The sequence below is a fragment of the Herpailurus yagouaroundi genome, unplaced genomic scaffold (assembly GCF_014898765.1).
Source record: "Herpailurus yagouaroundi ecotype Mexico unplaced genomic scaffold, PumYag 190, whole genome shotgun sequence".
Lineage (NCBI taxonomy): Eukaryota > Metazoa > Chordata > Mammalia > Carnivora > Felidae > Herpailurus > Herpailurus yagouaroundi.
In genome coordinates, this window is record NW_024412421.1 from 6,177,167 (window position 1) to 6,249,255 (window position 72,089).

Consider the following 72,089-nt stretch of genomic DNA (forward strand, 5'->3'; position numbering starts at 1 on the left):
CATTCACAATTGCACCAAGAAGCATAAGATGTAAAGGATCTGTATGCTGAAAACTATAGAAAGCTTATGAAGGTAATTGAAGAAGATTTAAAGAAATGGAAAGACATTCCCTGCTCATGGATTGGAAGAATAAATATTGTCAAAATGTCAATACTACCCAAAGCTATCTACACATTCAATGCAATCCCAATCAAAATGGCACCAGCATTCTTCTCGAAACTAGAACAAGCAATCCTAAAATTCATATGGAACCACAAAAGGCCCCGAATAGCCAAAGTAATTTTGAAGAAGAAGACCAAAGCAGGAGGCATCACAATCCTAGACTTTAGCCTCTACTACAAAGCTGTCATCATCAAGACAGCATGGTAGTGGCACAAAAACAGACACACAGACCAATGGAATAGAATAGAAACCCCAGAACTAGACCCACAAACGTATGGCCAACTCATCTTTGACAAAGCAGGAAAGAACATCCAATGGAAAAAAGACAGTCTCTTTAACAAATGGTGCTGGGAGAACTGGACAGCAACATGCAGAAGGTTGAAACTAGACCACTTTCTCACACCATTCACAAAAATAAACTCAAAATGGATCAAGGACCTGAATGTGAGACAGGAAACCATCAAAACCTTAGAGGAGAAAGCAGGAAAAGACCTCTCTGACCTCAGCCGTAGCAATCTCTTACTCGACACATCCCCAAAGGCAAGGGAATTAAAAGCAAAAGTGAATTACTGGGACCTTATGAAGATAAAAAGCTTCTGCACAGCAAAGGAAACAACCAACAAAACTAAAAGGCAACCAACGGAATGGGAAAAGATATTTGCAAATGACATATCGGACAAAGGGCTAGTATCCAAAATCTATAAAGAGCTCACCAAACTCCACACCCGAAAAGCAAATAACCCAGTGAAGAAATGGGCAGAAAACATGAATAGACACTTCTCTAAAGAAGACATCCGGATGGCCAACAGGCACATGAAAAGATGTTCAGCGTCGCTCCTTATCAGGGAAATACAAATCAAAACCACACTCAGGTATCACCTCACGCCAGTCAGAGTGGCCAAAATGAACAAATGAGGAGACTATAGATGCTGGAGAGGATGTGGAGAAACGGGAACCCTCTTGCACTGTTGGGAATGCAAATTGGTGCAGCCACTCTGGAAAGCAGTGTGGAGGTTCCTCAGAAAATTAAAAATAGACCTACCCTATGACCCAGCAATAGCACTGCTAGGAATTTATCCAAGGGACACAGGAGTACTGATGCATAGGGGCACTTGTACCCCAACGTTCATAGCAGCACTCTCAACAATAGCCAAATTATGGAAAGAGCCTAAATGTCCATCAACTGATGAATGGATAAAGAAATTGTGGTTTATATACACAATGGAATACTATGTGGCAATGATAAAAAATGAAATATGGCCTTTTGTAGCAACGTGGATGGAACTGGAGAGTGTGATGCTAAGTGAAATAAGCCATACAGAGAAAGACAGATACCATATGGTTTCACTCTTATGTGGATCCTGAGAAACTTAACAGGAACCCATGGGGGGAGGGGAAGAAAAAAAAAAAAAAAGAGGTTAGAGTGGGAGAGAGCCAAAGCATAAGAGACTGTTGAGAACTGAGAGCAAACTGAGGGTTGATGGGGGGTGGGAGGGAGGAGAGGGTGGGTGATGGGTATTGAGGAGGGCACCTTTTGGGATGAGCACTGGGTGTTGTACGGAAACCAATTTGACAATAAATTTCATATATAAATAAAAATAAATAAATAAAATCATTTGATAAAAATAAAAAAAAAGGGCAGAAGTTACTCAAATAGATATCACGAAAAAAAAAAAAAAAGAAAGAGAACCAATACTGCACTGTCTGAGGGAAATGAACGCTTCTGTCGCCAAATATTTAGAAACATCCCCCAAAGGGCACCAGTTTCCTGAAAGAGGGATACAGTTTTTTAAAATGTAAAATTTTAATTAAAAATTTTTTTGCCCTCTAAAATTATTTGCAAACCTAATTTACTCTCCCAAAAGGCCCTCAGATCTCCAGGTTCATTTGTGGTAGGATCCTTACTAGCCAGTGCTATAAATACCATTTGAACATGATGTTTTAAGAAATGGATAATTTCTTTAGAACTGCCATATAGCTGTTACTTTATTAACAACATGAATAAGGATGGTATGAAAAAAATATATATATCAAATGTGAAAGGGCTAAAGGTCTGGAGTATTCCTGGACATCACAAATTCCCTGAATCTCTCCCTTCTTGATCTCCTGAGTGGTCATTGAAGGAGTCAGATGTCCTTTTCTCATATCCAGTGCATTTTTCCTTTTGTCAAAGACTATTGCCATGAAATGTCATTCCTGTTTCTTTTCCATTTATTTTTGTTACTACTCCTGATATTTTACAGTGCTAATTGAAGCTGTGAGGGTGAGTTGTTAACAATATTTTCTGTATTCTCTGACTTTAGAAATCATGAAAATGTGAGGCGCCTGGGTGGCTCAGTAGGTTAAGTGTCAGACTGTTGATTTTGGCTCAGGTCATGATCTCATGGTTGTGGGACTGAGCCCTGCATTGAGCTCTGTGCTGAGAATAGAGCCTGCTTGGGATTCTCTCCCTCTCTTTGTCTCTCTGCCCTCCCCACCCCCACACAAAAAATAAATAAATAAAACATTTTAAAAAAGAAAAAAAAAAAAAAAGAAAGAATCTGGGCTCCTCAGAGAAATGTTTTGTTCAAGGAATGAAGCACAGAGAATACAAAATGAGTTTGATCATCTTATAGTGCCAGACAGTAAGAAAGTACTTAAAAAACAAAACAAAACAAAACAAAAACAATAAAGGATGAGGGCATGACAAAAGGACACAGGAGCCAACCTGGAAGATCTCTCAGTGACCCAAACTGGAGAAATCTTAACAACAAAATAAATAATGTGACATTAGATTACAATGCAAAGTATAAAGTTAGTAAACATTAATCCATACAGATATAAATAAATGCTGGAATAAATAACTAAATGGGGAATAGGAAGAAATCTTCCACCCCCAGGAGGTAAAGCTTAATTTCCCTTCCTTCATATGTGAACTGCATTTAGTGACTTGCTACCAAAGAATAGACTATGAAGAGGGAAAGACAGCGACTGCCTTCACCAAGTGGCCAATGCTAATACCACCAGTTTTAAATCATGTTGACATTATACACGCTATGATACAGTATACGACCGATGATATAAGACGAGACTTGGGTTTGAATCCCCAGCTCCACCATTTAGTACCTTTAGGACTCAATATCTCTAGGCCTCAGTTTCTTCCTCTGTAAAATGAGGGAAATAATAAACCTCTTTCCCATGGGATTACTGTGAATAAATGTGGTAAGTGGGGACCTTAGAATCAGACTCAAAGTGCTTAATACCTACTGGATATTATTATATTTCTTTATTTTTCTCAGCTCCCTGTGTAGAGAAGACCCGGAATACATTTCTTGGTCCTGACGGCTACGATCAACTCTTCAGTAAATCATTCCAGGGGTTAAGGATTACATTTGGTGGCTCGCAATGCAGGATTTCTGAGGCATCTAATCCCCTACTGGAGTACTGATTCTGCCATCTAAACATGAGAGTCAGCCTTTAGGACACAAAGAAAGGTGGTTCTAGGGTGGTTAGAAGCACTCATTCTGGAGTTGAAATGCCAACTCAACACCCAGTAGCTGAATGATCAATTTTTTCACCACTTTGAGTTTCCTCATCTGCAAAATGGGTATAATACCAACATATATCTCAAAGATAATTGAATAATCCATCTCTTACCAAAACGCCTGGGGTCAATAAATATTTGTTATTATTATACAATATAATAAAAAAAAAATCTAGCTGCTGGTATGAGCATACACTTTAGGATGAGAGGAGTACATTAAAAAAAAAATCTCTCATCCTAGTTGTGACCCGATCTGGGGGCCCTTATAAGTCCTAGAGATAGCAAAAGAGACAAAGGTTCCTTCTTCCTCAACCCTGCTGTCTGGGAAGGGGGTGGGGAATTGGGGCCTAAGGTCCCAACCTTGGCATCTGGGTCCACTGCCTCTCAGGAACAGCTGCTCCTCTCTCCCCCCACCACTCACAGGCCGGAAGGGTTAGGGGAAGCGGATCTGAACAGATAACCCCATGGACTCACAGGTCAAACACAGGCTGGGAAGGGGAGGGCCCCAAGGAGTGGCAGCTGCAGTTTGCCGGGCTGGGTCCCCTGGGGATTATTTGTTTAAGTTTCAATGAAATGATTTCAATTTAGTGGTTCTATGTTATATGTTTAGCTTTCTCAAGAAAAGATTTTCAATCTAGCCCCAGACCTCCCTAGAGGTTGTTGATAGTAATTTAAGTACTCAATTATTTGGTCTGATATGAGAACAATTGTTAGAGGTCACGGGCCTGACTGGCAGATCCCTATGTCAACCACCAAGACATATCTTTCTGCTTTTGTTGCTGTTTTATTCTTTTCAACAAATAATATACTTACGTGATTCAAAGTTCTAAAGGCACTAAATAATTGTTTCCTATTCATCACCTATTCATTCCTTAAAGACAGTAAGTTTACCAGTTTCCAGGTTTGCTTTTAGGGTCCTTCCAAAGACTTTGGGTTTTTTTGTTGTTGTTTTTTGGGTTGTTTTTTGTTTTTTGGTTTGTTTGTTTGTTTGTTTGTTTGTTTTTTTGCCAAAGCAGGCAAATATATGAATATACACACTTTTTGCTTGGTTTCGTTTTCTGTATTTCTTTTGCACAGGCAATATTTCTCAGATTCCCAAGATAGCTGCTATATTTTTGTTTCCAAATACTTAGATAGCAAATTTAGTATCATTTTAAATGAATTAGTGCTTTATTAATAGTATCTGCATCCGTTTAAAAAATTGTTTTTATAGGAGACTAAAAACACCTAAACTACGCTGTATCACACAGCAGCTAAAAGGAATGAAGTAGCTCTATCTGTATTAGCACTAAAAGAGCTAGTAAAAAAAGGTGTTTGGCAATAATTATACACCATTTATATAAAAACTATCCCCAAGATACTCCATATTCACTGAGTGCTCACACAAAAGAACGTTAACACTCTCTGGGAAGCCACATGCCAAACCAAGAACAATGGGAAAGGGACCAAATGGATGAGAGTCAGGGTTGGGTGGTCAAAGGGGTCGTGAGCAGAAAGCACACTGTGCTGGGACAGACTTTTGGGCGGCACTTCTGGCTTATAACTGGCATCAACCTGACTGGTCAGTGCCCACACCGAACTGTTGTTAGGTATTCTGAATACCACCCCTGGTCATTAGCCTCATCTTTACCGTCAAATATTTTTATCAGATGAATTCATGGATTTCTTTTGAAATTAAAAATACATATATAAGAAAAGACCCTATGCACAAGGTTCATGTATTTGGTACACAAAGAGAGCTTGGTGAATACTGGCCATGGCGTCTGCAGACTTTGATCCACTGATTCATAACACACACTGGCCAAGAGCAAAAGGATGTTTCCTCAACACTTTCAGCTGGACTCAAAACACACCAGGGAACCCCCACCTCCAGCCTGGGAATGGCCTCACAGTGCACAAAGGTGGACTAACTCTCTTTTGTTCAAATCCCAAACCCAACCTTCCTCTTCAGCCTGAGCCACCTGGATAGTGAGAAATAGGGCAGGAGAATCCCTCTAGGGTCATCCCCACCTATCAGGCTGCAAAGGCAACGATTGCTCAGCAGAACTCAACTCTGACAACTTGCTGAGGTCCGCACACTTTTTCATAAAGGACCAGATAGTAAGTATTTTTGGCTTTTGCAGGCCAGATGGTCTCTATGGAAATCTGTGGACTCTGCCATTGTAGTGCAATACAGTGAACGGGCATGGCTATGTTCCGATAAAACAGCCTTTACAAAAGGAGGCCTGTGGCAAGCCATGGTTCACAAAACCCCAAAGGATGACAGGAAGTATTGCCAATACTTTGTCTGTCTCTGGCTGATCACTGGTCTTTGGTATCAGATTCTGAGCCCTAGATGAGACCTTATAGATTAGGAGTTCTATACGGAGTAAAAGGCCCCAAAGCATTTCCACCCCAGCACTGCCCAGTGACTCAAAGATAAAGGACACTCTCAGGGAGTGTGAAGTTCAACTCCCCATACTCAAGGAAACTCAGGTACTCAGAGGGAACAAGTTCACTCCAGGCCCGTAACTGAGGAAACGCACAGAAGTCAGATGGAAAAGGCAAGTTTCAATTTTGGTTCTCAAATGTGTATTTCCCTCTCTCTGCACTGAACGCTTGTCTCCTTAATTTAAGTGGAAGTATAGAGAAGTGAAACGTAGAAGTGAGTCACAAATCCTACCTGGGTTAGGCAGACTTTCCCTGATAAGACCCTATCTATGGTAAAGCTCCCACATCACACAAGAAATCTATCTTTATCTTAAGTAATAAGCATTATGCCAGTCAATCTTCCCGTGGCAGGTTGACACATCATTAAACCAAGGCATGAGGATTAAAAAAAAAAAAAAAAAAAAAAAAAGGACCCCATCAAACCATCACAACTCCCATTTCTTTCGTATGTAACAACACAACAACAGCAACTCTTCAAATGACAGGATTCCCTACAGCCTGACCAGCTCAAGTTTTTCCAGGTTTTCTCCAACCATGTCCCATGAACTGGAGTGCTGATCTCAAAGATGGTCCTGAGTGGCCCAAGGAACAGAGGAAACAAAATAACAGAAATAATCGCATTCAAGTTTTGTAGAAAACTGTTGAAAGTTTTTTGTTTTTTTTTTTTTTTTTGGTTTTTGGGTTTGGGGTTTTTTGGTACCCAATTAGAGATGAGGGGGAGTGGGGGAAGATCTCAAAACTGTGATTAGCGTATTGGTTTTTTTTTTTTTTCCCCTCTTGCTCCCAATTAAAGAGGGGTTTCTTCTTTCACTAGAGATGCACAGTTATTAAATCATTATGTCTTTCTTTAAAAGGCCAATTTATAACACAGGGCTCCATACTGCTGCCACTTCTGCAAGGTTGCTTATAATGGCTCCATGCAATGCTTTGACTAATTAAATCACACAAGAGATTGTTTCTTAGTAACACACCTGGTCCATGCTTTGTTGTTGGCTTTCATTAAAGCGCTGCGTCTCATGCTGCCTTGTAGCATGAAAGGATATTAATCAGGTAAATGGCCATTAAAAGTCATATCAATGTTTGCTGTGCAGTGATTATTTTCTTAACTCTTGAACAAAGGAGGTTTCTTTGAAATCTCACGGCTGGCCTCCAACCACAGGAGAGAATAGCCACATTGAAATGCTTTGTTTTTCAACCTTCCCAAGAAGGAGAAAAAAGGAGCAAAATTCAAGGTGTGGCAAGATAGAAGATTATATTCTCTTTGTTCCACTGGGCTATTTGGGGCAAGGAGGGACAAGTTGAACAAACTGAAATCAGTGTACAGCAAGTGAGGGCAAGAGACAAGAAGCGCTCTCTAAAGGGCCCCCCCCCCCCTCCAATTCCCTGGGAGAGGAAAACTCCACTTTCCAGGCAATGCTGCTAATTAGGTTGCATTTCAGAGCTCTTGTTAGAAATAAAAATGCCCAGGGAATCAAATGCTACTTTCACATTAAAAGGAAAAGAAAAAATGTTGCTAACTGTTTCCTTCTGTCAACAAAGCACCATTTATGGTCTCACTGATCAGATTCTGTATCTGGACTGGGAACGCGGTCTCGCCAATCTGATACTCTTCCCCTCAACCTTGGGGCAGCCCTTCCAAAGGAATAGATATTTATATAACCATGACCACTTCCAACAGAGCAAACGTTCCATTCAAGGGAAGAAGGAGGGAGGCTGCACACACATATATTAGGGAAATATTACGACTTTGCCAAAGGCGCCTACCTTGGATCCTGCAACCTTTTTTTCTTCTTTTCTGCCATAAATGACCATGGCTCTAGATTGCTGAGTCTGGGGATTAAGCACTCTGCTTAAGAACCCAGGCTCCGGAATACCAATTCTGAGGTTGGAACCTCAAGTCCGCACCTTCGTGGCCGTGTGCCTGGGAGCAAATTACTTAAACCCTCTGTGCCTTGGTTTTCTCATACAGAAAATGCACACAGTCCCAGAAACAAAGTGCTCTGGCTGTTAGGAGCATAAAATGAACGTTTTATATATAATGTGCACAGTGTCTCACATAGAGTATTATGTATGATATGCATCACATATATGATTATCTGATACACAGAAAGTCCTCAGTAAACATTAGCTAGAACACGTCTGATAGCTACCAAAGCCTTACCTGGTATATGCTTTCCTTCAAAACTGAGGGCAAAATGGAAGACGAGGAACTAAACGCTCTTGGGCCCCTCTCCCCTCGTGACACTGTACCGTGAAGACAGGGGTGTGAGCTCGAACCGGTTCTCACTGAATCTAGGGGAAAGGAAATCAAAGCACTTACCGATGGTCCCAGCAGGGTCCCCAGCGAGAGGCTTCTGCCCAAGGCACGTGCACCAGGCCTAGGCTGTCCTCAAGGCCATCGTCCATGCTGTCCCCCGCACGAGGGCCCCCGGAGCAGAGGCTGAAATCGAGTCTGCGCACCACGCGTGCGACCGTGTCAGCCCAGAGAGGGCGCCGTTTTCTGTCCTCACGAGGGGGCGGGGGTGGCTGTGCCCCACAGGGTCCTCCGATGGAGGAGGCCTCTGGCCATCTGTCCGCTTCCGCCAGCCAGAGGACAACGGGCCAGTCAGCCAGGACCCGAGCTGCAAGGGACGGAGAGGCCAACGCAGACGGGTTCAGCAAGAAAGGAAGCCAAGGGCCGGGAAGCCCAGGGGTGGACCCAACTTTGAACCTGGACTGAACACACTTCCAGGTTTCCTTCTCTCCCCGGGGCAGACCCGCGTTTCTCAGCGCCGAGCTCCTTTTCGGGCGGAGCGCCCTATGCTGACAGGAGAGCCCGAAACGCCGCCCGCACGGACGAGAACCAGCGTGCTTCTGTCGGAGTCTGGGAGAACTTGCCAGTCTTTCGCCGGGACCAGTCACGTGCCCACCTCTTACGCAACAGTTCTGGCGTGAGGGGAGTTTGAATTCTGATTGGCCAGGTCAGGGTCACGGGGTCCTTGGGGCGTCCTGGGTGGGGCCAGAACCACGTGACCTTCGCGGCTGCGGGTCGGAGGCCAGGGGGTGGTTGCCCGAGATGCTGCTGTTACCGGAAGGAGCGTGGATAAGCGGTGGCCCAGTAAAAAGGCAGGTGTGCGCTGGAGTGCAGAGGGGAGGCCGTGGAGGACTGGGATGGGGGCAGGAGGAGAAAGAGGGAGGGTGATTGGTCCTCAGATGTGTGTTTACTGGTCTACTAGCCTGCCTCAAGTGGTTGCTGACCGCTGAGCTGACATGGGCACGTCTGAAAGACCTTGCAATGGCTGCAGAAATTGCCCTACATCTCCAAGGCTGCGCTTCTCATATACACTGCCGGTTAAGAATCCCCTGAGTAGCTTTTGAAACATCTCAGGGCCTGGACACCTCCTCCAGAGGGTCTGTTTTAATTGATGGTGGTGGAGGGGAGGTATGGGTTTGTTTGTTTGTTTGTTTGTTTGTTTGTTTTTTAAGCTCCTCCAAGTGATTGTGTTGGACAGCCAAGTTTGACCACTGTCCTGAGCCACCTGCCTTCCATTCTTTAGTAAACATGACCACAAAAGGCTGGGGACGGGGAGTGGAGTTCATCCAGCTCCCAAGAACTCTCATCCTTGCTAACCAAACCAGTTTTCCCCACTCAGGTCCAAATTCTTGGAAGAATTAAAAGCCAGGGGGGGGGGTGCTTGAGAAGAGACTAGGGTCGGTTCTGTTGGATGTTGAGCGAGTAAGTACACTAAAGAGTACCACATTTTATCTTGTCAGTGTTCTGCTTTCGTGCTGTTCCCCCTAATGTCTTTTTATCCTAGTCTCAACGCCATGATGTCATCATATTAGCTAGTAATACAAATTGACAAAAAGGTGAAACTGCTGGAAAATGTGCTCAGAGGAAGAAATTATTCTCCTGTCCTTACTCTCCCTGCCACCAGCTTCAGTTCTGTTCCTTTTCAGGGAAAGGAGGGAATTCCTTGTTCGTTGCAAGAAGACCCCATGAGATGTTTATATGAATGCTACATTTATTAATTACAGGAAGAGATTTACTGTTTAATAGGCCAAACTTCTGAGGAGGAAGTGAAAATAACCAGCAACGATACTAACTATAAACAATCTCCACTTGCTGGATTAAGAAAAGATACATCCACTGCTGAGTTTCTAATCTACTTTGGTTCACTATACCGCTTGAGCCTACGAGCTCTCCTGTTTGGTTTTTCATCTGTGATTTTCTGGAACCATTTAACAGGCTAAAGGAAGGCTTTAATTCATGAACATTGCGTCCACAATAGATTCGTGAGCAGAGAGTTACGGTAAGTGTCTTGGGGTCATCACACGTCAGTGTAGGCATATTATATTCACCCACAATTGCCATCCCTTGATGCAGAAAGTAGAACTATCAGGATGCCCTCTCTGGTCTACCCAATACAAAAATTTTATATTGTTAAGATTTAGAGGACTTCCTCCAATGCCACTCTCTTTCCCTGCTTTCACATAGTCACATTTATTCTGTCATTGTGACAGTTTCAGTGCATTTTTTGTTTTGTTCTTTATATCCTCTCTTGTACTTGTAAATCACATCCGTTGCATTGAACGCTTCAATATTTGTTATCCTATTTTGATCCTCTCTGTCACCCTGGGATAGTGAAGTATGTTAAGGACATAAATGCTGCTAATGATTCCATTCTTTAAGGCTATTTCTGAATCAATGAGTGTACAATTCCATAGCAGATATTTGAAATGCTTCTCAAGTATCACTACATGTTAATGACCTCTTCTGATGGGTCCATAGACTTTTGATATAACCTAAAAGCACAGATTTTTTTTTACCCAGGATTGTGTGCTGCCGACACCTTCAGCTAGTCCTTAACCCCACCATCCCACTAAATAGGGCTCGAGTTCAGATCCACACAGGGACCAGGAAGGGGAAGCAGTTGCATGAGAAGGGATTTGTGGGGACTATGGCAAACCAGAAAGCACGATCCGCTTATCGCCATGGAAAAAACAAGGGCCAGGTGTTGTTGGGTCTTCCACTGTCTCAAGAGAAATTGTTAATCCAGATCTTTGTGTAATCTCCCTACTTTGGAATTACTGCTAACTAATCTTTTTTACTCTCTCTTTTTAACTCTAGAGGCCAAATAGGCCATTTTTTTCTGGCTGGATTTAACCCTTGAGCTGTCACCTGTGGTTCCAAATGGCCGCGTCAAATTATCTTTCCTCATCCCTGAAAACCCCCTGCACCAAACAGCTTTGATTACCGTCTCCGTCTATTTCTGTTGTCCTGAAAGGAACAAATGTGGCGAATTAAAGAAGTGGGTAAACACTAGTATGATGCTGCAAGCACGTACGCATGTGCGTGTACATGCACGTACATGCAAACGCACACACACACAGACACCCCACCTGAGCAGTGTCATCACTACAATCAAATCCTATGGTTGGCCCACCAGGGAAGGTAACCCTAAGGTTCTTCTGAATTAAAAAGAATAACAGCTGTGATTCTGGGAACAGAAGAGGTAGACAATGAGCTGGACCAGGATGCTGCCCCAGGTGCTTAAACATTTAGGTTGGACTCTTGAACCACATTCCCTCCTACTTCTTCTGAGCTTCTGTGATCAAACCCTGAGCTATCAGGTTGCCCTGGAGCCCAGATCTCCCTTCTGTGTTTCCAGGTTGCTTCCCCTGCCCCTTCTTATATCCTGTTCATCCTTCACAGAAGCTCAAGACACATCTTCTTCCAGAAATTTCCCTGGCTGCTTTAGCCCCAGAGAAATTTCTTCCTCCTCAGATTTTGGTCATGCTTATAATCTAGCCATTCCGCTTTGCCACTTTTGTTACATCCAGCTTTTCTACTTGAATGCATAGTTGCATCCCTAAGAGATTATCATTGTGGAAAATGTTGTTTAAAAAGCAATTGTTTTGATGGGGAAAATAGAAATTAGAGGGCAGAGAGCTTCCGAATCACAAGAACTGATTATATTTTCTGTACTCATTTAAGAATAGATGATTGTATATAGCTATGAAATATAAATATCACTGCACAAATCCAGTATCGGAATAAGTTTAACCTCTGCTCAAGCCAAGTCCTTTGTCTTTTTATACACGTTCTTAACACTTTTTTTCATTCATTCAATAACTCATTTGTTCAGCAAATATTTCTTGAGCTCCTACTATGTGTCAGACACTGATCTAGATGCAAGTGTACAACAGTAAGCAAAAGAGAAGATTCCTCCTGCCACTGAATAGACATTATACTAGGGCAAGTAAACAATTTCAGACAGCAATTAGTACCATGAAGAGAAATAGGCTGACAGACTAGAGAATGCCTGGGCATGTGAGTAAGGGAGCAAGATTAGCGAGCCGATGGAATATACAAAAGGTAACACGCAAAGCCACTCAGACAAAAAGATTCCATCCCATGTACAACAGGGTTTTGTTTTGCTATATAAATCGAAATTGCTACTCTTGAGACTCTGCTAGCTACCTAGCTTCATTTTTAACACTGAAACTGAAGTATGACTTCATGCAGCCAAGTGCAGGATCAGTGTGCAGCTGAGTAAATTTTCTCCAAGTGAACATACCCATGTGTCTACCTTCATCAAGAAGTTGAACATCATTGTCCCCCATCCCCTAGAAGACCCCCCTCGTGCGCCTTTTCAATGACTAACACCCTTCTGTTTATTAGCTTAGCCTGGTTTTTATATCGGTATAAATGAAATCCTAAAGTATTATTTGATACTCTTTTACTGACTACAAGTTATTTCTCTACTATGCATTTGACTGTGAGCATTCAATTATTTCCAGTTTGGGACAATTAAAAATAGTGCCATGATGAACATTCTAGTTCCAGTCTCTTGGTCCATATATGTATATATTTCTGTTTATTATGTAAGGGGTTTTACGTCCAGCTTTAGTAGATACTGCCAAAGTAGCTGCACTAACTTATGGTACAACTGTGGATGTTTCCTCACTCCCTTAAAGTTGATCTACAAAACTTCATAGTGTTATATAAGAAAACGTACCAGTTTTTTTCCCCTTAAAGATAGTGTTTTATATAGCCTTTAAAGAAATCCTTGTCTACAGAAATCCTTGTCTAAAGAAATCAGCTGCGAGTGGCAGGGGCTACAAATTACCCCACTGACGTTTCTCTTGGGAAAGAGGTTCATGAGAATCCTCAGGGTATTTCTTCCAGAAGTTATATGAAGTGAATCTTAGTGGTACATGGGGTGGACTGTAGAGGACATTGCCATTGGCCAGGCCTTGTGTTGGGACATATATCTGGCCTTGTAACATATATCTACACCTAGTTCTCTGAGCCTTTATCCCTTTCTTCCATTATCTATGTAGCGTTTCCTCACTGTGGCATTTCTGTCTTCATTGACTTTTCTACTTCATTTAATGTAGGCTATTACTACTTCCATGCCTGTAGAAGCCACTCTAACAGTGTGTTTGCATATCTTGTAGGGACTTTGCCAGGATGTTACACTCTATATCTTGACAGAATCTTCACAAATCAATAAACTCTGTTTTGTGGAATCTTATGTTTTGACCGTAGCTCCAGCACCCTCAGACTATAGTCCCATGCATATGGGAGCATTTCTGGTTCCTGTTGGTACATGTTGGCTATATCCTGCTTCTGCTTTCAAGTCTAGCCCTTTTTCCTCTCTCGTGAGGCCCGGTATAGCCCTGCCAGATCATCTTGGACTTGACCCTTGTTATTTACTGGCTTATTGGCTGAAAGGAAACTAGGGGCAGATCCTGGGCAGGGGAAAAATATCTGCAATCTTCAAATAAGGGGAAGCAGTCCATTAAGGGACGTGCACACCATTTCTAGAGGTTCAGCGGTTCAGAGGAATCTTAAGATTCAAGATTTTAGTCTGCTTTAATTCTCTTCTTTCCTGATCAGGGCCAACACATCACAAACGTGCTGTCTTAGTCTGTTTGGGCTGCTGTAACAAAATACCACAGATGAGTGGTACTTTTACTTCTCATAGTTCTGGAAACTGGAAAGTCCAAAATCATAGTGCCAACAAATGTGGTGTCTGGTGGGAACCTGCTTCCTCTTACAGGGTGCCTTCAGGCTGTGTCCTCACGTGGCAGAAAGGAACTTGAAAGCTCTGTGGGGCACGGTCTCTAGGAGCACTATTCCTGGTCATGGTGGTTCCACTCTCATGGCCTAGCCATGTCCCAAAGGCCCCACCTCCAAATACTTGCACTTTAGGGTTTAGTTTCAACAAAGGAATTTGGGGGTGGCAGGAAGACACATTTGGACCATAATTCATGGCTATGTTTACAGTTTAACTTTTGGAGCTCCCTCACTCATGAGAGTCCTGGGCTGTAGAAGATGCAGACCTCTTTATAGGCTACCAAGAAAGCCCCCTGGATCGCCTTCTTAACTTTTAATTGCCAATTTATCACTCTCAGCCTCTTGTTCTCTTTCTCCAAAGCATCAGTGAAGCTTAGCGACAGCTAGCCAAACCCACTGTTCTTTGTGTTATGGTTGCCACCCATCTCCCAAATGCCTGTTGTTGTCCCAGCTTGTGAATTCCTTTCTGCCAGAATGCTATCCCAGTTTGCCACCAGTAACAACACTGATTACACTGCTACCTCATGCCAGGGGCTGTGTTCTACTTACCACCAACAATGAGTCCTTCTTGCCATTCAGGCAGCTGGCAGTTCGGCTCCATGTTCACATCTGCTTTCTCCACCCACTTCTCATACCAACTGTTATGGGTCTGGTTGCCCAAAAGCAGAATCTGAGATGAAGACCAGAATGTGGAAGGCTTCTTAGTGCAGCTTTTGGGATCAACACCCATGGAAGGGATATGAGTGAAGGAGGACTGAACAGAGGGAGAAGCTAGATTCTTCCAGACAAGGGGGTGTGGCCTTGAGCAAGATTACCCTTTTTACCTGAGAAATACTGGAGAGCTTCCTGCAGAGAGCCCTCAGTGGTACCTCACCTTAGAATGTAATATAATTTACCATGTGAACTGAATACAGAGTTCACATGATAATCCCAGGGTTTTTTGTTTTTTTTTTTAAAGAATTTGTCTGGAAACAGATGTTGAATTTAAGCAAATGCATCTTTTCTACCTATTAAAATAATCATATAATCTATTGAGATAATTTTCCTGTATTCCATTCACATGACAAATTACAGTGACTTCAAAATGTGAAACCCAGCTTAGATTTCTTTTTACACACCTGTTGATTTCATTTGCTAGATTTGTGGCATTTGACTTTTAATGTCTATAAAATTTTTTGAGAGATCAGTCTACATATTACCATTTTGTAATGCTTTATCATAGTTGGCTACAAAGGTTATGCTACTTTCATAAAATGAATCAGAAAGTATTCTCTCCATTTGCATAAGACCGGTAATATTTTTTCTTTAACCATTTGAATGAATTCCTTGGTTAATCCATCTAAAACCAGAGTTTCTTTGGGAGGATTCCTTTTCTTGATTAGATATAGGACTATTCAGATTTTTTCTTTCTTCTTACGTCAGTTTTGGTAAGCTGTGTTCTTATGAATTTACTTATTGCATCTAAACTGTCAAAAGTTTCTATTCAGATTCTCATCCTTTTGGAAGCCTTCTTCTAAACTTTCTACTTGGTTTTTTCTACTCTTTGCCTTGAACTACTTTTGAATTGGAAATTGCTTTAAGTGGAAAAATGAGTACACTATTAGACTTCCTTCTCTGTACTTTCTTTCCCTCCAAGATCTTGACCTCTCCAATCTCCTTACCTTAGTATCTCTCTAATACTTTCAAAACCATATCTTTCTAAACTTTGCTCACTGTTTCTAGTTGTTCTTAGCAGGAGGGTTGGTCTGCTCCTCCATGATAAATGGAAATGGAAGAACTTCCCATATGATTATAATAAATATCTGACTGGTAAGTGCAAATGCATTCTCTAATTAACCTATCTCATATTCAAATATTGTTAGGAATATTTGTGCTAGATAAGAACACCTGTTTATTCTTGTATTGCACTCTATTTGTCTCTCATATAGCAATCTTCTTAAATAGAGTGACAATGTATCTGTCAATGGAGAAGCAGATTGGGATCTAAGTACTGAAAGCTTATTCATGCAGTTTGAAAATCACTAACAAAAAAAAATAAAAAAAAAAGAAAATCACTAACATTACCATCACTTTAAGCATATTAAATGTTCTCAATTAATATAGTCTGTTACTATCACTATTATTGTAAGTGCCTTGTTATGTTTCTATAAGATAGCTCTCAGCAAAACAATGAAGAAAATTGTCACAGTAATATAATTGGCTTAGAATGACTTAGTTACTTACCAAATTCAGCAAACGTTGTCTAATGGACCAGCAATCATTATGTAGAACTAAATGCTTGATTCTTTCTTACCTAAGAAAATAAAAATAAAAATAAATAAATTTTAAAAAAGAAAACTTAGGTTATGATCATCACTACTTATCTTAATCTCCTTGTTAAAATCAGAACTCATCTAGTTTCAGACCAGACACCCATATAAAACAGTGTGACACAATCATAAAATACATATTCTAGCAAAGAAAGGTTTATGTAGCTAAAGCCAAGAGGTGAAAAACTAATAAATTCAAAATTCAATGAAACTGTCTATCTTCTGTCCTTAAATACTTGAGAGAAAGGTAAATTTTGAAGGATATAAACTCTTCCCATTTGTCCAAATAGAAGCCAACATCATTAGATGGTTTCCTGCATTTCTGTTTTGCCTTAGGAAGCTGCAATGTCACACAATTCCAAAGAGATATTATTAGCCAAATGGCCAATGATTTTAAGAACCAAGCATTTTAAGAACAACCATACTTTCAGGAATTATGATAGATTCTGGCTGCAGGTGGAAACGATAGTGGTAGGAAAATTTCAACTGCTGGTTGCTTGGTTATGCTCTTCTCTGAAATGTCTCTCGTTAACCTGATCTCTCTCTTTAGAACTTTGTGTTTAAAACAGAGGCACACATTCAAAGCAGGCTATAATTGCAATCTTTCAGCAAAAAATCATTTACCAAAACATGCCTTTCAGAATGTGGTACAATTTATCACCCCCACGGTGCATGACACACAATTACATTTGTCACTGCTTTAATTGGATATTACATGTCAGTAATGACTCATCAGTTCCAGAAGTTATGAAAGATAAATTCCTTACTACCGAACCTCAGAATTTGCTCCAAAAATAAAGCTAAAAAATCATTTATTTCTCAGTAAGGGTGGAAGCTACATTTGGAAGAAACACTAATCCCTGTTTCAGAAAAATAACAATGTATTTCATTTATTGACAGCAAGATGATTGCCCACAGTGTTTCTCATTACCCCTAGATCACAAATGAGTAAATCACTGTCAGACAAACCAAGGTTAAAACCAAGTGTGTACATTTTAACAAGGTGCAGCAAATGAATGAATGAACGAATAATAAATAAGTAAATAAATAAATAAATAATACTTAAGGGCTCCATCACTAGGAGAGAATTACTAACCCAGAGAATTTTTTCAGATCCTGTGATCTGATAAGCTCTGCAACCCAGTCAATGCTGGAATTAAATTAGGCTTCAGAAAATGAATATTTCATTTTTAAGATTCTGTTGCTTGGAGACCTGAAAAGAGAAGGCTGGTTTAGCCCAAGACAAGAGAGATGTTATGAGGGCCAGCATTTTCGACTCCTGGAAACTGCCAGAGAATGCCTAGGAAAAATTACACAAGAGACGTGAGACAATGATGATGGTACAGATGAATGCGTTATAAATGCCACAATGCGTGTCATGTTCTTCCAAGCTAAAGAAGTCTCTGTCTACCTTTCACTCACATTGCTAAGACTTAAATTGCACGCAATATCATGATACCGTAGACCCCAACTACCTTCTGTTTCAACAGACACAATTTTTGAAAAGCAAACCAAATATAGCCTCAGTGGCAAAACAAAGGGATACTTCTCTTACTAAGGAGGTTCAACAAGAGTTAGAAATATGTGAAGTCACATTTCCATGTTGGATGTACCTACACTTATCTGGCTACATTTTAGTCAGGACTATACATAATGAATACGCTTTCCTTCATCACCCCTTACATGAAGCTGGAGCACCTATAGGAGATCTTCCACTTTGGGGGGACAGTAGATGCTAACTATTTCCCATTTTCTGTAACAACAGAATCACCTGAGCTTCGCATAAGCACATGACCACCCATCTAAAGATTACTTTTCCCAGCCTTCTTGGTAGGGAGGTGTGGCCATGTGAATGAATATGTTTTGAACAATGAGATTCAGGCAGAAACTGTGTGTAACCTACAGATTATGATTTTTTGTAAACAGGCTCTTACCTTCTACTTCCTGTTTTCCCTTCAGGTGGGCTATTGTGAAAGGTAATGGAGTGAGCCAGACTTAACCATGCAGAGCTCTAATTAGGGCATGACAGAGCAGCAAGATAGAAGTAACCCAGATCCTTGGATGACCTTATGGAAAAAAGTACCTTAACAAACCTGTACCTCCTGCCCAATTTTGGAGTGTAGCAGAAGAGAGAAATTAATGTCTGTTGTCAATCTGCATGTGGGGGCCTCTTTTTTACTGCAATGTAGCCTTTCCTTAATGAACACATTAGATTTGGGTAGCCATGGTCTCAAGAGACAATTTTGCCTCCTATCATTTGTTCAATTTTATCACTATTATAACCTCTTCTTGATTCTCATCTTCCTTCCTCAGTTCTTTATGTTACATACAAATTGGGCTGACTATGGCCCTCCAAGGCCTTGTTTGAGCCACCTCTTTCTTTCTGGTTACTGTTAGCCTCCGCCTAATCTCCATTCAGAATTTGAGCAAGCGTTCCAAACGTGATATGTGTTTCCTTCCATAGATGACTTTGCCTCCTTGACCGCAGTGACTGCCCAGGAAATAGGCATGTGACAGGAGCTGGGAAAGTCAGAGTTCTTTCCTGGAATCTTCCTGAAGACTAGGCACTTTTTCTCTTGTGAAACAGGAATTTCTTGGCTTGTGAAGCTCTTTTGCAATTATCACGAATGAGGTCAATGTACAGAAAGGAAGAAGATAGAGCCCTTCGTTGTTTCCAGTTACCCTAAGCCAAACACCTAAACTTCAGAGGCCATATGAACACCTCCCCCCCGCCGCCCCGCCGCCGCCCCCAAAAAAGTTACTTTGGCCCTGGCTGGTTTGAACTGAGTTCTTCAGGTAACAAATAAATGATTCCTAATGAGTGATCTCTGCAGTTTAATCTTATTGCAACTCTATCCTTATATGCTTAAAATGGGCCTTTGTTTTTTTTTTCCCTAGATGCATCAAAAGTCAAACAGTAAAAGATTAAGAAACCCCAGTGCCATATGGTTATAGACCCACATCTTATATGTCATCAAACTTCACTCTTCAAATCATGATTTTATTCTTTGAGGCTACGCATAAGTTACTGGAATCCATAAATGTTGTCCTAATTTTGTGACTGCCATTCTACACCAAAGGGTCAGTTCAAAGCAGCAGCAAAATCATACAAGAAAAGTGTTTTTTTCTGTGATGATTTCTGCTCAGCACGCAACATGGAGGTTAACCACCTGGAAAAAAGAAAAATAAACTGTAATGCTAAGCCTGAAAAGCGTATATATAACACTGTAAGAATGACTGCTCTTTTCTGTACATGTGAATAATGGAAAATGAAAAGGTTGATATGCTATCTGTTTATAAAGTGAGGGCCATCTTGCAGGCCAGGTTTGATTAAAGAATCAATCTCAATGGTCTAACTACATCATTTTAAAAAGAAATCGAAGGGCGAGAGGCAGTCACTTCTAACTTTAGAGCGGGGCACTCTGGGAATCCGCAGAGATGAATGGGATGGCTACATTAATAGCGGGCTGCTTCCCTATTGCCAAGACACCAATCTGATTGTTCAAGATAAGGAACTCTCTTTGAATGACTGATGAAGAGCAATTCTTCGTGACAGACAGAGACTTAATTTTAACCGAATAAAACTACTTGCTGAAGAGTGCAGGAGCCATTTCTGAGGTGTGAGACCGCATGGGCAATACACATTTAAGGAAGAATTTCTTTCATGTTCTTTGGCACCAAAACGACTCCCAAGAAGCCAAGTGGAGAATAATCCCTATGACAAATAGGGACTGACAAGGGCCACCACATCAAAATTCTCCTCTCTTCAACTGCCACTCATGATTGATTGACAGAGTAGAGAGTCCCTTTTGGTAGAGCCTCAAAGATAAACTTATTTTCAGTCTAATAGCCAGTAGGATTGTGTTCTAGCCTTTCTCATGATTGCTGGGCTCATACTAATATTCCATGTCCAGCAAGGACTAAGAGAAGCCTGTAAGGAAGAAAAGTAGCAGTAGGTAAGCTGTGTTTTTCATTTTTATTATAATTCTTATTAGGTATTAATTACTGTATGTTCTTAATTATGTATATATTCTTAACTGTGTGTATATTCTTAATTACATGTACATTCTTCATTGTTCCCAACGTACCTATTTTTCTTTGGATTGTGGCTGGGCCAATAAATAAGTTGCTCTCTTCTCCAATCACATAATAAGTGGTTATTGTGTTGTAGAACTGCTAGACAGGATGAAAAGTCAAAAGACAGTACCAGACTGTCTTGAGGTCTTTGAGGCAGGGGGAGGGGAAGGACTCAGAGTAGAAAGCAATGTGAAAACCTCAACAACCCCAGCCTACTTAAACATGCTTCTGCTTAAGTGGAAGAGACTGATAATTCCTAAATTTCAGTCACGTGCGTGCTAATGTGATGCGGTTTTCTTTTGCCATTTTCGCATGCCACTAGAGGTGCTATTATTTACACAATGTTTTTACGTAAAGGAAAGCAGTTACTTTTTTCCTTAAATAACCCCATAGTCAAAGGAAACTTAAAGGTCTTTACCATAAATGGTAACCTCATTTCCCATAAGTCAGTAAGTATAAAAGGAAATACACTAAAAATAAAACGATGTTATAAAATTTCAGCTACATATTTTTGCCTGCTGAAAGCTGAGACCTGCTATGTATGTGTATCGTCTCAAACCATTTTTCCTTCACCCGAAATCACCAAAGCACTGCAAATAGTATGCACCCTATAGTTAGGGAGCTACTAGTTGGAAAATAACAGCAGAAGGCATCACAAAAGGGACTGATCTCTGGGCCAGGTCACCTGCCGAGGCTTCATGAAGGGTGTAGCATCTGAGTGGAACTTGAGTAGATAGGATTGTCCTACTATTAGACCCAGGGATGGAAATGATTTTGGCATTTACAGAGAAGAGCTGAGATACAGGAACAGTATAAGTGGTGCTAACTTTGCTTTTATTATTTTACTTTCAATGATTTCTTTTTTTTTTCTTTTTTCTTTTAATATGAAATTTATTGTCCAATCGGTTTCCATACAACACCCAGTGCCCCTCCCAACAGGTGCCCTCCTCGATGCGCATCACGCACCATCCCCTCCCTCCCACCCCCCATCAACCCTCAGTTTATTCTCAGTTTTTAAGAGTCTCTTATGGTTTGCCTCCCTCCCTCTCTAACTTTTTTTTTCCTTGCCCTCCCCCATGGTCTTCTGTTAAGTTTCTCAGAATCCACATAAGAGTGAAAACATGTGGTATCGGTCTTTCTCTGACTGACTTATTTCACTTAGCATCACACTCTCCAGTTCCATCCACGTTGCTACAAAGGGCCAGATTTCATTCTTTCTCATTGCCAAGTAGTATTCCATTGTGTATATAAACCACAATTTCTTTATCCATTCATCAGTTGATGGACATTTAGGCTCTTTCCATCATTTGGCTATTGTTGAAAGTGCTGCTATAAACATTGTTTATATGTTTATAACATAACTCCTGTACCCAAAGCCCATGTTTTCTACTGCACACTATGTTTCCAGTGAAAGCATGAAATGAAAGCCATGGGCCGTCTTGGGAAATTCCCCTCAAAGGACTCTGTAATGGGAGTTAGGAACACAGAAGAGGTGAATGGAGCCTCTCCTTTGCTAAGACTCTGAGCAACAGAGGCTAATAAGACCCGGGTAGATGTGCTGGTGCCCCAGCATTTCCTTCCCTTCTGGAATATTGTAGTTTGTCCTTCAGTAATGGAAACAACAGTTTCACGTTGGGCCTCCCACCTCTGAAACTGGAAAATATCAACTGTGCGTATCAGCAGCATCAGTGACCAAAAGTTGACCTTGCTGAGTTAATCAGTAGAGAAACTAATCAGTTGGAAAAATGCAAATTTGTTTTCTGCGCAGAGTTGGAAACTCATTACACTGAACCACTCCTTAAATTAAGTTCCGAGTAGTGACTCAAAATCTGGGTCAGATAAGGAACAATGTAAGGCTGCAATAATCAGACTCGAGAGCGGTAGCACTCTCTAAATCCTATCATTTAAGGTATTTATATTAATTTCTCATTAGGCTCCTTAACTGCATCTGCAGCACAGAAAATGGCCAACTCGGTTCGGATTAGATTGTTTTTTCTGGCTATTACATATTTATATGAACGGACATTTTCTGTAATGCATTTTGGTTCGGAGTTTGAACGGCGCACCTGCCCCTTTAGTCCAACTGTCAACCTTAAGCAACTTCATCTTTCTAAATAAACAGTGGGTTGCCATAGCAATACAGTACCTGGGTCGCAAGATTCCAGAGGTGAACATCTCATGGGCTAACCTCATCGCTTGTTCCTTGGAACCTCAGGGGAACCACGTCTGAGAAACCTGAACTGTGTTGTTGCTGTTGTTTTCCAAAAAGTCAGTTATGATTTAAAAGCAGTGGTTATCACTGAGTACCCCAGTGGGACAAATTGGTAACGGCACTCCAGTTCCTTTACTTACCATCCCCCAAACGGTCAAGCGGCTTCAGGAAAAATGACACTGTCCCTCTGCACTTTTGCTAACTTCCCTTCCAGGTTGCCTTGGAAAACTCTGTGCCCATCAACTCAGAAGACACCTGCTACAAAGTGTCCCTGATGGAGAGAGCACTTCACAAAATCCGGAGTATGTGCAGGAAGAGATCCTCTAATTCAGCCCCCTGTCTTGTGGTTTAATAATCACCAACAGGATAGAAGTGTCTAGAATTTAAATCCAAAATGCCTTAGGATTCAAAAGGAAGATTATTTTGACTAACACATTTCGTTTCTTTACGCCCCTACTATGTTCCTGGCATAAGGTCAAATTGTTGGAAGTTGAAAACTTAATTGGACACAATACATCAAAAAGCTACTGATGTAGCAGGCAAGGCAGATACATTGTTACCTAATAGAGACATGAGTGCTATTATAGAAGTATCTACAAAGGAGGGGCAAGAATAGTACGGTTTTGTCTCTCTCCCCTAAAAGTCTTAAAACTAACAAAACTTAGGTAAGTCTGTTTAACCTGAAGAAACGATAATGGGGGAGGGAGGCTGTGGATATCATTTGCTATCTTCGGATAGCTGAGGAGCTACCCCAGAGAAGGTGGAATAGTATTTCTTTGAGTAGCTTAACAAAGCATATCTGGTTAAATATTTATAAGACCCATTTTAATTGGACAACAGAAAGAGAGTTCTGCCAGGTACGTTGTTCCCATAAGAGGCTAGCTTCATCGTGAACCACTGAGTTAGTCTATCTCTGTGCTACCAATAGCCACTCAGACATTTTTTCACCTTACTGGCCATGTTTTCTTGTCTTTGCTACAAGCTCACTTCCCTGGCAATGTCCTTTATCCTTATGTCCTGTGAAGAGACAGTCCCACTCAGCCATGTAATATCACATCACCGCACCCCACCCCAGCTTTGAGAATTCGTTCTGGATGAGACACATAACATGAGGCCAGGCAATCTTGTGCTGGCTAGCAACCAGCTGGGGGCGGTCTTTCCTGCAAATCTGAATTATGAGCCACAGAGACTGTGGTTGTTTGGGCCTGGACATGTCCGGTTCTTAGACTCACGAATTGTGGCCCTATTGGGCTGTGTAGACATAGACATCAGCAGCTCAAAGAGAAGCCACCAAGAAAAAAAGGTGTGACAAACCACACGGGCACTGAGGGTGAGAGACAGGACCTAGCAGCCCCTAAAACTGAGGGCAGGGCTTTGATTTGCACTGGCTTCTAATTTCTATTTCCCACGGAGCTGGCTGGACTCTCAGTTTTCTTGTCAAATCCTTAATATAAGCCTCCTTTTTTGAATTAGCTTCAGTATGTTTCTGTTCTGTGCGAACAATGATCCCTATTAGAACATTAACAAATATAAACAAGCTTATATTTCTCTATCAAGAATGAAGCCAGCAACCTGAACCAAAACGATACTTTAATTAAATGTTGACACCTGGATTTTGTTGTTATTAACATTATTCTATTATCTTCTTTTTTCTTTGTTCTTACACATGGAGAATAGTTTGAGAGGACCCAAGAATGCTGGGATCAAAATCAATTCCCCCTAGAATTGTGGAATTATTTGTCTATTACTGTTAGAATTTTCATACTATAGATGAGACATTTGGTGCCAGACTGATTCTCCTTCCTTTATGGTCACCATACTGTTTCTGTATGACTCAAGAATTTCTTGGGGTGCCTGGGTGGCTCAGTCGGTTGGGCGTCTGACTTCAGCTCAGGTCATGATCTCACACTTCCGTGAGTTCAAGTCCCGCATCTGACTCTGTGCTGACAGCTCAGAGCCTGGAGCCTGCTTCAAATTCTGTGTCTTCCTCTCTCTCTGCCCCTCCCCTGTTCTCTCTCTCTCTCTCAAAAATAATGAATAAAGATTAAAATAAATTAAAAAAAAAAAAGAATTTCTGGGGCACCTGGGTGGCTCAGTCAGTTGAGTGTCTGACTTCGGCTCAGGTGATGATCTCATAGTTCATGGGTTCGAGCCCCACATCAGGCTCTATGCTGCCACGTGCTCAGAGCCTGGAGCCTGTTTCCGATTCTGTGTCTCCCTCTCTCTCTGTCCCTCCCCCGCTCATGCTTTGTCTCACTCTGTTTCTCACAAATAAATAAATGTAAAAAAAATTGTTTAAAAAAATAATAAAAAAAGAATTTCTTCCTCTGATGTATTATCACTTAAAAAAAAATGTCATCCTCCTCTTGTTTTCTCTTCTGTAATGTCCATTAGACATCCCATCTCTTAGATTTATCCTGTGTTTCCTCTCTTTCATCCAGAATTTTAATGTTTGTCTTTGGCTCTGCACTTCGAACGAATGTCTTGTGCTAGCGTATCAGTCTGCTATTTCACTGTTCAGCTACTTAGTGTCTGTGATCTATTATTAATTTTGGTCAACATTTACTTTCTATGAACTCTTTCTTGCCCACCCAGGACTCCTTTTCTTTTTAAGCACATGATGCTCTTACTTTTCAAAGTTATTATGCAATCATAAAAAGATTCATAGTTTAGGGGCACCGGGGTGGCTCAGTCAGTTAAGCGTCCGACTTCTGCTAGGATCATGATCTCATGGTTTGAGAGTTCGAGCCCTGCGTGGGGCTCTGTGCTGACAGCTCGGAGCCTGGAGCCAGACTTGGATTCTGTGTCTCCCTCTCTCTGTCCCTCCCCCACTCATGCTCTGTCTCTCTCTCTCTCTCTTTCTCTCAAAATTAATAAACATAAAAAAAAGATTTTTAAAAAATAAAATAAAAAAGAAGATTTGTAGTTTACAAGTTAACTTTTACCCCTGTTTCCTCCATCAGGCCCATTTAGTAGGGGACCAGGAGTGGTGTATATTCAGATCCATGAAAACCCACTTGACTCTTCTGCCCATACAGAGTGTGAAAATAAGTAAGTAAGTAAGTAAATAAATAAATAAACAAATAAAAGAAATAAAAATGAGATTAGCCCCTCCTTGGCAGAAATGGGAGACAATGCAGAGCACTGAATGGGGTGATGTGAAGAGAGTCTCATTCTAAGATTTTGGCTCCCACTGAGTATCGGAGCCTAAATGTAACCCATGTAAAGTGACAGAGCGGAGCAAAGCAGTAGAAGACACCAGAAGGGAGTGGAGTATATCCGTTCAGTTGAAAGGGTAAAAACTAAGCAATGTATAAACAATTCCTGCCAACCTAGAATGTTATATCTTGCTAACTTTTCACTCAAACAGGAAGCCAAAATAAGTACATTTTCAGATACACAAAGAGAATTTGTAAGGAGATGTTCTCTATAAAATAATTATTAGCAGACATGCTACAAGGGGGCTTTAAAGCCTCAGTCCCCAAAACAGTATGCCTACTAATTATGGCTTTAGTGAGTATGATCTCTAGCCAGTTATATATACATACATATTACATAAAGCTATAAATCCGTATGTATATATATGTCCACATGTATGTATATGTGCATACGTGTGCATAGACTTATGCGTGTCTATTCGTGTGCATGCATGTGTGTGCACGCGCGTGTGTATGCAATTGTGTTGTTTATATAAGAAACAAGGGAGAGCTGAAGAAAATAAGGCAAAATGTTCACATTGGTTAGATGGTATCAGGTATGGTGTTCCCTCTTTTCTCTGTTTGAAATATTCCATATTAGGGGCAACTCAGTCGGTTAAGCATCTGACTTCAGCTCAGGTCATGATCTCACAGTTCGTGGGTTCGAGCCCCACATCAAGCTCTGTGCTGACAGCCCAGAGCCTGGAACTTGTTTCAGATTCCATGTCTCCCTCTCTCTCTGCCCCTTCCCTGCTCATACTCTGTCTCTCTCTGACTCTCAACAATAAATAAATGTTTAAAAAAAAAAAAAAAAGAAATGTTCCATATTAAATATATTTTTTAATAATTTTGAAACAGAAGGTCAATGAACTGGACTTGTACATGAGCGTAGACTTCAGGCATCTGAAAATACCAGCAGCTCTTCTCTCCTGAGCTCATCAGCCCATTGGCGTCAGAGCTGTGTTTTATGCACATCATGTTAATGCTGTCTACTGTGGACTGTTAAAAAAAAAAAAAAGACATTTTTATAATCAGCCATGGGTCTTTGAAAAATATTTTCCCTCCAAGGGGCGCCTGGGTGGCTCAGTTCAGTTGAGGGTCTGACTCTTGATTTCAGCTCAGGTCGTAATCCCGAGTCCCGCATCAGGCTGCATGCTGAGCGTTGGGCCTGCTTAAGATTCTCTCTCCCTCTCCCTCTCCCTCTCCCTCTCCCTCTCTCTCTCTCTCTCTCTCTCTCTGTCCCTCCCCCACTCATGCTAGCTCCCTCCCTCTCTCTCTCTCTCAAATATATATGTATGTATACATATACATACATATGTGTGCATATATATACATATATGCATATATGTGTGTGTATATATATGTGTATATATATGTGTGTATATATGTGTATATATATATGTGTATATATGTGTGTGTATATATATATATATGTTTTCCCTCTGTTTGAATTTAGCTTTGTTCGAATTGCCTTTTCATTTTGGGGAAAAGACTGTGTTTGGCAGGATTGTCACAGGAGGGTGGTGAGAGAAAGGCATGTGATGTGCTGTCTCCCCTGGTGAAGGGGGACTATCTGTAGCAGTCTCTTTCCTTGGATTCATAAATGGATTTCTGCCTCATCTTGCAGTAAATCTGAGACCAAAAGAATTCATAGGGCCTCCTAATGCACGTAATGTGGCATGACTGATGAAATGTGGCAGGGCACAACCCAATACCTAGTTTTCTGAAAACCACGCTGAAATGAACCATCCTGGCCAGAAAGTTAAAACAATACACAGACTTGAACAACCACCAAAGTTATTTTCCTTGATTCAGTCATTTTCTCGGGCACTTTGCAATTTGGATTACAAAGCACTATCTGTGTATTTTCTGATGGCGGGTGACAGCTACTGTTTATTCCCAGAAACTCAAATTAATGGTTTTGTTAAATCGACTTTCACCACGGCACATATAAGTCATCCCCTGGGGATCTGTCTAACGGTCTAAGCTGGTTTCATGTACTTCGAAATGAGTGCTCTTAAGCAAACAGCAAGAAAATTGGTTACCTGAATCTTGAAAGTCAATTGAGGCTCTGTCTGCAAGGACATAGGAGGGTCAGAAGAAATAGGTATAAAATAAGAACCAACTTCATTGGCCCTTCCCTAGTATAACAATCATGTCAGTAAAATGGACCAGTGACTCTAAGACAAGGGAAAGCCTGGAATTACGAAGGCTCTGGTTCCAGTTTGGTTCTTTCCCTTGGTCTCTCTCGGCCTCAGTTGTCCCGTCTGTAACCCTGGAGTCCAGCTTCCTGCTTCGTGATTCCACAGGCGAGGATGAAATGAAATTGCAGGCGTGAAAATGTTTTGTAGATGGTAAAACACCGTCTCTGTATAAGGGATCAGACTGACTTCCAGATAGTTGCATTTCTTGCTTTTCAACCTGGTGGTTTGGGCTCAGCGAAGACAACAGACTGAATCACATCTGACTTCTCAGGGTCTGAGAGTGTCCTGTCAGATGAGCATAACCATCCTAAATCGAGCACCTTCTAAAGCTGTTCTGAGAAGCACATGAGAACATAGATGCAAGATCACATTGCAAACTTAAAGAGATGGGATAAATAGCAAGCGTGGTTATTTTTGCTGAGCATTCTCACTGCCTTTCTAAACAAGCAACCTTCTGTAAATGGTGAAAGAGGCAAAGAAATGCCAGCTCTGAGCGGCAATGCCCCAGGAACCGATGGGGAGGGCTCATCATGTAGGTCAGATTTGCCTCCATTAGTTGGATACTTCAAGTAGAAACCATGTCGTTGTTGTTTTCTTGCCTTGATTCTATCTGAATCACTTGGAAAATTGCCTCTGTTCTTGATTTCCTTTTCTCTTGGGCATTCTGAAATGGAGCTGTTAAACCACATAGGCCATGACTTGGGGATTCTAAAGCGTACAGGTAAAGGAAACTGTAGAAGCTCAATTAAGTAATGACAAATGTCTTATTTAGGGAGAAAGTGATGTGTTCTCTTAGGCTATAGAAGGTCCCCCAATACTGGCCTGCCTAAAACATCTAAAATCAATCTCATATGCTCAAAGATCATAAGAAGGAACACAAGGGCGTTATATCAAAACCATAGGCCTGCTTTAAGTGCTTGAAAACTAAAAAAGAAAAGCCCAGTTTGACAAGGATTGGATTCGGATTCAAATAAAGACTTGTGAGAGCAATGGAGCGGCAGGAGTACAAGGTTAGCCATCACTGGCCTGGGGGGAGACACCTAACTTTCACATTTGTTTATTCTCCAGTGACATGGAGATACTACTCCAGGACCTTGTCCTTTGCTGAACAAAACTGTAGATGGGAACGTGGCTTGAAAAGCACAGAGCCCGGTGGAAATGCAAGCTATCTTGGTTATACTGGAATACAACCCAAGCTGGTTCTCCTCTTCTACTCCGTGCTGGCCGTCGAGGTAATAAAATCTTCACATGCAAAAGCAAAATTTCATGCCCTTCCCCTACCCCCCTCCCAATGTATTGGCAATATTTTGTGTGCTCTAACATAGGGCCTTCAACCCAGTGTCCACAGTCCCAGGGGAGGTCTGGGATTCACTTCAAGAAGATCTCTGTTTCCTCTAAGATTGTATCATATATGCGCGTTTATTTATATGTAGACGTAGTCAATGTGCGTGTGCGCGTTTGCACGTGCAAGCACGGGTGGGTGTGAGTACACAAAGAGTACATATATTTCATCAAAATGCCAAAGAGATCCATGACCCAATCACTTCCTCTTCGTGAGAGGCATTATCTCCGCTCCGTTGTTACACATCACCTGCATAATCTGTATCTCATTGTCATCGTTCCCATTTTCAAACGGAAGGGAGACCCGCAATATATTTAAACCCAACAGTCTTATCTCGGACAGCATCTCCCCTAAAGGCATCTATTCCTGCAAAGCTTGCCATTGAAGTTTCTATTTTGTTTGCTCTCCTCCTGGGGCAGGCATTGAAATATTGATATTTCGATTAAGTTTGGGAGCGTGACTCTGAAGGCCAAGGTCCAAAGATGGCAACAAGAAGGTTTGCCGTTTTGATAAATCCTGATACATTCTTTGATGGAAAAACAATGGTAACATGTTCAGCAGGAAAAGTAGCACACTACAAGTTTGATGGCCAAAGCCGCCTTGCGGCAGACGGGGCAGTAGCCAATTCCTTTCTCTCCACTGACTTATTGCCTAGTTGGTTGAGAGCTTCCTGATAAAACTCAGAACGTTACGGTATTGCCAGTGACAGCAACGCGCCCTCCACCGTGCTATTGCTGCGGGATCATCAGGAGGACGGATGCTCTATCACAAGCAAGCCCAAACCAAATCTGAGAAAGCACTGCATTTGGTTCATGAGTTCTCAGCTCAATTTTAATGAAGTTCATATTCTCCCAGTGTCACATCAATGATAGCTAAGTTTCCTTTACTTCTTAAATTCTGGGATCGCCATGCTTCTTACAAAGAGGTAGATGTTTGTTTCTGTTAGCCACTTGGTACATAATTCATTTTTGTAAGCCCAGGCTGATTGCCATGGAAGCAGCTGAGCCCAAACCAACCCAGGGCTTGAAACATAATGATATCGAAGATCTAACCGACAGCAAAGTGAGTATTTCTTGTTCTTGATCACAATAATCAAAGTAGACCTTGCCAAGGTTCTGTGAGGTAAAAAGGGCTGGAGAAAATATCACCGCCTGGTCTTTTTTTCCTTTTGCGGGGAGGAAGGTTCAAAAGCAAACCCCTTAACTCTTCCTAAGCAGTGTGTAAATGCCCTAAAAACTTTATCCCTTAGCGCAATGGAATTTTTCAACGATTTTACAGCATTTTTGCGCATTCAGTATTATTTGCAATTGGTATACTTTATATTTCACAAAAAGTAGTAAGCTTTTTTTTTTCCTTTTAAATCTTCCACAGAACTCTTTTCGTCACCAACTCACATGTAGGATTATTTTTAAAAAGAAATGGGAGGGTGGTGGTGAATAATTTGCATTAAAACTTAATATATCAACCTTCCATCCAGTATCTCTAAACAGATGACTAACACAACTTTTAAAACAGCAAACAAATCCCCTAGAAACAGAATTTGTACATATACCTGGCAATCAATAAAGAGGAAACAATATAAAAGTGTGCCCAGTCATTTATTTCTTAAGTTCCTTCATGTGTGTTGGTGTTTGGTGTGTAAATAGGGCGGTTTGTTGTGGAAATAGGACCAATGTGGATTGAATTCACAGCGCAAATAGCAAACAAATGGTCATTTTCACATGTAATGCTTAATCCTGGTATTTCTTTTCTTTACATGAAAATGTATATGCATGTGTCTACACACATAAATTTACTTATGTATTCACAGACACATAGATAGGATATTTTAATCTGGAATCTCCTTCTGCTTTCATTTACAACCAAAAAAGTTGAGGTAACAACTCAAGTTTAAATATCAGATTTCCACAGCCAAAATGCAAACAGCAAGTGGGTTAAAGATTGCTTCCTGCATGCATTTGCCTCCAAAGCATTTTATCTAGAGCTGACCCCATTGGCCGAAATCGTCTTCTCTTGTTCATTGGACTTGATTTGGTGTGCCACCTGTCTCTTGTTTGTCTATAGATTAGCACAAAAATGTCATTGCAAACTAAGTGAATAGGGCGCAGCCTCAGCACCTGCCACTTTTAAAACTCTTTAGAAGATTCCCTTGTTTATTTTGTAAGCACCCAGGGGGGCACTTAAATAACTGCATTGAAACAAACAATGCTGGTGATGATTAAGGAGGCTTTTCACATGAAAATTCACTTCAGAAAAATGTTTTGCAGATGTACTGAAGAAAACTGTATCACTAAGAACCACTCAAAATACTTTGGTGGACCAAAACACCTTTATATTTCTCCTGGCAGCCTGCCAAGTTCACTGCCAGCTTGAAAAGAATTCTATAGCTGGAGGCTAGAGCAGAAACTGCAATGATTTAAAAGAGAATTGGCTACAGTAAGAACGATAATGCCCTATATCGTTAAAATGCAACTGGCATCTTAGCCTCCCTACAGCTCTTTGAAAATGTGCTTACTCTTCAACTATTTACAAGGAAAAATGCGGAGACAATTGAAATCACAGGAAATAAAAATTATTTTAAAGGACTGAGAAGTATTTGCCAAATGATTTATCAGTGGTGCTTATAAAATAATAACGTGTTCTCAACTGTTAAATGAGTAAGAAACCCATGCAGAAATTCTGCTCATTATGAAACTCACCCATCAGGCATAAACCATTTTCATGATGTCCTAAATTAATTAATGCAGACTGTAAACACAAAATCAGTTGGCTTAAAATGAAGATGTAAACACAAACAGACAATGTCCTGATGTCATTGGTTTATCTTAGCATGTAACAGAAATAATGATATCTTTGGTAACTTTTCTTCTCCGGGTGATTTTGGAGAACTATGATTCGGTCTGGCAAGCTAAGAGAAATCACAGGAAGTCCACGAACCAGAGTGAAAGGGATCTCCTGGGTGTTGGAACAGAAAACCAAGAGAAGTATCTATCTAGTGGCTCAGATTTATAGGAAGCAGCAAGGACATGCCTTTAAACTTAGGGCTCAACCCACTGTATGACACCACTTATTTCTTCCTTACGTGAGAATGAGTAGAATTCTCCTTTCAGTTGGGTCCATACGCGTCCCCATTAAATTTGCGCTCGTGAATACACGCAGGTCAATGGGAAAGTCTGGAGTAATTTGCTAAAAACTCAACATAGGAAGTGGGGGGAGGAAGTGCTCAGGTTAGCACACCAATCCCTCACTGTGTGCCAAAATTTAAATAAGTTACACATGGTACCTGGCCTCAGGGGGCTTAATGCACCAGGGGAAACAGGTGCATAAATGCGTATTAGCAGCCAATGTGAAAAAGTACTCTCATGGAAGTATGTATCAAGTGCAGTGGGAATATCAGAGAGGGTATATTTTCTAAAAATCTAAGTGTATAATCAGCCAGACCTGTAAGAGTGAGGGCTTTTGGTAATTTCAACCCAAACGCCAACAGCCAAGCTCTTCCCCACTATCAAAAGAAAATGAATGGCCAGTTATACCTTCTTCCCCCACTGTGGAAAGAAAGACTCACCTGTCTTTCTTGAAAGACATGAAAAGTAATGACTGAAATAACTAACCCCAGGGAATTTAATTCAACTATTTGAACTAAATAGTTTACTATTCCATTTTCTCCTGATGATTCCATGCCCCATCAATGTGCTGAATCTGTATTATGGGCTGGATTCACCTCCTGAGTTCCAGATCCTTAAGTTTGACTTCCTTCCTAATCTTTCTAGATGCCTCTCTGGCAGCTCCAGCTCAACATGTTCCCAGATGAACTCATCATCTCTCATAATTTCCCTAAACCTGAACCCATCTTCCGTTAAGTATCCACACAGTTGTCCAAGTCCAAACCTGGCGCATCATTCCTGTCTTCCCTTTCTCTGTGATTCCCACTCATATCCAATCAATCTGTTGAATCCAGTCTGTTGATTCTAGTCTCTTAGCTACAGATTCTAGATTATATGGATTGTATGGATTATAGCTACAATCCAGTCTGTTGGCTACAACTTATACATTGAATGTGTGTTGAGATCCTAACCTCCAATGTGATAGTATTAGGCAGTAGAGCCTTTGGGAAGTAATTAGGTCATGAGGGCGGAGCGCTCGCTCACCAATGGGAATAGTGTCCTTATAAGAAGAAACATTGAGAGTGATGATGTCTCTCTCAACCATGGGAAGATGCAATAGGATGGCCATTGGCAAACCAGGAAGTAGGCCCTCACCAGACATTGGATCTGCCAGCACCTTGATCTTGGACTTCCCAGACTCCAGAATTGTGAGGAATAACTATTGGTTGTTTAATTCATGTGGTCTACGGTATTCTGTTGTAGCAGCTCTAACTGCCTAAGATACCATGCCTTTCAAACACATTCACTTGCCTCCATTCCCTCTCCGACACCCTACGTCAGAGCACCATTGTCTTTCACTAGATTGCCCCAGTGGTCTTCCAACTTAATTCTCAACTGCTACCTTGTCCACCCATAAATAAATCTACGGTAGCCAAAATGGTCTTTCTGCATTGAAATTTTGGTTTCTGCCCTGCCCTGCTTGAAACTTTACAAAGGCTGCCTGCTGGCCACATGACAAAGCCTAACCTCCTTATTGGGACTTAAAACAGGTACATCATAATCTGGCTCCTAAATATCTCCTCCAGGTTCGTCTCTCCCCGGCATCAACGCACACTCCAGAATAATCAAGTCTTGTAATTTCGCCAGAGCATCACTGCCAGAAAAGTCCTTCTCCCCTCTCGCTGCCTAACTCCTGGTCCTTCAGATCCAGTAAAGCTAGTACCTCTTTCAGGAACTCTGCTGCTACCCCAATAGATGCCCCAGGTCATAGCTGACCAATTGCCATAGGCCAGCGCATACCAAGATCTCTTACATATGTCACTTCTTTTAAATGACCCACTTAAGGACTGTTAGCAGCAAGTCCTATACCCTGGACTTGGTTCTTGAATTCAGCCAAGAAAGAATCCAGAGCTAAACTCTTAAGCAAGCAAGCGTTTAATAGCAGTCAGAGCAAAAGCACAATCTCAAAGAGGAAGAGAGGAAGGCCCCAAAGGTGGTAACTGTGCTCAGGGTCCGGGTTATCTTTTTTTCTTTTCTTGTTTTTTTTTTTTGTTTGTTTGTTTTTATAAATGTTTATTTACTTATTTTGAAACACAGAACACACAGATACAAGTGGGGGGGGGGCAGGCAGAAAGAGAGGAGAGAGAGAGAATCCCAAGCAGGTTCTGCACTGTCAGCACACAGCTAGACATGGGGTTCAATCTCATGAACTGTGACGTCATGACCTGAGCTGAAGTCAAGAGTCAGACACTTAACCGACTGAGCCACCCAGGTGCCCCATGGTTGTCTTGTTTTTTATACCTGCATTGGTTATGAGTCATAGCTAGGGTGGTCTCTGATTGAGGTTACGTCCAGTCACCAAAGGGATTCTTCCTATGGGTGTGGAGGGGGAGTTTTTGGCCCTATGTGGTCCTTGTTGGAATTGTCATGGCAGCCTTCCCCCTGTGAATGGAAGGCGGAGAGGTCAAAACCACAATGTAAATGCATTATAATGAAGCAATAGGCTACTTTAGGGCAGCAGTTATAGGGAAGGGTGAATGTATGTTCCCCAGAGTTTTCCCCAGCTATTTGTGTTTAGGAGGTCATTGACAGTTTCCACATTTTTCAACTGTGGGACAGTCCAGTTCCCTGCTCATACCTAGCTGACTGCATACTCTATCCAGACTACAGTCCCTACCACATTATTACTGCCTCCAAATCAAGTCAGGGACTATGTCTTATTTTCACTTGTATCTCTAGTTCCTAGCAGAGTTATGAGCACCTAGTAGGTGGTGATGAGGTTTATTCTGGTGTTGAACAAACACATGCAACACATTGTGGGGCCTACAAAGATCTTCTTACGCAGTGTTTCATCCCACTCAGATTTTCCCCTCATTGGTTAAAATGATAGCTCGAAACATAAATATATGCATCATTGTGATAGATATAGATTAGATAGATAGATAGATAGATAGATACATGGATACATAGATAGATCTATATACATCACATTTACGTAAAAACTCTAGGGGCGCCTGGGTGGTTCAGTCGGTTAAGCGTCTGACTCTTGATTTTGGCTCAGATCATCATCTCACAGTTCGTGAGATCAAGCCTCGAGTCGGGCTCTGCACTGAGATTGTGGCACCTGCTCGGGATTCTCTCTCTCCTTTCTCTGCCCTTCCCCTGCTCATGCTCACTCTCTCTCCCTCTCAAAAATAAATAAACCTTAAAGAAAAAACTCTAGGCAAATGATAACATGGAACAGAAATGGTAAGGATGATGAGCCTTAAAACAACAAAGGACCTCAGGAACACAGAAGGAATCAATAATTCCAACATTTGACAAGAGTGGTCAAATAGAAAGAGTCTTAAAGTATTACTTTGACTGGTGACCTTGGACCTTAAGAGCCCACCACTGGAGATTGATGCTTTCAGGCTGAACATGACTCACCTAAGAATTCTTTATAAACTGTAAATACTCATAGGAGACAAGCTACATTAAGTCTCCAGACACCTAAGTGCCAATTAGCCTATGGAATAATGTTCTGTCACAGAAACCCCAGGGATGGGGATTGAGTCTAGAGAGGACAAAGGAAACTTCACCTCCTTCGTTATTGTATTCAGAAACGTTGCTAGTGAGGCCTTAAGCTTCCACACATTGGTTTTCCACAGATAGTTAGCTTATATGTATGCATATATTTATGTATGTATGTTTACAATATTATTAACTCTAGTGCCTATGCTATACTTCTCTTCGTCTCTCTGCTCCACAGATAGTCTGAATTACAAAGATATATAAAAATAAAAATTGGAGACCAACAAAAAATAAAAATTGTCTCAGTTTCATTGAGGTATAACTAAAGAACACTAAATTGTGCATATTTAAAATGTACCATTTAGGGGCGCCTGGGTGGCGCAGTCGGTTAAGCGTCCGACTTCAGCCAGGTCACGATCTCGCGGTCCGTGAGTTCGAGCCCCGCGTCGGGCTCTGGGCTGATGGCTCGGAGCCTGGAGCCTGTTTCCGATTCTGTGTCTCCCTCTCTCTCTGCCCCTCCCCCGCTCATGCTCTGTCTCTCTCTGTCCCAAAAATAAATAAACGTTGAAAAAAAAAAATTTAAAATGTACCATTTAATCGGTTTTGAAAGGTGTGCACACCTGAGAACCCATCACCCCAATCTAGAGAAGAAACATTTTTATCACCCGCAAAAGTTGCCTCGCATCCTTTTATAATCCATCCCTCTCTCCGCCCCACCCCTCTTAACCACTTGTCTGATTTCTGTCACAATAGATTGATTAGTTTGCAGTCTCTGGAGTTTTATGTAAATGGACTCCTACAGCATGCACTCTGTTTTTGCAAGGCTTATTTCACTCAGCATAAGGATTTTGAGACTCATCCATATTGTTGCATGTATTAACAAACTTTTTACGTTACCAAGTGATGACATCTTTCAAACCATTCCTTCTACCATCATAATCATTTCATGAAAGAAAAGGCATTTTAACCATCAAAAAAGGAGGAAAAATATGTATCTGCAGAAGGACGGTTGCTCTTCCGAATGAAAAATTGGCAACCCCCTGCTGACAAAGAGTGGGGTCCTGAGGCAAAATCGCATAAGCCCTGTTGCCCAGAGCCGGTCCTTCTCCTGGCCACGAAGGGGGAAGCGTTGCCCCCTCACAAAGCCCCCCTCTTCATTCAAGGAGGGAGAGAAAAGCAGATCCCTCTTGAGGCCTGTTTCCATGGTAACCGGCCAGCAATTGACAATGTGGCGGCAGTTGGGCCTCCTGAAGGGGAAAATCTTCAACAGAGACCAGGCCACTGAGAGGCCCAAGAAGGGACAGCTCATTCCCATGCCTCTTGAGGAGGCCCCAGGAATCACCGGGCTGTCCCTTTACTGGGAAAAGCCCTCGTGGGTTTCCAAAGAAATGGAGGGAGAAGGGGAAGAGAGGACCTTCTGAATCAGGCTGGCCCATGACCTGGCAGCTGTCAGGGCAGTGATGATTGCAGAAAGAGCACAGGTCCTGGACAGATGTCACCTTCGAATCAGTGCAACTTGGAACAAGTTCATTCAACTCCGTGAGGTTCGGTTGCCTCTGGAAAATTAGGCAAGATGGGGGCTTCTGCATGGAACAAGTCCTGAGGGCATCACTGAGGTCAGAGTCTGTTTGCCTGCCTTCATTCCAGTGAGCATATGCTTGCCTTCTACAATGCCCTGGGGGCCAAAAGGGCAGAGGCCGGTGTCTGTGTGTGGTGTTTTTAGTCCTGGGAGGGGTGGAGGGCAATGATATTGGGTAAATATTCCAGGTGAGTAAGGGGCTTAAATCCAGATGCTCCCTGCCCCCCATTTCTCTCCAAGACGGCTGTCAGGAAGGCCCCATGTTCCCAGCATCTGTGGCTGTATGTGAGAGCAAGAGTGTCCGTCAACTAATTTCACGCACTCTTCCCCATCCACTCCCCAGATGGTCTATCAGATCTCTGCTTGTTGATGGTCCCAGCCAATGACAGCGTCATAGCCAAGGTTAAGAACTCGGTTCTGGTGGCAGGCACACCCAGGTTCAAATCCCAGCTTTGCCTTGATAACTGGGTAGCCTTGGGTGGATTACTTAATGTTATTAAGCCTCTGTTGCTTTATAATAATAATTTACTTCATAGAGGTGCTGCAAGAATTGTCAAAATATGTAAAGTGTTTAGAAAACTGAGACTTTTTTTGGTCTGGGCAAGGTAGAAACTTTCTTGGGGTCTTTCTCACATTCAGTCCTGTCCTAGACATCCCCTCTGCTGCAACAGAGGCTGTGAGTAACCCAGCGTAGGCCTGGTGCTCTGCTTAATGGTACACACAGTGCAAGGCCAGCCATTGGACAGCTTTGAAAAGTAGAAGATCTGCATCATTCTCAACACTAACAACCCTCAGAGCTACCTGTGAAAGCCTACAAAACGCATACAACCTGTCGGAGAGTAGGTTCGCTTAGAGCAGTTATCTACTGGTTCATTTGTGATGTTCTGTTCTCAGAGATTCCCTAGGTGGCCCCAGTGTGTGACCAAGATTGAATACTATTGGTCTAGAGCAGGGGTTGACAAACAGTTCCTGTGAAGGGCCAGATGATAAATATTTTAGGCTTTGTGGGCCACAAGCTACCTTCTCCATCCCAAATTCTATCATTTTTTTTTTTTACAACCCTTTAGAAATGCAAAAACCATTCTCGGGTGTGGGCTCTACCAAAACAGGTGGTGGCCAAATTTGGTCCACAGGCCATTGCTTGTTGAGTCCTGGTCGGAAGACCTTAACCCTGGAGTTCCTGTGACCTAATGCATTTTTTGGTTTGACCCAGAATTCTATGGCCGAGTTGACCCCGCAGTCCCTTTGGCCGGCATGGCAATCCTCTGCCCTTTATTTGCCCCCTCACTCTACACCTCCAGGAAGCCACCACAGGGCTTCACTGCAGCTGAGAGCAAGGCTCCCAGAAGGCTGCAGACTGAGAAGCGTTGGCAGAGCAGTTGTGTTCCCCTCGGAAGAACAGAGTCAGCACCATGCTGAGCTCAAGCATGGAGAGAGGGAGGCTGCTGCTGCCAGAGCTTCGTCATTTACAAGCATATATTGAGTACCCTTCATCTAGTTCATCCTGCAGAAAGCAGAAAATTGCTACGTTTGCACGCAATAAACTTCTGGCAGTAAAAATTGGGACTCTACACCATTCCTTTCTGATGGGTGAGGAGCGGGCGTCCGTTACTGAATCTGTTTTGTTACAGCCTACGCCACAGGGCCACTGCCGGAGACCCACTGTATAAACCATTCGTGGCAAACTTGGGACTTCCTGCCCAAGGCGCAGGTGGGATGGACAGAGGCGTCCCTGTCAAAGCTAAGGCACTTGCTTCGGGATGAAAACTAAGCTCTCTCAAAGCCTGTACATGGCTCTTTAGATTTTGTGCTGCAGGACTCCTGAGGTCTCTCAGGTGTGAGAGGTTCTCTGCTAAAGCGGAACATGAAGGCACAGCTATTGAGAAGCTTCCTTTTGAAGTTAGGAGGCCGAAGATGAGTTCCATTTTTTTTTTTTTTTTTTTTTTTGGTGTTTTGGTGTTCCACTTGGTCTTCAAGTTCACCCCATTCCTAGAGTATTGTCCTTTGAAGAAGTGGAGTTTCAAATGACAACTCCTCTTGAAGCTCATATTAAATACAGGAGGCCCATTTTCTGGGTCATAAGAGAGAGACATTTTGATTTTACCAGAACTCTTGGGATGGAGGCTGTTTGGAAAGGTGCTTTGGGTTGAAGGAGCATGAATATGGGTGGGGGGATTTGGTGGGCGACAGGGTGAAGAATTAAGTCACCTCCTCACTGAGGGAGGGAGGAAGAGAAAGAGAAGGAGATGGGGGTAGCCAGAAAGGTTGTGCAGCATATGCCCTCCACAGGGCTTGTCTCTATAATAGTGTTAGGAAGGTCTATAATAGTGTTAGGAAGTTCATAAAATGCTTGTGTTTTAATAAATTTTTGGTGGAAACAGTGAAGATACCGAGCTTCGTGCTGAGATTGATAAAGGGAGGGACAGAGCTGAAGCAGCATGGGTGAATTAAAAAAAAAATGGGGGAAATACAGAAAACACGGCATTAAACGCTCAAACCTTCCCCAAACAATGGACAGTGCTGGAGACTTTCTCTAGATAGTGCAATTAGCTATTCTTCAAAGGTAACTAAACCCCCATGTGATGTTATTCTGTTATTTATGTTATTATTAATTTCATAGGGGTTCTATCTGACTTCTGAGTCACATCTGGTTGTCTTAGCACACATTTTAGTGCAAGAGTAAGTACGAAGTAGATTTATTTCTCTCTCTTTTTCAAAAAAAAAAATCAATAACCAGTTTGCAATGCCTTTGATAGAAATTCAATGACTAACATAAGGTTTTACTTTATCAAGAAGCTGGGATATTGTCAACAGCCTTCCAAGAGAGTAACTGATTCAAAATCCAATTGTCAAAACCTTCACTGGGTGCTTGTTGCATGCCAAAACAGTGTGCAGGGTCCTGGGAAGATTCAGAGATGCATTCTCCCTTCTCAGAAGAAGTGTCACCAAATAGCATAAGCATGGGACCAGAGGAACAATTCCAATATGCATTATACAGAGACAAACATAGCAAAGACTATGTGACTTACTCAGCAGGTTGAAACTAAAGCAGGGCTACCTGGGGTTATTTAACCTACACGGTTGACACTGGAGACCCCAAAATCACAGCTGTCAAACACACGCCACTTTGGGGCTAAGTGGAAACTTCCATCCCTTCCACGGACATTCCAAAGACTTTCAGCCTGAAATTAGCTAGGACTATGGGCAGAAGGATCAGGAGGTGTTTGTGAGGGATTTACCTCACGCCCAAGCTCCAAATTGCTTCTTGAGGAGTCAATCTCGAGGACTCAACAGTTATCTTTTGAAACAGCTTTTAGGAAAAAATCAAAAGATCTGTTTTGCAAGAGCCTGATATCCTAGTGGCCTGATCAGGCATCCTGGGAATTGCCTTAGGAGGGAATAGCTGGAGACTAGCCATGGGCGAAGCGTAGGAATGTGGGGTGGTGAGTTAAGCATGTGGAACATGCAGAGGGATGGAATAGCACCAAGGTGAGAATAAGAAAGTGGTTGCCCGACGCCTGGGTGGCGCAGTCGGTTGAGCGTCCGACTTCAGCCAGGTCACGATCTCTCGCTCCGTGAGTTCGAGCCCCGCGTCAGGCCCTGGGCTGATGGCTCGGAGCCTGGAGCCTGTTTCCGATTCTGTGTCTCCCTCTCTCTCTGCCCCTCCCCCATTCACGCTCTGTCTCTCTCTGTCCCAAAAATAAATAAAATTGTTGAAAAAAAAATTAAAAAAAAAAAAAAAGAAAGTGGTTGCCCGAAATCAAATTTAATTCTCCCCAGCTTCTGTTGGAAGTACTCAACTGATGCAACATCCACTGGCAGATAGTAGATATTTGGTAAATATTTGTTAGAAGAAGACACAAATATTGGGGCACCTGGGTGGCTCAGTTGGGTAAGCATCCGACTCTTGACTTCCGCTCAGGTCATGATCTCATGGTTCGTGGTTTCAAACCTTGAGTCAGGCTCTGCATTGACAGTGCAGAGATTCTTGGGATTCTCTCTCTCTCTCTCTCTCTCTCTCTCTCTCTCTCTCTCCCTCTATCTGCCCCTCCCTCGAAACAAATAAATAAACTTAAAAAAAATACTATACAAATATGGATAGAAGGTATAAAAGCATCACTTGAGAAGCACGGGATGCTATTCACTTTTCAGAGCCATATTGTATTTACCATGGCACTTTAAGAATGGGTGACGATAATGCCACTGAGATCATTTCCACTAGGAGAGAAGTTCTGAGGACTCTGAAAACTTGTAGGACGAGGCAGCCAAGCCTAGAGATTGTGATAAGTAAAGTGATTAACTGAAGAGCTGTGTGGGGGGAAGAAAAGAGACTCAACTTAGCCAAGGTTCAGAGATAACAGAAACTTTTCACCAAATGAAAGGTGGCTGTGAGCAGACAGTCTGTCATTGATTTCGGGGAAAGCTCTCGGACAGAACCAGTGGACTCAGATAGCACTTTCAGGTGAAGACCTCTAGGGAATCCAGCTTGTTTAAGCAGCCCCCAACTCCCGTGGGAATCTGGCTTATTTCTGGGAAACCTGAACGAGAAAGAATTCAGAGCTCTCAAAGCTATGCAGAGCGAAGTGGACCAGTAAACACGGGAAAAATGAGAATTTCCTGGGAATGTCAACTACTAACAGAGGCATTTTTTTTGGTGTGCTGCAGAATTCAGGTTCGTGAAAGTGCGTCACGAAGTGAAAATATTGTCATTGTTGTTGGTGGTGCTGACGGGGGTGGTGGGGGGGGGGGGGGAGGGGAAAAGGGAATAAGAAATGCAACTCTCTTTTTTTTACATCTGAGAAAACCACAACCCAGAAAGATGAAAGCAGCTTTCTCCAGGTCCCCCACACAGCAGAAAGCCTTCCTTTAAAGCTATGTATATCACCAGGTGATGTATTAAGTATTTTTCTACTGGAATATCATTTCCATTAAAATGGGAATCTGTTTGTTTACTGATGTATCTGCGGCACCTAGAACAGTGCTTGGCACAAAGTAGGTGCCCGGTAAAAATGTGTTAAAGGAGAGAATGACTGAAATGTCCAAACTCTTGTCACAATGACCTTTAGATGACATCATACTGTTTCCTAAGCCTAGGGCCCCTTGGACCGCTCGGATCAGCAAGTATTTACCATGCACACATCACACGCCTGGCACTGTGCTAGTTTGCTTGGCGGGGAGTGCGTGTGTTAGCGAGGACTCTTTCAGCAGCAAAATGCAAAAACACAACCGAGTCTAGCTTAAACATAAAAAGGCGTGTGGGTGGTAGAGATTGGCTGGTTCATATAAGTGGAAAGTTCAAGGTAATGCCTGCAAGAATAGCTGGAACTCACAGCACCAAAAAAAAAAAAAAAAAAAAAAAAAAATTCTGGACTTTGTTGCTCTCTCCGTTACTCAAGGCTCTGTTTTTTCTCTGCATTGGCTTCACTCTTAGTCAGGATTTCTTTAGACTATAGTCCTGGTAGTTCCAGGCTAACATTTTCCTTGCTTAGCCGTGGGAAGATTCCTTTATTCTAACAGTTCAAACGAAACTAGTGTTCCTATTGATTCAGTCTGGATTAGGTGCCCGTTTACAATGAGTTACTAACCAATGGGGGGCAGTAATTCACTTCCATAGGTGTGGGTTAGGCGAGCACACATGGAGTCTGGGATGGGGTCAGCCCCATCCAAACTACATGGACGGACTAAGAGTGATTTCCTAAAAGAATATCAGGGGCGCCCCATCCAAAATAAGAAATGCTGTGAAGGTAAAGGGTGCACCCCAGATAGGTATTGGTAGTAAAAGCAATAAGAAAAGTCCCTGAAGTTGAGGAGCTTAATTTTTGTTGGAGGAAAATCACAAATTGATTCATAAATAACCAAACAGCACTTGATTCATATCAAGTCTGAATTTGAACTTACGACAGGAGCATCTTATATCGCTAACTTCCAAAATTTCAGTTTCCTTTTAGTATTCCATTTTGTGCTGCTCCCACTGACGCCCCTTCACCACGTGTGCCCCGAATTGGTATATCCCCTTCCCCAAGCTCCCCCTGGAGCCTCCGGTTGCTACACTGCCAGTCAACCCTCCAGGTGTGGCCCTGTTTCTAACTTCAAAGCAGGTTGTTCAAATAATTAGCAGCGATTTTATTGTTGCACTTTACCTCTTAAAAACAAATATGAGGGGCGCCTGGGTGGCGCAGTCGGTTAAGCGTCCGACTTCAGCCAGGTCACGATCTCGCGGTCCGTGAGTTCGAGCCCCGCGTCAGGCTCTGGGCTGATGGCTCGGAGCCTGGAGCCTGTTTCCAGTTCTGTGTCTCCCTCTCTCTCTGCCCCTCCCCCATTCATGCTCTGTCTCTCTCTGTCCCAAAAATAAATAAATGTTGAAAAAAAAATTAAAAAAAAAAAATGAATAGGGGCGCCTGGGTAGCTCAGTTGGTTAAGCGTCCACCTCTTGATTTTGGCTCAGGTCATGATCTCACGTTTCATGAGTTCGAGCCCCACGTCAACTCTCTGACAGTGTGGAGCCTGCTTGGGATTCTCCCTCTCTCTCCTCTTTCTGCTCCTCCCCCACTTATGCACTCTCTCTCCCTCTCTCTCAAAATAAATAAATAAAAATTAACAAAAATTAAAATAAAATAAAGGAAGATCTGTATCACAGACATAAATGGAACACCAGTATCCCCTGCCATAAGTTGAAAGTATCTGAAAAATCAAACAATGTTATTCAATTCTATCTAGACACTGCCAAGGTTTTAAGCCCAAGGTGGGCTCTCTCTTTACTAAAAAAAAAAAAACAAAACAGAAAACAAAGTGACCAGCAAATATCAGAGAACTGTTAAAGGCATATTAGCGCCAAACTTGCACTTTTTCCCTTGATTTCAATATAAGGATTGAAGGAGAATTGAAAAGGCAATAACTTCCTCCCTATGGGATATTATTTAAAGCCTTGCCCATGCACTACCTAGAATGATCGCATTTCATCCCTGACAGATGACCAGGGAAGCAGCAAATCAGAGGAATTAAGGAGAGAGGTGAACCAGGTAAGTGACACTGGGAAAGGCAGTAATGCTTGAGGTTGGCCTCACAGGGCCGACATGGCTTTGACCTATCTGCTGTAGCAAATGCCCTGTGGTAAGGCTGCAGACACAAGAAAGACTCACAGCTGGGTCTCCCAGAAGGCCCAATGACCAGTCCTTTCTGAGTGTCCTCAAGGCCAGAGTATTTATGTAGGGAGCAGGGAATCTCTTTTCCATTCCCTCTCCAATCATTTGTGCTTTTTATTTTATTTTATTTTAAAATGTTTATTTATTTATTTATTTTGACAAAGAGAGAAAAGAGGCAGAGAGATAGGGAGAAAGAGAATCCCAAGCAGGCTCTGCACTGCCAGCGGAGAGCCCAGCATGGGACTGGATCCCACAAACCTCCAGATCATGACTCGAGCTGAAACCAAGAGTCCGACACTTAACCGACTGAGCCACCCAGGTGCCTCTTTTTTATTTTATTTTATTTTACTTTATTTTATTTTATCTTGTTTTATTGTCACTTGCTTTTCACTCCAATTACGTTCATTTCATAGAATTATTTTTGCTTAGCACAAACGGTTGTCACTAATGGTGCTGTCGTCACCGAGGACCCCGTATGTCCCACCCTCGACCCCTACAACAAAGCCAGCGAATGAGAAGCTCGGCTATGAAGCAGAGGCCGGAATTGCAGCGGGGTCTCCCAGCAGGGACTCCCCACCAGAGTGGACAGTGCACATGGGAAGATCTCTGACCAGACAGAAAGCATCCTAAATGCCCGCAGAGAATGGCCTGTGGTCCGTCTCACGGTATCTCACCCCAGTCCCCCCTGATGGGCCCCCAATCTCTTTTCACCAGTAATAAAGAAAACACACGTTACGAAAAGGCAGTTCATCTGTGAACATATTGGCTAGGATAACACATCTTAGAGCTAAATGTGTCATTGTAAATGGACTCGTTTTATGTCTCCACATACTGTAGATGTTTAAAAAAAGGCATATGCACAGAAACTATGGGAACCGAACCACAGCAGGAGCCCATGAGCTGAGACTCTAGTATAATCTGACTTTTGTGTGGCTCATTTTCTTTCTTTAATATTTTCTTAATGGGTGGAGGAGGAAGCAAAAGGAGACAGAGGCTAACACAGAGCACTGTGTAAATAGAAATACATTCAGTGTATCTTATTTGTCATCATAAATAGAAATACATTCAATGTGTCTTAAATTACTTGTCATCACCAGGATATAGTGTGATCTAAAAATATTTTGTATGGTGATATACACTTGCATATTATATAGGAGTCACATATAATTTTTTTAAGTCTTATCTTCCAATATTTAATCAATCACCAGGTCCTCTTTCTTCTACCACCAAATTATACCTGGAATTTTAAATTATGGGAATAAATAAAAAGAAGTTTCTTTTAAGTTTATTTGTTTTCAAAGGAAGAGAGTGCATGAGTGGGGAGGGGCAGAGAGAGAGGGAGAGAGGGGGTGGGGCGAGAATTCCAAGCAGGTTCTGTGCTGTCAGAGCAGAGCCCAATGGGGGGTTCAAACGCATGAACCGTGAGATGATGACCTAGGCGGAAATCAAGAGTCAGACACTTAACTGACTGAGCCACCCAGATGCCCTTGAAAAAAATAAGGTGTGTGTGTGTGTGTGTGTGTGTGTGTGTGTGTGTGTGTGAATCCCCATCTGTGTTACCAATGTCCTCTCTCATTGGACAAATGAGAAAGCCTCTATCCTGGTCTCCCTCTTTGCACCATTGTCCTCAACAGGCAGCAAGGGGACTCTTCTAATCCTGTCCCTCCCATTGTTAAATCCCTCAGAGCTTCCTCACTGATCTCAAGATGGAGACCCACTTCCTTCCAGAAGCCTCCAAGGCCCCCTGCATTTTTTTTTTTTTTTTTTTGCATCTTCCTCTCTCTCCAGCTTCATCTCTCACCACCTGCTTTCTCTCATACCTTATGGATCCTCAGCTGTGGCCTGGAGACGTGCATTCCAGTGTGGTGGTTAGAGGCAAGAACTGTAACCAGACTCCCGAGGGCCAAATCCTGGCTCCCCAACTGATTAGCTAGCTGCGTGATCTTGAACTACTTACTTAACCTCCCCACTTGCTTCATCAGTAAGACAAGGGCTATGATGGGCCTCATTGTTCAGGTTGTCATCAAGATTATGTGAGTTGAGATAGCTTTTAGGGCAGTTATAGAATGAATAAGTCACTGGGATGAAAGGTACCGCAGAGGGAATACCGTCAATGATATTGTAATAATACTGTATGGGGACAGACGGTAGATACACTTGTGGTGAGCACAGTGTAACATACAGACTATAGACTCCTGGAATCACTATGTCGTACACCAGGAACTAACGTAACATTGCATGCCAATTATATTTCATTTACAAAAAAAATGACGTAGAGCAGAATTAAACTAGCCAGAAGGCCTTAGGGCCTTTTAAGATTTCATTCTCTCTGTGAAATGCACCTTCCCTCCCTACCTCCTTCCCACTTGGAAAATCCTACTTATTCATCAAATTCTATCTGTTATGGGCTGAACTGTGCCCCCCTCTCCCCCAAAATTCATATGTTGAGGCTCTAGTCCCCAGTACCTCAAAATGTGACTGTATTTCGAGGTAGGGTCTTTAAAGAGGTGATTACGTTAAAAGGAGGCCATTAATTGGGCCCTAGTCCAATCTGACTGGTGTTCTTAGAAGAGGACATTTGGACACAGATCAACAGAGAGAAGACCATGTGAGGACACAGCATGAGAGTGGCCATCTGCAAGCCAAGGAGAGACCGCAGAACAAACCAAAGCTGCCAACACCTTGACCTCAGACTTTCTAGCCTCCAGAACTGTGAGGAAATAACTTTCTGTTGTTTGAGCTACCTAGTCTGTCGTATTTTATTATGGCAACCCCAGGAACCTATCACAGATTTGCAGATTTTGGACTCAGCAAGCCTCCACAATCATGTGAGTCAATTTTTAAAATTTTTTCTCTCTCTGTCTCTCAATAAATGGATGGATGGATGGATGGGTAGATAGCTAGATAGACAGACAGATAGATCTAGATGGATAGAGATAGATAGATAGATAGATAGATAGAGAGAGAGAAAGAGAGATAGAGACATAGAGAGAGAGAGAGAGAGAGAGAGATCGATAGATCTAGATGGATAGAAATAGGTAGAGAGAGAGAGAGAGAGAGATCTTTTTTATAGCTATATCTACATATACTTATCTCTATCTCTATCTCTATCTCTCTATCTCCCTATTTCTATCTCTATAAAACCCCCTTGCTGTAGGTTCTTCCTTCCAGCACATAGCACCTGGAATAGAATGTCATACCTATGGTCTTGTGGTCACTGTCCATCTTGCCTCTCAGACGGTGACATCCTGATGTAAAGAGTCAGTTCTGTTGTCCATTGCTACTCCCCAAGAACCTATCATGGTAAATCAATATGGGATGGATACACATGGAAAACCCACAGTGGAGACATAAGTTTTTACCATGTCTTTGCTCTTATAACTCCCAAGAAAGTTAAAGGAACAAATCTTTTCATGGAGATGATCAATATATCCACCAATATAATGAATATGTTTGTATATCTGTGGTTTTAAATCAATATTTTGCTGAGTTTATATGTTTGATGAGAGAACATTTTTACTATAAATCCCCTACTATTATGGCTTCTTATACCTTAAAGTCATATAGACACATTGGATATAAATGCGAGTGGGTGAGAAACAGAACCGCATGACTGACAACAGTGACAGTAGATTTGGGAGCAAGTATCAAGACAGGAAAGGGGAAATTTGCTGATTGTATTCTATAATTTTGTGTGTAATATTTCTAGGCAAACCAATTCTGTCACTTCTGTGAGACTTAGTTTTCGCTAAGTGTTATGTTAGCCATGATTTTTTTTTTTTTCAGTATCTTTGCATCTTGGATGGCAAGCTTCTGGCTCTTCAATAAAAATAATGCCACACTTCTTATTCGTGAAGCCACTGTGTGACACAGGGGAAAATGTACCAATGTAGCAATCAATCAATGACGAGTAAGTAGTCCAACTGTCACTAAATTGTGTGGGTTTTTTTTGGGGGGGGGATCCCTTCCTTCTTATTACCCTGTTTTCTCAACTCTAAAATGTCTGCTATAATGAGGGGATGACTTAGGTGTCTCTAAAGACCCATCCAACAATGGTAGTTATGACCAAATAATCAACTCACCCAGCAGGTAATGTGTACAGGAAGACCCGTGTCTCCCATGCAATATCTTCCAGGATTTTTCAGAAAGTAACCCCCATTAACTCTTTCTCTCACTTAAGTATTTCTGGGGAAACCACCCCCCCCCCCACACCAATTATTAAGAAATGACTAGGCCCCTGGTACTATGATAGATGCAGGGGACAATGATGATGAGCAAGAGGGCTCTGTCCTCCTGGAGACTGGAGATTCAATGGGTACTTACATCACTGTGTGATAATCTCTCTGATAACAGAAGCCCTGGGTATCACTGAATTCACATCCAGGAGTTCCTCACATAATCCTGTGTGGCAAGGAATCCAAGAAAGCTTATTGGAGGGAGTGAGGCCTACGGAGACATAAGAGATAAGTGAGGGTTGTCTAGGTAAAAGCACAGAGGAGTGGGGTTGTTGGGTGTGAAGGACATATTCCAGGCCAAAGTTTGCAGCCACACTGAGCTCCTCACTCTTCCTTCCCTGATCTCGGTATCTTTCATCACTGCCTCCACCTGGAGCTCTACTCAGACAAGCTCTCTTCATCCACATCCCCCCCCCCCCCATCCTTTAAGACTTGAGTAAAATACTATCCCTTCTGAGAAGCCTTCTCTGATCCCCTAGATGAGAAGCCAGCATTCTCTGTAATCACGTGAACATCCAGAGACAGCCTGAAAGACCATTCCTCCATTACAACTTCAGTGATGGGTCACCTTACGCAAACCATATAAAACTGGGCCTCGTGCGGCATGAACGTGCGTTCAGTAAAATAAGGGTACTGGAAAAGGACACTGAAAACAATTTGAATCATCAGGACACACTCTTAAGAAAGTACAAAATGGGGGCGCCTGGGTGGCTCAGTCGGTTGAGCGTCCGACTTCGGCTCAGGTCATGATCTCACGCTTTGTGGGTTCGAGCCCCTCATCGGGCTCTGCACTGACAGCTCGGAGCCTGGAGCCTGCTTCGGATTCTGTGTCTTCCTCTCTCTCTCTGCCCCTCCTCTGCTCACACTCTGTCGATCTCTCTCTCGAAAGCTAAATAAACATTTTTTTAAAAAGTACAAAATGAAGGAAACCACACAGACGGCAGCAATTCCTTTATTTATTATTCTTAAAATGCTCTTTTCTGAGATTTCTCACGTTCAGTGCTTCCCGCACCAACCATTTTAGTGAAAACACATTGAACTTGGCTCTTCATCTTCTCTATTCACTTTTCTCTGCTTTGGTAAAGTCATTCTCTCTCCTTTTTGGCATAATAATGGGGGGATGAGGGAAAAGGGATGATGATATCCATGCATTTTCCCCATCACACTAATATGAGAATTTGTGCTATTAATATCTTATCTTCCTTACCAGGCCTATGATTAATGTTTAAGCCGAGAGTTTCCCAGTCTGATTTTTTTTTTTAATTTTTTTTTCAACGTTTTTTATTTATTTTTGGGACAGAGAGAGACAGAGCATGAACGGGGGAGGGGCAGAGAGAGAGGGAGACACAGAATCGGAAACAGGCTCCAGGCTCTGAGCCATCAGCCCAGAGCCTGACGCGGGGCTCGAACTCACGGACCGCAAGATCGTGACCTGGCTGAAGTCGGACGCTTAACCGACTGCGCCACCCAGGCGCCCCCCAGTCTGATTTTTAAAACTCCTACCAACAAAGATTCCCCCCCTCCGCAAAACATGAGAATGTTCTTTCCCTGTGAGGAGCATATCCTTTTCTAACCTCTAATTCTCCACATTATTATTCAATTATTTAGCATTTATTGAATATGTACTTTGATAAACTATGGTACCTTCTTACTGAATGAAGTTCAGGGGACCTATGGTTTTCTCCATGTGATACTGTAATTTATAACAAGAAATAGATATTTGGTCTTTGACCTGCTCCTGGCATAGAGCTCCTAAAACCATTTGAAATGTCCTAAGTGATGAGAGCCTTAAACTTGTCTTTTCTTGCGTTAACAAGTGACTTTTGGAAGTCTGCTAAGTCCCCAAAGTTTGGGGCTGGTCGCCAGTGGAGTCAGCCACGTGATTAAGGGTTTGGAACTTTCAGTCTCAAGCCCTCCACAACCCCCCATCTTAGGGGAAGGGGAAAGGGGCTGGAAATTGAGTGCAATTCTCAGCAAGCAATGATTTAATCAATCCTGCCCTGTAATGAAGCCTTGATCGAAAGGACAGAATTTGGAGAGCTTCCACGTTGGTCACCATGTTGAAATTTGGGGAGAATGGCGCACTTGGAAAAAACATGGAAGATGCTTTCGCCATACTTTGCCTTATGCATTCCTCCCATCTGGTCATTCCTGAGTTATATCCTTTTATAATAAACCAGTCACTAAGTAAGTAACATGTTTCTCTGTGTTCTCTGAGCCACTCTAGCAAATTTATCAAACTCAAGATGGAGGTTGTTGGATCCTCTCATCTAGAGCCAACCTGGTCTCACAACTAACATCTGCAGTGGAGGTGGAAGGCAATCTTGTAGGACTAAGGCCTTCCTCTGTGGGATCTGATGCAATCTCCTGGTGGATACTGTCAGAATTGAGTTGAATTGTAGGACACCCAGCTTGGTGGTGTGGGGAAAACCTTCACACATTGGTGACCAGAATCAGAATCATTAGTCTCCAAATTTAAAATCAAATTTTCAGAGGAGTTTACCTTAGGGAAAGCCTTCATCCATGCTTCTTCACCTGTTAGTATACTACAGAATTACTTAGAAAGAGGAGCTAATGAGGTCAAAGTCTATATAAAGTCTAGTTAGGTTTGTACAAGAGCAAAGTCTTTTCTTCAACATTGGTCCATGTCTTTGGATGTTGCTTAATGTTTTACAAATTCAGGCCACTGATCATAAGAAAATTCAGAAAACAATTAGCAAATGCCTTAGAAGCCAAAAAAAGTCCCCACCTCTGGAAAAATAGCCCAGCAGGATGCTTCATTGTGGTCAGGTCAACAGATGATCACTGATACACAAAGCAGAGCACTTTTCTGATTTGGGATCTCAGAACTTCCCAGAAGGGGCGAGATATCAGGACCCTGAATAAAGCTATGACACAAACACAGGAAAAAAATTGTTGACCCATACTTTAAGAAGGAGTTAAAGGTATTTCCTTGAGAATTAAGCAAGCAATAAATCTTCTCATTCACAAGAGTGACCCATGTTCTCTCACCCTTGCCTTTTATGCAATTTTTCTCAACCAGCATAAAAAGAATTATCAAAACTTATGCCAGAAATATTATTAAGAGCTGGCCTGCCTATTTCAAAATTGCTCCCATGAGGAATCTACACAGCAATTCAGGATAGGCTATGAATGTGATTGGATTAATTAGAACACATCAGAAAAATTTCAAGTGGGGGAAATAAAACCCTGATGGAAATTATTCCCAGGAATGCTCTTAATATATCAAAATTACTATATGAGTATTGAGATAGTGTGATAACTCACTAAATGGCCTGAAAGTATCGCAGTAAATTGGTACCTAGCTATAAACATATATAATCTATTCAGTATTTAATTCTCAAATACCTAGTTAGGGTCTAATATGAGTTGACAGAGTTTAGGTGCAAGGAACACGGTGTTGGGCAAGCGGACAAAATTCTGTCTTCATGGGCATGCATTCGAGACAGAGATGGGAAATACTTTTCATACTGTCAAGACGGTAATAAGAGGTGTGAAGAAAACCTAAGCAGGATACAAAGATGGGTGAAGTGAGCTAGAGCAAATGATTATTTTCGATAGGTACTCCAAAAGGGTTCTCCAAGGAAGTTTCCTTTTAACAAAGACCTGAATCACAGGGGACACACCACGAGAGGTCTGAAGAAAATATCCCAAATACATGCCAAAGTGGCAACAAGCTTGGGGATGTAGGGTGGCATCATGAAAAAGGATGACTAAAACAGGTAGTATGGAGAAGAAAGAGGGAAGGGAGGCAAGAGTGTGAGATACCAATAGGTTGGATGGGTCATCAAGGTAGATGTTGCATTCCCCCCAAATGATAAAGACACAACTATGGGAGAGACCTATTGAGCTGTTTAAACTGTCAATGAATGGGATGTGGAGGGGCTCAGACATTAATAGATGACTATATCAAAAGGGGTAGTCGTAAATTGTCTGACAGCCTACATCTCAGAGCCACTGGTGTTTAGGGAAGAGGAGACATGAAATGATTTAGAAAGAGCAATGAGGAAAAGAAGGACATGAACTACCTCCAGGTTCTGATCCAAGACTATGGGAAGCAATGTCCTCAAAGGTAGCCAGGCCTCAGAGCACAATGCGAAAGAGAATGTCCAAAGAACAGGATATAGGATATTTTGTTGATGATCATGAGTCTCATATGCCACAGTTTTGAGGGTTGAAGAAGCAGTGGAAATCAAAACAAATTTGGGGCTTTAGTGAGTCACGAATCATTTGGAGGCATTAAGAGCTACTGATGTGTCAGAATCCCGTAACTTTCTATCCCATGGTAATGGAAAAAATTAGAAAGGATCATAATAAGGAGCCACTGAGACAGTATGCTAAAAAGATGAAGCATTCCAATTTTCTACATTTCCCTCCTTACCCCGAAGCACAGCATTTGATTGATAGCCAGCTTTATTAGCTACTCTAGTATAAATTTTAGAGGTTGACGTGTTATCTAAATGGACACTGAGATTTCAGATAGCAGCTGCACTTCCAATTGATAGAAATTTTGGGAGCTGAAAGATAAAACTGACTTCCCACATCCCAATAGCACACGTCAACTCGGCCAAGAGAACTTCTCCAAGAGATGCCTTACACCGCAATGCCAAGGGTGCGTTACCCATATGCACTGACTTTTCTATTTTGGTGAACAGAAGGGGGAAATGGCACTATCAGATAAGATAACATGATGAATGTTCTCAGATTGTACTTGTACTCTGTGAATTCTGGAGCTCTAAAAGTTCCTTGACTTAGCTAAAGCCTGAGAAATCAGTTGGAACTCAAGCTGGGTATATAATGTGAAGTGGGTCAAGCCTCCCCCTCTCCCACTGCCTCCAATAGATGGGTCGAACTGCTCTGCTTGAATTACAAAGTGAGTTGGCTCCTCCAAGCTGACAAGATTCATGCTTCTCCTTTAAACTTCAAAGATAGTTATTGACAGTGTGTGAGGAGCCCAGCTCCTTATCGCCAATTGTTTCATTAAGGGACTCCATCCCTCACAGGGGAGTGGGTTGAGTTTCTGCTGCAGTTAGGAAAATAAGGACAGAAAGTGGAGCAAACAGAAGGAAAAGAAAATAGAAATTAAAAAAAAAATACGAATCAATACACTGGCAAAGCAATGAGGAGAGAGGGGAGGAAAGCATAATGAGAGAGTACGAGGGGTAGTTTTACAGAAACAGTCAGAGCCTTTCTCACAAGTAATGATTCACTCCGTGTTGCAGCTCATTGCGCTTAGATTGAATTATGAGGCTTAGTTCTGAGCACCACTAGAAAGGATCCGTTAGCAAAGAACTTCATGTGCACGTGAACCAGAGAGGAGGCCTATTCAGCTTTTTCCTTATGCTCATTGAAGTCTGCTAATTCCATATCAGGAAGAATAACCAAAGTGATTTCGTAGATAATATAAGGATGGTGTTTTGGTTAACCATACCTATTTTTTATACAGATTTGTGCCACGATATCCTCATTTCTGGCTCTCCTGAAACAGTATAGAGGCATGTAGTTAGAATTTGTAGATGACAAATGACATGTTCTCCTTGCTCTCTCCACCATTCCCTCTGCCCATTCAAGTGTGCTTGCCACCAGGTTTTGCGGAGGTTTCTGGAAAGGACCATGGCATGGAGACAATGAGCTTCTCAATAATAATGGGTATGGAGAGAAATCTCAAGGAGGCCTCATGATGACTTAGTACCTTACAAGACATTGTCATGACCCTTGGGAGCTACGGGACCTTAGTTTGAGCTTGAATTCCCTGGCAACTTGGAAACACACAAGTTGAGAGTCAAATTACATTGATTTATTGAAAGTAAAGAAATCTCTCTCTTTTTTTAATTGATGTATTTATTTTGAGAGAGAGAGAGGGAAAGCACAAGTGGGGGAGAAACAGAGAGAGAGGGAGAGAGAGAGAGAATCCCAAGCAGGCTCTGCTCTGTTGGCACAGAGCCCAACATGGGGCTTGAACCCATGAACTGTGGGATCATGACTTGAGCTCAAATCAAGAGAAGGATACTTAACTGACTGAGCCACCCAGGCGCCCCAGTAAAAGAATATATCTTTTGAGTGTGTGTCCTGAGATCCATACCTAACATACATATCAATCTCTCTGCAAATGTATATAAATGCACACACACACACACACACACACACACACACACACACACATTTGTATTATATCATAGAAGAGTGTCCTGAGACTATAGACACCAACCTGTTAACAAGCTGATTTTGAGGATTGAGGTAAATACGCAAGGGCAAGAAAAGGAAAAGGTATGATAGCTTTCAAAGAGAGAAAAAAGACCCAGGAATGTGTCAGATACTCATGTCCAATGGCTGCTGTAACTAGCATTAACTTGCTGGCAGTTCCTACGACAAGGTGTTGGACTTCAATGGAAGCAAGCGTGGTCCTGGACCAACAATATGAACAAGGAAATAGTCGCTCTCCACTCAACAACTTGGAGAAAGGGAGGCCTCTGTTTCTTTCTTCCTAATCTCACTTTTTCCGTCCCCCATCTCTTCCTGCTGCCAATATTTTCCACTCTTCTGTGTTCCAGCTGTACGGAGGAATAACTCATAGACAAAGAACTGTACATATCCAATGTGTCCAATTTGATGATTTTGAACCCATGATACCATCACCACAATCAAGATAATAAGACATTTCCAACACCTCTCAGAGTTCCTTTGTGTCCCTTTGGTTTTCTTGCTGTCATTGCTGTTGTTGTTTTGTGGTAAGAACTCTGCACAGGAGGTCTAGCCTGTTAGCAAATTTTGAGTGCGTAATACATGTATTGTTAAATGCAGGCCTCGCGTTGAACTGCGGACCTCTAGTCTTACTCATCAAGCATGGCTGAAACTTTCCTTAAAATAATTCAGTGCATCTCCAGTAACCACTCCAGTTAGCTGACCAATACTTCAAAAACATAAGCATCGACAAAGGAAACAACCAATCCACTCACTTAAATAGTGAATGAGGGCCAACACGGGCTGGACAGTATGAAAGGCACTGGCACACGGAGGCCAACAGGCTGACTCGGTGAAATGTCCCAGTTCTGAGGGAGGTCGGAGAATACTATCAAATCCGGAGTAAAATTCTGACTTTGAAATAAGCCACTTTAACCCCAAAAGATGTGCTTATCATAATTTGAAGAATTTTGCTTCCATGAGGGAAAAAAGTCGGCTTAGGAGGTCGGCATTGGGCACATCAATTTATTTGCCGCCAGAGCAAATTTTGTCTTTCATGCCCCAGTCAACATACCTATGGCCTCTATTCATGCCCTGTGTGGTTACAAAGGTGGCTACAGACTGGAATGGGGTTGGTTGGTGGCCTAAGTAGCCTGACTGAAAGAAATGTGTAGTTGCGGGGGGTGGGGGGTGGGGGGGACCTGGGTGGCTTAGCTGGTTAAGCTAAGCTTGGTTTCAGCTCAGTTCATGATATCATGGTTTGTGAGATCGAGCCCCATGTCCGGCCCTGTGCTGACACCACCAAATCTGCTTGGGATTCTCTCTCTCTCTCTCTCTCTCTCTCTCTCTCCCTGCACCTCTCCTGCTCGCACACTCTCTCTCTCTGAAAATAATTAATTAAAAAAGAAAAGAAAAGTGTGGTGGACATTCAGATTTCTTTCATTAAACTAAAAAAAAAATACAAAAAGCAAAAAACAAATAAACAAACAAAAAAGCAACAACAACAACAAAAAAAACCCCATGTTACCAGAAAGTAACAGAAGAGAGAAGAGAGAAAAGCAATCCTCGGAGTGGGGCTGAGCCGCACTTAGAACAGAGCACTGGAGTGAGAAGCCTTCCATCGCACAGTTAACAACCCCGGCTCTGGTGCCGGGCAACATTGCTTGAAAATGCGGAGTCCACGTTGCCTTGGTCAGAAGATTCTCTAAACTCCATCTGTTCCTCTGTAGCCAGAAACACAAACTGAGAGGGAACCAAAAAGAAAGCAAGGTGTGCATTTTGCGTTTGCACACAGAGCAGGCTGGCCATCAGGCAATTCTCATCTCCATTGATCAGAATCCAGGAAAACGTGTATGTCTTTGGGGGTAAATACGCTGGTGGCGATGTAGCTGGTTCATCGTTTTCCCTTTAAAGTTGAAGGAAGCAGTAGACATAGGACCTAACAAAAGAGTCCAATTCAGTTTATACACTATTTACAAGAACTTGAATTTAGAAGACAGTTGTTCCTTTTGTTTTATTCGGAAAGCATTTACAAAGCACCTGCTAGTGTCAGGCACTCACCGTGTGCCTTACTTAACTCTTACACCTATACCGTTTAATAGACATAATTATTTTCTCCGTTTTATAGATGAGACTGCAAAGGCACAGAGAGGTGACAAAAATCGCCTAAGGTCCCAAAGCTAATAAATGCCAAAGCTGGGATTCCAGCCTGGGTCTGGAACCAAACTTATAACTGCTATACTAAGCATCCCCTTTGCCATATGAGGGACGGGGTCAACTGTCTGCATGTGTTCTAAGGGTGAAGATAAATAGCATCAACAGCAGTCTGGAGCCTGTCTTTTGGGGAAAGTGAGGCACTAAACAGCTCTTGCAAGTTAGAGAATCTGTTCGTTGTGGGGATCTTCTGGGATCACCACAGCGTATTATTCTCTGGGCAGGATGCTAGCTAGGCGTCCCTCTCGGAATAGACAAGATGATATCCCAGGATCCACCTCTGCTCCCAGAGTCTGCTTTTCTATTCATATTCCAAAGCCGGCATTAGCAGATTCAGGAAGGGGTCCGTTGTTCAGTTTCTAAAAAGATTTCAAACTTGTACTTAAATCTTCCAGCTTTAAATCATTTTTCTTTTATTCATTCTTCTGAGGTTTCTGAGGGATTGCCAATACTTGACTCTGCTTTGACAAAGCTATCCTTGGCTATCAGATTAGATAAGATGATGAATTGTACTTAAGACTCCACATAAGTTAAAAGCCCAGGAGTTTTAGTGGAAAACTTTCTCAAACACAGTTAAATCTCAGAGCTTGCAAAGAATGGAGGGGGTTGGGTTTACTGATAAAATAATCCAGTTCATTGATGTTGCTGCTGGGATTACTGAAACCCGGCGACAGGGAGATTTTCTACATTCCCCCCCCCCAAATAAGCCTATACAGCCAGCGGAAATCCCCTAGGTAATGGGAGGAAAACATTTTATTCTAAATGGAAAACAATATATAGATTATGGCCAAGGACAAAATTTTCATACTTCATAGACTCGAAATGTGTGTTTTTCACATTTCTGAAATTGGGTGCATAGTATAATCACCCAGGTGGCATTCATGATGTAATTGTCATTGTCTGTTCATCAGCATCCACATGTGCAGACCGTGTAGCACTGGCTTGCAAGAAAATCCTAAAGACCACAGTAGATTTTCTTTCTTTCTTTCTTTTTAATATTTATTTTGGAGAGCGCACGAATCAGCGAGGGGGAGAGAAAGGAAGACAGAAGATCCGAATCGGGCTGGACACTGACGGGCCGACGGCAGCAAGCCTGATGTGGGGCTTGAACTCATGAACCGCGAGATCGTGACCTGAGCCAAAGCTGGTCGCTCAACCGACTGAACCACCTACATGCCCCAAAAGTAGATTCTCTTAAGCAGAATGTTTATCACCAATAGTCTCAGCGGTATCGAAAACCCAGACGAAACATGACTCCGAAGTGAAGATGTTTTAGGAATATTGTAATAAAGTGATTTCACTTAGATTTTCTTTTCTTAGGCTAATAAAGGAGTGTCAAAGAAATCTTTCAACAGGTAGAAAGTGAAAGTTCTGAGCGCCATTTAATTGGCACTGGATTTCTTCAGTGTCTCAATTACACAAAAAATAACAATCTGGCTTCAGTCAATGGTGTCTTAGATTCGATGAAGTGTGATAATGATCAACTAGTAAAACACAATACTTATAACACAAAACCACGACTCTAGTTTCGACGTCAGGTAACCTGAGTACAAAAATCGAGCTGGGTGATACATCGCTTTGGTTGATTTTCTCAAACTACTATATTCTCAACACTTCTGGAGCTCCTCTAGAAAACGCAGGGGCCCATTACAGCCTAGTGATGACTGAACGATAGAATGTGTGTGAGAAACTTAGCAGAGAGCCCGCAAGCATTTAATCTGTGAACGGCTCTTGATTTTATCTGCGTTGGCAGAGGCCTCACAACATCCCGTCTTTTTGCCTTTTCCCTTGGGAGCAGGAGGCTCTAGGGAAGTGGTTGGCTTCCTTGCTAGTTCTGCAAAACTATTTTAGTGGCCAGAGAAAAGAAAAAGTCACTGTTAAGAACTTACCACCAAGTCGAGTATAAACGAGCAGTGCAACCTTTCATTGTTAAGCTGATGTACATGTCTGCAGCCACAGCGGGCCAGAGGAGGGTGCTTGGGTAGAAGGGTAGTCTGCTTGGCATAAGATGAATATTGACCGATGGGAAGTAAGAGACAGGGGGGAGTTAGACAATTTCCCCCTCTCTTCCCCATTCTGTGGTTCCTCCATGAAGCCCTTCTGGAAAAGTCCAGTGTGCCAAGCAAATTTAGCCACCAAGGGACCTGCCGTGTTACCTGCTGGCTCAGTGGGAAGTGTGGCCAATCCAGAATCACACCCTGTCCAATGCTTTGCATTATTTCCTTTCTCCTCACCTTCACCACTGTGGGCTTGCACCACATAAATCAAATATTGGATCCTTAATATTTAATAAAATATCCACTCCTTGCCTCGCCTCTGCTTGCCCCAGGACTCGGCACATCCTCGTGCCCCACGTGTTGGTTGGCACAGAGTTCCTGGGGAGCCCCGGAAACGTTGGTCTGACGTGTTTCTAGAATCAGACGACGTGGGTTAGTCGAACGCTGATGCTGCTGTGGAGCCAGGCGTCCTAGCTTCAGCCTTGGCTCCAGTTCTCATTAACTGTGTGACCTCACTCAGAGGTCTGATGGCAATCATATGACCTGCCTTCCTTATCTTGAACCGCCATCATCAGGATCAGGAGAGATAAGGTTGGAGAAAGTAATGTGTGAGCCACCAGGTAGCCCATAAATAATGATTGCTACCAAACATGAATTTGGTGCAGTGAATTCTGTTGCCCTTTTTAGTCAATACAAGATCAGTGTTAAAACTTTTATAAAACTGGGGGTGGGGGGGGAGCGCCTGGGTAGCTCAGTGGATTAAGTGTCCAACTCTTGATTTTGGTTCAGGTCATGATCTAATGGTTCCAGGGATTGAGCCCCGCATCAGGCTCTGTGCTGACAGTATGGAGCCTCTCTCTCTCTCCCTCTCTTTCTGCCTCTCCCCCACTCATGTTCTCTGTTTCTCTCTCAATAAATAAATAAATATTTTTCAAAAAATTTTATAAAATTGTAAAACTTCAGGTAGTTCATTATGTTAGTTTCTGGGACTGCTGTAATAAAACACCACAAACTGAGTGGTTTAAAACAACAGAAATTTATTCTAAGACCGTTCTGTAGGCTAGAAGTCCAAAATCAAGGTGCCAGCCAGACCATGGCCTCTCCAAAGGCTACAATCCTTCCTTGCCTCTTCCAGCTTTTGATCACCCCAGGAGATGCGTGGTTGTGGCACTGTAACTCCCAATATCTGCCTCCACCTTTGCGTGCCCTCTCCTCTCTGTGTGTCCCTGTATCTCCAGATCTCTCTCCTTTTAAGGAAACCCATCATTGGATTTAGGGTTCACCCTAATCCTACATGACCTCATCGTAACATGAATTACATCTGCAAAGATTCTGTTTCTAATCTACCTGTGATACGCGTTCACAAGTATCTGGGGTTAGAACTTCAATGTATCTTTTTTGTGATATAATTTGACCTAAAACAGTCATGTGAGCTCTTAAAATATATATACATGTAAATATATATATAAAATACATATATATAAAATATATATATAGATACACATATATACACAGTATTGTGATCTATGAAGTTAGAAACATGAAGAGAAGTACAATTCTTATTAATAAGCAAAATAAATAGCTCTTAAAAATCTCTTCCCAAGGGGTGCCTGGGTGACTCAGTTGGTTGAGCATCTGACTCTTGATTTCAGCTCAGGTTCTGATCCCAGGGTAGTGGGTCGAGCCCTGTGTCGGGCTCCACACTGAGCCTGAAACCTGCTTAAGATTCTCTCTCTCTCTCTTTCCCTCTTCCCCTGTCCTGCTTGTGAGCTCTCTATCTCTAAAATAAAAAAAAAATTTAAAAAGGAAATCTCTCCCCAAAATCCATGTTCAAATTGCCACTTTTTAAATTCAAATTTCCCTGTCCCACATATATCATAGCTTAGCCATATAGCAGTCATTTAAATCTGTGCCATGAAACCATCCTTTAAAGAAGACTTTCAGAATTCCAATAACTGAATTATCTTGGCTAAGGAAAAGAAGAAAAAATGGAGAAAGAAACTCACATCTATTGAATACTTATCATTACTCAAGGTCACAATAATTCTTTCATTCTGTCATCATAACCAACCTGCAAAAGGAAACGTTGTGGTTTTTGTTTGTTTTATAGCTAAACAAGTTGAAGCCCCAGAGAATAAAGCATTATGTCTAAAGACTCACAGTAAATGGGGGAACGTAAAACTCTAACTTCGTTGTGCTGAATCAAAAGCTCAAGATAAGTTTTCTTATTGTCAGTTTAATTCTAGAGTAAATTTTGTGTGGAATAATTGTCCCATTTCTTCAGCAACTAAACAACATCAAAGATACAATCTGACCAGTGACGGATGGTCCCCCAATCTCTCTACACTTCAGTGCCCCAGTTTTATGGTTGAGGAAACTCTCCCTTAGGACTCTCCTCCTATATACTGAATCTAAATGGCCTATCATACCTACCGCCCGCTTCATTACTTGATTGTGTATTCATTCATTTATTCGCTCAATGAATACTATTGGACATCTACTATATTCTAGGTGTGAGGTCCCAATGGTGACTAAAACAAGCCCTTACAGAACTTATAGTTTCCTGGTAGCTAAAACATTGGCCCCAGAGATCAAACCAGTGTTTCACTTTGGGTACCAAGAGTGAACATGATTTTGGTCATGTCAACCTAAAACTCAAACAAAAGGAAGCAGAAAAAAGTAACATGTACATTTCCACATCCAGAGAATGCTCCTTGACTCACAGCCAAGCAAATGGTGTTAAGAGAGACAGACAGACAGACAGAGAGACAGAGGGAGAAAGAGGGTGCTGGAGAAGGAAAAAAAAGGGGGGGGAAGGGGAGGGAAGAAGGAAGAAAGAGAGAGTGAGGGAGAGGGAGAAAGGGAGGGAGAGAGAGAAAAGCTAAGGAACAGAGAAACTGAAAAACAAACAAACAAACAAACAAACCCAGAACCATAGAGGGGATGAAAAGATTAACTATGCAGGTAACTGGTGGTTGAAAACTTCCTTTTTCACACTGTAGGGATGGTTGAAAACAAAGAATCTTGCTTCTAAATGCACAAATACTGACGTGCGTTAATAATTCAGATCAGAGTACAGGTTCACAGAGCTTCCAGGATTCTGCATAGAATCAAAGATACCAGGGTCAGGAAGAGGTGCTGTCTAATTAAAGGAGAAGAAGTCAGCCAGCGTGGGTGGAGGAGGGGTAAGGTGGGGTCAACCTCTGAAGCACCAGGGAGAGAGTCCTGACAGGTGTCAGAGAACAACTGAGGACAGGTGAGAAGTAGAACACTGACTCGAGGCACCTCAGATCAGTGTTTTTTCTTCTATAGATTCCCAAGTTAGCAGAGCCTTTGAGACCCTCTTTTCCCCTTTGTCTTCTGAAACTCATGAAAGTTTTCTGTGTAATTCATTTGTCATCAAGGCTGATAAAGTGTATCTGTAGTCAGCCAAGAATAACGGAGCAAAGGCCCGATTGTGTCTGGGTCTGGATCTTACTGGCTCTCTGCGGTTCTCAACCCTGGTCAAGGTCAGAATAAGTCCCCATCACCAGGCTTTACAAAGTAGTCATGGGTCTGGAGGAAAGCAAATCATACCTGTTCACTACATCGTTGTTTGTAGCAGTATAAACTGGGAGCAGCCCAAATATTCATCAAAGGGGAATTAATACATACACTGTGGCATATCCAGATAGGGGAGCACCACATAGGAGTTCAGGCAAGATAACCAGAGCTGTATGTAGTAACGTGGCTAGATCTCAGAGACTTGTTTTTCATAAACACTTGTGCCTTTTCACCCCAAATGTTAATTATTTGTGTGTATTTATTTGCAAATTACATACATGTTCAATCATGCTGATCATTTTGTACTTTCTAAAACACATACTAAAATGGGAATGGAAAAAAAATGAGATTAAAAAAATCACAATGATAATATTGCCCTCTGGACCCCGGGGATGATCATCCTGCAGATACATGCAAATTGAAGACCACAGCTCTGACATCCAGCGTGAGCTGAAAAGGACAAGGCACCTAGCATTTCCTCCAGTGCAGGCATCAGCAAATTTTTCTATAAGGGGCCAAATAGTAAATATTTTAGGCTTCGCAGGCCATGTTACAATCTATGTTACAACTGCAGATACTCAATTCTGCCTCTGTGGTGTAAAGTCAACTTCAGAGATGTGACGGGCTGGGCACGCCTGAGTTCCAGCGAAACTTTATTTACAAAAATAAAGACTTCCCTCAGAATTTGGTCTTTGGGTCATAGATTAATGACCCCTGCTCCAGTAGGATATTATTTCTCTAAAAACAAAATAACGCACATAACCTACTGGAGGTTTTCACAATTACAGAAGTAATTCTTAACATTGGTATTTTGACAGGAAAAAAGAAAAGCAACAGAGTCCATTGGATCAAATTATTGTTTCATAGCAATCATTATTTATGGGCTACCTGGTGGCTCACACATTACTTTCTCCAACCTTATCTCTCCTGATCCTGATGATGGCGGTTCAAGATAAGGAAGGCAGGTCATATGATTGCCATCAGACCTCTGAGTGAGGTCACACAGTTAATGAGAACTGGAGCCAAGGCTGAGGCTAGGACGCCTGGCTCCACAGCAGCATCAGCGTTCGACTAACCCACGTCGTCTGATTCTAGAAACACGTCAGACCAACGTTTCCGGGGCTCCCCAGGAACTCTGTGCCAACCAACACGTGGGGCACGAGGATGTGCCGAGTCCTGGGGCAAACAGAGGCGAGGCAAGGAGTGGATATTTTATTAAGTATCAAGGATCCGATACCTGATTTGTGTGGTGCAAGCCCACAGTGGTGATGGGGTTTTGGAATGGTGGGGGTTCAGAGCCGACGGCCAAGAAAGAAGTCTTGAGATGTCTTTGGTGCAAAAAGGGTGATTTTTATTAAAGCATGGAGACAGGACCTGTGGGCAGAAAGAGCTGCACTGGAGTGGTGAAGAGTGACTGGTTATATAGGATGGAGTTGGGGGAAATAAAGGCAAAAGGAAGGCCTCCAGAAGGACTTTGATATGCTAAAGAAGACTCAAAAGATACCCAAGCCTAGCTATTGTCAAGATAAGGTTGTTTTCCCTCTAGTAAAGCATTAACATTAGGACCTTAGGGGGTTCCTGAGGAAATGTTACACTCTATATTTGCCTCAAGTATTTGTCGATGGGCTGCAGGTTATAAAGAAATTTAATTTTACCTGCCATTTCCTTCTTGCCTTTGTTCCCCACATCACTGTGGAGGGAAAGGTGATATTAGGGCTCCCAGAAACTGAGTTGATAGGTTTCTGGGGATTAGGCTATTGATAAGAAGACTCTCTCTTTCTTATAACTTACTAAGATATGCGTAAACTGATGGAGACTCCTGTTGTGCATGACTGTGATCTCTATCAGTTAACCATTTGTCTTTTCCTTTCTTTTGTTCTCGGGCAGCCCGGAGCGCCTGAGGAATATCACACATATCCCACCTGGGTGGGGGGGTGCGCTAGCTTGTACTTTGCCCTTGGCTTGCCTTATGCTCCCTCATCAGTGGTGAAGATGAGGAAAAAGGAAATAATGCAAAGCACTGGAAAGAATATGTTCCTGGCCTGGCCACAAGGTAACATAGAAGGCCCCTCGGTGAGCAAATTTGCTTGGCACACTGGACTTTTCCAGAAGGGCTCCAAGGAAGAGCCACAACATGGAGAAAAGAAGGGGAAGTTGACTCCCCCCTGTCTCTTGCTTCCCATTGGTCTTCTGGTGTAAAACAAGCTAGACACTTAGGGCTATTAATCCTGAGATGATTGTCACAGGGGCTTCTTTTGTGATCTTGGGGACAGTTTCTCCAAGAGTATGTCTGCGGGAAACAAAATAATGCATATCAAAGGATGAATACGTCAGCCTGCTTTGTATGTGTGTATATTTTATAAATAAATCTGGAGAACAGAAAGATACAGAAAGGATAAGCACAAAGGATAATATAATAACTACCAACGTATTTTCCTTATCTGACATATGTATGTGTATGTGTATATATATATATTATATATGTATTTATTTATATATAATATATATGTTTATGTTATATATATATATATATATATATATATATGTTTTTAAGGAAATAAAACATTATAGATAAACATCAGATCACTTATGTTTTCCTCCCCATTCCTTCTTTGGAGACAACCATTCTCATGACTCCTGAGGATATCGAATCCATGGTTCATACTTTTTCTACCATGTATTTGTACTATACATAGTATATATTATATATATACTACACACTTATATAGACATACATACCTTTATACTATACCAACATATAGACCTATATACTGTGTGTATATATACATACCTATATATGCAGATGTATAGTATATATATAATAATAGATGTATAGTACATGTATAGACAATACATATACTGTATATATAATACCTACATGCGCGCACGCGTGTGTGCGTGTGTGTGTGTGTGTGTGTGTGTGTGTGTGAATGTATATATAAAAAGGGAAAGGAAGGGGCACCTGGGTGGTTCAGTCAGTTAAACATGTGGCTTCGGCTCAGGTCATGATCTCACTGCTCATGACTTTGAACCCCGCGTCGGGCTCTGTGCTGACAGCTCAGAGCCCGGATCCTGCTTCGGATTCTGTGTCTCCCTCTCTCTCTGCCCCTTCCCTGTTCATTCTTTGTCTCTCTCTTTCTCAAAAATAAGCAAACATTAAAAAAAAATTTTAAGAAGGGAAAGGAAAAAGCTCAAACAGTCAAATGCTCAACAACAGGGTCCTGGTTAAATAAATTAGGGTCATGGAACAGTATGCAGAAATTTTTTAAAAACTGAGGCGGAACTACACAGTCACTGACGCATATATGCGACTCACTATCAAAGGAAATAAAGCAAGTTACAGAGCCGCGTATATTGCCTGATGCCATGTGTATGCCCCACTTCTTACACACATGCAATATGTCTGAAACCATTAGCAGTTTGAATTTGGAAAAGCAAACAATAGGGACATTTTTGTTTTTCTCTTTATAATAACCTTCAGCCCTTAAAAAAAAGTTAAAAGGTCCTACTTTTCTGATTAAAGAGTACTAATAAAAAGGCCCCACATCAGGCTCTGTGCTATCAGTGCAGAGCCTACTTGGAATTCTCTCTCTCCCGCCCTTTCTCTCTGCCCCTCCCCCCCGTCGTGTGTGTGCTCTGTCTCTCAAAATAAATAAACATTAAAAAACATAGAAACATGAAAAAGATAAAGCAAGGTCTGCAGCAGAAGTTGTCAGTAGGGGCAGCCAAAGAGAGACTCCAGGACTGAGGCAGGAGGACAAGATTTATAGAAGTGACACAGGTGGGTGGCACGTGTCTGGGAGTCCAGAGAATGAATTTGAGTCTTGCGTCTGGCACGGAGTGTCAGACGTCCCTGGGCAAAGCAGGCTCCTTTGCAGGGAGAGTCCTCCCTGATTATCTGTTACCTACCTACCTCTCCTGATTTCTCTCCCCACTTCCCACCGTGGCTTACAGACTCCCGCCCATCTCTGCACCATTTCCGCTTTGTGCCTCTGCTCCCACCTGTCCTGCCTGGATGCCTTCCGCCAACTCATTGGCCTGACTCAGCACGGGCATCATCACCCCAAGGCAGCTGGGGGCCCCCCTCTGTATTCCCAGCACACCTGCTGCATTTCCCCCCCCCCCCATTCCAGGGGCATCACTTGTGCCTGGTCTGCTCCCTCCCCCACTTGAACTCACAGCTCCTACAGGCCAGTGACTATGGCTGACCAAACTTGGTGCCTGGCCCTGGGTGCTCTTACTTTAGTAAGAGAACTCTTTCACTAAATACTGACACCGTGCCTCAGCCACCTTCCCTATAAAATGAGGAAGCTAAATTATACTTAGTTCAATCCAGCACTTATGTACCAACACCTACACCATCCCAGCATGGCTCTAGAAAGGACAGAAAAATGGGTGTGGCACTCTCGTGGGAAGGATGGTCTAAGGTCTCCCAAAACCCAGTCTTCTGATTCTCACCACCAGAATTTAAAAGATAGGAGTTCAATTTCCAGCTCTGTCCTGACTTGCTGAATGGTCCTGGGAATGTCATCTTTACCTACGTGGGGAAGTTCCTGGCGGAAAACACACTAAATGAGGTACCCTGACCTCACCAACGTGTGGAGGAGGGGACTGGTATTTTTCCTGATGTACAATATGCTGTGATAGGGTCTCCTGCTCTCTAATCATGCAATCTACATAATTTATCCTTTTAAAATGAGCTATAATCCCCAGAGAGTGCTTCCCTATTGATATCAAATGTAAGGGGGTATTTTTAAGGACACGGCAGCATCACCACTATACATTAACCTACACAGAATCAATCCATTTCCAAGTTAAGCACGGCCCTAAAAATTCACTAATGGAGCTCAGTGTAGTTTGTTCATGAGATGTGCAGTCAGGAATCATGCATAATGTAATAGTGTAAATGCTAAAAGCAGCTCCCACAAACTAATTTAATCTTGGCTTAATGGACATAGGAGAACTGATCTTCAAAAGAGATTGCCAATGAGATTCTTGGGGGCCTCCCAGCAGCCCGAGAGCAAGCTCCAATATTAGCTTTTGGTTAGTTCCCCCTTTCAACTAGAGCATATTAAAGGCAATCCAATACTGTCATTGAAATTATAAATAACTTGTGTCAACTTTCATGGACTATATAATAGAGATGTCTCCATGCATTTGCATAGATCTCTGGGATTGAAATTTTGCTCTCCATACCTCTTAGTTCACGTGTGTCCACCCCAGCCAAGGGAATCTTTTACACTCTGGAAGATCAGAAAGATAAGAAGTATCTACAGCCCCCGGGCCATGCCAGAGAGATAGTGTCTGAATAAAGATCTAGGATACGAAGCCTGTATACTATCAAAGGGATCAGAATCACACTACTGTAGCTTGTCTCCCAGGGACCCCCCAGAAGTCCCTAAAATGCACCTGCCACCCGACACGATTAGAGGAAGAACATTTGCCCACGCAGGAACACGTGCGCGTGTATGCGCATGCGCGCGCGCGCGTGTGCACACACACACACACATATTTAAAAAACTTATAATCGGGGCGCCTGGGTGGCGCAGTCGGTTAAGCGTCCGACTTCAGCCAGGTCACGATCTCGCGGTCCGGGAGTTCGAGCCCCGCGTCGGGCTCTGGGCGGATGGCTCAGAGCCTGGAGCCTGTTTCCGATTCTGTGTCTCCCTCTCTCTCTGCCCCTCCCCCGTTCATGCTCTGTCTCTCTCTGTCCCAAAAATAAATAAACGTTGAAAAAAAAATTTAAAAAAAAATAAAAAATAAAAAACTTATAATCTTTATTTTTTTTTGAGAGAGACACAGAGTGTGAGCAGGGGTGGAGCAGAGAGACTGAGACACAGAATCCAAAGCAAGCTCCAGGCCCCGAGCTGTCAGCACAGACCCCGACGCGAGACTCCAACACACAAACCGTGAGATCATGACCTGAGCCAAAGGTGCCCCCACATATTTTATTTTAAATGTTGCTAATTGACTTTGGACTTTTAGAGCCGCCCGAAGGAGACAGCATCGCAAAGGCAGCTTTGGGGAGTAGACGGAATAAATGGTGGGCGGGTAAAAGCGTGGCAGCAGAGAACGGGATTTGGGAATGGGAGGGAGAAATGGAAAGGAGGATTGAGGAGTTGATAATGCAGCTTTACAAGTCAAGTTAAATAATGTTACCTAGAGTTAGAGATGCAACCAATAGAACGGAATAATATAAACTTCAAACACTGGGAGGAGGAAACAAAAGGCCTATGGGGGGTGAACTTACTCCTCATCTTCCACATTGAGAGTTAATAGATATTGACTGAGTGATAAATTAAGAAATGAAGTTATGGAAACGGTCACCAAAAAAAAAAAAAAAAAAAAAAACCATAAACAGAGAAAAAACCAGAAACATTAAATAGATGTTGCCTCTATCATATAGAACTGGAGGTGGTGAGGGTATTTTCTTGTGCTTCTGCATTATTTCATTTGTTACAATGCATACACTTGATTTGATTTAAAGTTGGTTGTTTTTTGTTTGTTTGTTTGTTTGTTTGTTTGTTTGTTTTTTCAGTAGGTGCTTCGGGGAAGCTGTGCTGGAGTAGAGAAGGGTAGGATAAGGTAACGCTGCTTTTCCTCTGAAGCAGCCGGGCTATTTGCATAAAATCACGAGAACGTGTAGGATGACACATTCTTATTTCTAAGTGCAAGTGAGAAACAATTGAAGCTTTGTACAGTAAACTGTTAACAGTGAATACCTCTAGAGCGATAGTGTCCAAAATATTTTCTGTGATGATAGAAATGATCTAGTTCTGCATTGTTGAATATAGTAGCCGCTAACCACACATGACAGTTGAGTACTTCAAATACGGCTAGTGCAACTGAGGAACTGGATTTTCATTCTACTTCGTTTTAATTAAATAAATGTAAATGTCAACATGTAGCTAGTGAATACCAGATTGGGTAGCACAGCAAGAGAATCATATGGAGGTGTGAAAGACTTTCTTTTTATTACTTTCTATGTTTCTGTAATATTTGAAATTCTTGCAATAGGAATATGATACTTTCATGATTTAAAAACCCTCAAAACTTTTAAATTTGAAACAAAAAGGAAAAGCAAACAAAAGGAAATGGCCATAAAGTGATGCACTGGCAAAAAAGAATTCTGCAACATGGGATAAACTATTCAGAGAACAACAGCTAAATAGATAAATAAATACATATTATTTGGGACGCCTTCCACCTCTGAGCTTTGACATGAGCCTCCGGAGGAAATATCTTTGTGTCATCTCCTTATACTGTGAGCACTTAGGTTTCAATTCTCTGTACTCTGCTAATTATTACTCTTTGTTCTGCTTTCAGTCTAATTTTTTTAATGTTTATTTGTTTTTGAGAAAGAGAAAGAGAGAGAGAGAGCAAGCAGGGAATGGCAGAGAGAGAGGGAGACCCAGAATCCAAAGCAGGCTCCAGGCTCTGAGCTGTCAGCCCAGAGCCTAATGCTGGGCACGAACTCACAGACCACAAGATCATGACCTGAGCCAGAGTCAGATGCTTAGCTGACTGAGCCACCCAGGCACCCCTGTTCTGCTTTCAATCTTTCAAAAATGCCTTCACATGGCTCCTCTGTGGCCTCTCCTCTCCCGTTCTTTGTCTCTGTTGGTATAGATCGAGATCCAGATATATAGATATATAGATTTTTTTCCTTTACTCTCCTGTGAATGATTGTGTAAATTACATGCGTTCTATTTGCCATATTTACTCTGACCCAAGGGGAAGAAATTAACCAAGAATTAGCGGCAATATGATCTAGATCATCTAATCCCTAATCTGATCCCTTTCCATTCATCAAGCTGTTCCACCATCTGGAATCTAATCGTCTCTCAATTATCAAACAAAACAATGACTCTGCCACTTTTTTAGCTACAGAACCTCAGTTACTTAAATTCAGTTTCTTCATCTATAAAATTGACATAGTAAGGAACGGACCTCACTGGATTGCAGTGAGGTCGAGGTATGGCACAGTAGGTCCTCAGCACAGACGTGTCAAATAGGAAGCACTCCATAAATGGTGGCTGTTGTTATTTGCTATTTTTTTTTTTAATAAAACAAAACGAAGAGTTCTCCGCCCTGATTGTACAAGGCAAGAGATTTCTAGTCTTCTAGCTCTTAAACTATTAATCCATCTCTTTTCCTTTGTGGGAGGTCAACCAATTAGAGGTACAATTACTTCTCAAGAAATGGTAGGTAATACTAAATAGATAAATACTATGTTGGTACGCAGTGTTTTTCAATGCAAAATGATTTACATGAGCAGGAATGGCCCATTTCATGGTGCAGATCGTCTCCTTTGTGCAAAGAGTAGACACAACCAGGCTGGAAGAAATTGTATCCATTACACATGAAGTGAGGCCATTAGAAGTGCCCCTTATCAATGTCTAAACTTGAAGGCCATTCCCAAAGTTCTCTTTCTCCCTCTCTCCTTCCTCCTCCACCTCCTCCTTCTCCTCCTCCTCCTTCTTCTTCTTCTAGAAATAGCTTTCTTCTTATTAGAAAGGTAACATATACATGGGAAAGAATTCAGAAAATAAGAGTAAAAATAAATGTCATTTATAATCCTACCACCTAAAACCACCCAAGTATAATCTGTTAAAATTTGGATATGTAAAAAATTGGAAAAGATATGCACATATATGTCAATCTAAATCTAATTGAAGTCCAAATAAATATATATATATAATATAATATGCATGCAAATATAATTAAACATATAATTCTATAAACTATAATTCTAAATTCTAAAACTAGAACATAGAAAAAATAAATCAAAATCAAAATCAATAAAAACAGAACATGGACAATATATAATTTAATAATGATATAAGCAGATCATACAGTTCATAATTATTTAAAATATCCTTGTATTTAACTATATGCTATGGCTCTTTGTCAGTATGTTTATATGTGTTTCATTTTTTTATTAATACAATACATATTGTATATATTTTTTATCCATCTCCTACTGATAGATACTTGGGTTGTTTCTTGCTATGGGTTGTTTTGTTTGCTTTTATTACTT

At 42.1% G+C, this 72,089-nt stretch overlaps 3 long non-coding RNA genes across 4 annotated transcripts; all 3 read left to right on the top strand.

Moving 5' to 3' along the window:
• Window positions 1-10,341: 10,341 nt before the first annotated feature.
• LOC121045289 (uncharacterized) lies at window positions 10,342-11,420 on the top strand. Its single transcript, XR_005797678.1, has 2 exons — window positions 10,342-10,407; window positions 11,226-11,420. It is a non-coding gene; the product is annotated as an uncharacterized LOC121045289 (long non-coding RNA).
• Window positions 11,421-20,342: 8,922 nt separating this feature from the next.
• Window positions 20,343-34,314, top strand: LOC121045288 (uncharacterized). 2 transcript variants are annotated; one of them, XR_005797676.1, is made up of 3 exons: window positions 20,343-20,445; window positions 30,502-30,583; window positions 34,212-34,314. It is a non-coding gene; the product is annotated as an uncharacterized LOC121045288 (long non-coding RNA). The 2 variants fall into 2 exon arrangements; XR_005797677.1 differs by lacking the exon at window positions 20,343-20,445 and adding an exon at window positions 25,687-25,829.
• On the top strand, window positions 22,624-23,145 carry LOC121045287 (uncharacterized). Its single transcript, XR_005797675.1, has 2 exons — window positions 22,624-22,890; window positions 22,993-23,145. It is a non-coding gene; the product is annotated as an uncharacterized LOC121045287 (long non-coding RNA).
• Window positions 34,315-72,089: the final 37,775 nt, after the last annotated feature.